At 38.0% G+C, this 72,089-nt stretch overlaps 1 protein-coding gene across 1 annotated transcript; it reads right to left on the minus strand.

Annotated features, from left to right (window-relative positions):
- Positions 1-24,743: 24,743 nt before the first annotated feature.
- LOC118844248 (leukocyte cell-derived chemotaxin-2-like) lies at positions 24,744-50,670 on the minus strand. Its single transcript, XM_036752100.1, has 5 exons — positions 50,565-50,670; positions 36,509-36,683; positions 35,027-35,123; positions 31,517-31,662; positions 24,744-25,069 (listed from the first exon to the last, which is right to left on the minus strand). Exons 2-5 carry the CDS (start codon positions 36,552-36,554, stop codon positions 24,903-24,905), a joined length of 456 nt encoding a protein of 151 aa, XP_036607995.1. The 5' UTR covers positions 36,555-36,683; positions 50,565-50,670; the 3' UTR covers positions 24,744-24,902.
- Between the last annotated feature and the right edge of the window lie 21,419 nt (positions 50,671-72,089).

Consider the following 72,089-nt stretch of genomic DNA (forward strand, 5'->3'; position numbering starts at 1 on the left):
CCTTGATTTTTTTCTCTCATCCTTTTTCATTCTCAGTGCAGAGAGCAGAGTCACCAAACCAAACAATGCAAGCTAAAAGAATCCAGAAGTAAGAATCCAGGTTGGACTTCGCAGTCAGCACCCCCTTGAAGAGAAAGAAATGATCTTAAGGAGTGATATTCAGAGCCTTGGCCTAGTCACAGGAGTGACCTGGCAATCATGATTCTACTGAATATAAATGATATGTAGGAATTGAGCTAATAATAGAGCCTACTCCCCTAGAGACTGGGGTGGTGTAGGGAAAAGTATTTTGGGGGGAAAATGCTTGTATATATGTTCTTGTTATATCCATAAAGTAAATATTCCTTTACAAAAGCTAATTTATGTTAAGTGATTAAATATAACTGGGATGCTAGTCTGTAGCACCTGAACACACAGTATTAGGGTCTTGAGCTGATGGTAATAGAAGAGAAACACTACACATACCTCAGGATATCCAGGGTCCCATTACTTTTGAATCTGTCTCTCTCATAGGCTAACACAATCTGAAGAACAAACTTTGTTTATCTTTGTCTCCAAATCTCTTTAGAAGCCCAACCTAGGTCCAGCTCCAGGTTTGGTGTAGGCTCATTCAGTCCAGAGAGCTGATCTGAACTGAAATCTTCTTAAAACTCAAGTAGTGTGGGGGTTAGTCCACCCAGGAAAACTAAGGAAGAAACTTCAAAGGGGGCCAAGAAAGAAGAAAAGGACCCATAGCAATCAACATATTTAAAGCAGCTCCTTCAATGGTGGCAAAAAACTGGAAATTAAGCGGTTACTCTTCAACCAGGGAATAGCTGAACAAATCATAATGTATGAATGTAGTGAATGGTACTTTAAGAAAGAATGAAAAGTAAGGTTTCAGAGAAGCCTGGGAAGATTAATATGAACTGATGCAGAGTAGAATTAGTAGAACGAGGAGATAACGCCAGCATCATAAAGATAAGCAACTCTGACAGAGAGAACAATGATGAAGTATGTTACCCACCTGTTATCAAAGAAGTAATGGATAAAGGGTTCAGATTAAGATGTATGTTTTTGGACACAGCCAAGGCAAGAGTTTGTTTTCCAAAACTATACATATTTTTTACAAAGTTTTTTTTAATAGTTGGAAGGAGAAGTGAGGAAATAAAATTTTGTTAATTGGGAAAAATTAAATTAAATTGAAAACAAATGAAAAAGAGAATATGAAGAAAGCCCTCTGTAGAGATGCTATAGGGATGTGTGGGCCAGTGTCACACAGGATTGAAAGATATGAATGGATTGCGGTCCTTGTCAATGCCAACAGCAATGTGATCGCAGGTCTATGAGTATATTGAGGAAGTGATGTAAAAGTTAAATACTTTGGAAAGTTAAAATATTCCCATGAAAATGCTATCATAAGTTGTGCTACCCTGTGTTCACCAATTAAAGAATTCTTTTTTTCCTAAAAGAAGCTTATGTGCCCATACAATAAAACTAGCCTGGTTCATAATAGAATAAATAAATGTGGGAAAAAAAACAAGGAAAAAACTGTTACCTTTGCATGTAGAAGATTTCCAATCCTGTCAGAGCCCTCAATCCTCTGCTCGTTTTAATACATCCTGTAGCTGAAACACAGATGCGCAAAACAACTTTGAAAGTTAGATGTTGAATTTATTACATGCTTAAAAGGAAAAGCAATCTCTTTAAAAGAGATTGGAGTTAGGAGATAGTGGGGGATGTTGTCAGAGAGATATAGTTTCTTGAATGTAATTTAGCCTGCTCCCTTCCTCCTATTCAATTTAAAAGAAGAGAAGTAAAATATGTCATCTAAGAAATATATGACAGTAGGAGAAGATGGATGATCACATGGTGAGGATCAGAGGTGTCAAGTGAACAGTCAGAGTGGTTCAGTGGTAGAGGAGAAACCAAAAAATGTCTCTAGCATGTTAGATATACCAGTTGTCAAATTTATGGGAAGACATGGCCAAGAGTCACCTGGGATAAGCAGGAATGGATGGGACATGATCTGAATAATTAGAGAACTAAATCCATGAGTTAATAGACTCATTTGCTTAATGAGTACACTGTACTATATTTCCTTTTTAAATTATTTAATTTATTTTTAACATTTATTTTTTTTTTAAAAATTGAGTTCCAAACTTTATCTCTACTTCCAGGACCTTCTCCACCCATTTGAGAAGAAAAATAATGAAAGTGAAAAAAGTATGCATTGATCTGTATTCAGAGTTCATGAGTTCTATCTCGGGAGGTGGATAGCATTTTTCATCACTGGTCCTTTGAAATTATCTTGGATCACTGTCTTAAACAGAGTAGCTAAGCCTTCCCCAATTAATCATAATTAAAATATGGCTGTTGCTTTATATGATGTTCTCCTGCTCATTTCATTTTGCATCAGTTCTTACAAGTCTTCCCAGGTTTTTATGAAACTGTTCTACTCATCATTTCTTCTAGAACAGTAGTATTCCATCATAATTATATATGACAACTTGTTCAACCATTCTCCAATTGACAGGCATCACCTCAATTTCCAATTCTTTGGCACCAGAAAAAGAGCTGCTATAAATAATTTGGTACACATAGGTCCTTTTCCTTTTTCTTTGATTTCTTTGGGATATAGACGTAGCAGTGATGTTACTGGGTCAAAGGGTATGCATGGTTTCATAGCCCCTTGGGAATAGTACCAAATTGTTTTCCAGAATGGATGGACCAGTTCACAATTTTACCAACAGTGTATTAGTGTCCCTGTTTTTCCACATCCCCTCCAGTATTTCTCATTTTCCTTGTGACATATTAGGCAATCTGATGGATATGAAGTGATACCTGAGTTGTTTTAATTTGCATTTCTCTAATCAACAGGCAATTTAGAGCATTTCTTTATGTGTGGCTATTGATAGCTTTTATTTCTTCTTCTGAAAACTTCCTGTTCATATACTTTGACCATTTATAGATTAGAAGATGGATATTATTTTTATAAATTTAGATCACTTCCCTATATATTTGAGAAATGAGTCCTTTATCAGAGAAATTTCCTGTAAAATCTTTCCCCAAGGTTCTTGTTTTCCTTCTAATTTTGGCTACATTTCTTTTGTTTGTGAAAAAAATTGTTTAATTTCATGTAAAAAAAATTATCCATTTTATTTCTCATAATCTTTTCTATGTCTTGCATTGTCATCAACTCTTCCCTTATTCATAGTTCTGACAGGTAAATTCTTCAATGCTCCCTTAATTTACTTATGATATCACCATTTATTTCTAAGCCATTTACTCATTTTGACCTTATTTTGGTACCCAGCATGGATTGCTGATCTATACCTAGTTTCTGCCAAACTACTTTCCAACTTTTCCTACTGTACAATATTCCCAAGCTTTCATCACATGTTATGTTTATATCTATGTCCGGCTGCGACTGATTAGACCAGTACAAGCTGTGCTTTGACTCCAACATAGTGATGTCTTTTTGGTCCTCTTCAAGAATGAAGGACAACAACCAACAAACCAATGTTTATAATTAAAATGTATAATCCTAGTTATTAGCATATGGGAGTCTAGTTCAGTGAAGAACCAACAGTTTAATTTCAAGCCAACGTTGTTTTTAGAAATAAAGGTTAAAGCAATTTTTCACTCACCTATTATTACCCTAACAAAGAATTCTCCAAAATAAATTGGGTTAGACCAACAGAGTGCCAAGGATGGGATACAAAGCAATGATCAAAATTATTGGACGTTCTCAAACACTACTTCTTCATAAATACATCTGCTTTTTTCAAAGTTCAAATCAAAGTCAATGTAAGTAAGACTAATAGCAAATATGCTCTAAATAGTGGGGTATGTCGTAGGAGAAAGCATACAGTTGCTAGGCTGCAGGTATTGGACCTCCTGGATGTGAATAATGTCAAGCCTCTCTCACCTCCCTGACTTTACACATCCTTTCTGTCTATTACCTGAACTCTCTATGAAGTCCCTACAGCACATACTGATGTCTTCCACCAGTAAGTAAATAAACATTTATTAAGTACACGTAGATGGTGCTTAATAAATACCTGTTGACTGAATGACTTACAAATGGTACAGGGATGAGGTGAGGGGAGGCTCTGGACCAGAGAAGTGGCTGTGTAAATGGAGAGAAATGTACTTATATGAGAGATGCTGAGATGGTAGAAACAAGTAAACTTGATGACAGATTAGATATGTGGATTGAGAGAGGAGTCTAGAATAGTGGTGGCCTCAATAGTTATAGAGATGTTGGGAAGAAGAGGTGCCTTGCAAGGGGGTTATAATGACTTCTATTTTATACATTTTGAATAGGAGATGTATAGGTTATATCTAAATTATGATGTCCAAGAGGCAGTTGGTGAAGTAGAAATTAGGACTGGATGTGTTTAAATATGGGAATCATCTGTCTAGGGATGACAACTAAATCCATGGGAGCTAATAAGATCATCAAGTGAGATGATATAGTGGAAGAAGATAGGAGAGTTAAGAAAAGACCCTTTGAGAACACATTCAGTTAGTGGGTATGAACTGGAGGAAGCTCCAGCAAGGAAGTCAGAGGGGGAGCAGTCGGTCAGGTAGAGGGGGAACTGAGGGAGAGCAATGTTCAAAAAAAACTAGAGTAAGGAGTGTCTGGAAGAAGAGGGTGATTGGCATTGCCAAAGGCTGCAGAGAGGTCAAAAAGGCCGAGGAATGAGGAGAAACAGTTTTAGTTGAATGGTAAAACAGATTGTAGAGGGTTTAGAATGTTAAGAAAGAGGAAAGGAAGTGGGGCACTAAATGTAGATGACTTTCTCAAGGAGTTTAGCCATAAAGGAGAGAAAAGCTGTAGGATCATAGCTAGGAAAGATTACTTCTATCCTTCTAGGAAATCAAGGGATGAAGTGAGTTTTTAAGGATAGGGAGACATGAACATGTTTGTAGACAGTAGAGAAGCACAGCGAAAGACTGAAGAGAAGAAAATGAGGATGATGGGGGGGGCAATCTGCTGTAGAAGATGAGATAATAAAGAATCAAGGATGTTTGTTGATGGGTTTGCCTTGGCTAAGAGAAGAGTCACCTTTACATTTAAGACAGGGCTGAAGAATAGAATAGTAGGGGAAGAGTCTGAGTGATATGAGATAGAGAAGAGAGAAAAGAAGCTTTAGTGATAAATGGCCTAAGCTTTTTCACTGAAATATGAGTTGATGTCTTCAGCCAAGAGAATGTGGAGAAGAGTGCTATGAGACACTTGAGGGATGAAAAGGATTGGAATGGTTTCTGTGATGAGTAATATCACAAATTAATTTGGTAAGAGTAAAAAGATTGCCTTGCTAAAGTAAGTACCTAGTCGAGATTATGTAATATAAATTTTTGTGACTCAGAGCAGTTTTGTGACTTCCTTCATTTCTATTCAGCAGCATGTGAATGAAAGCAAAGGCAGTGGATGGTGGTAGTAATACAAGGATGAGTCTGACAAGGCATGATTGGTGATAAGACAAGAGAGCAGGGGATTCAAGTGAAGAGGACGGTATAGAGTTTAATTGATTCACCAAGAGGTTGAGGTGGAGAAGGGAGAAAAATGAAGCCTGTGAAAGGGTAATAACCTTGAAAAGACCTGAGGCATAGTGGAAATAATGGACATCACAAAGAGGAAGAAGAGAAAATAAGAAATAACTTAAAAAGAATAAAAATATGATAAGATAAAGGAATTTCAGAGTTAATGAATAGAAAAATGGAATACTTCTGAGTGGTGACAACATGTAGGTTTTGACCATCTGCATGTAGCTGAGGTGGAGATATCATAAGGATCGATTATTTTGAAGAATTGGGAAGTTGGGGCATTTTACATATGTTGAAGTCCCCTAGTACAAAGGCAGGAGTGGGATGGAAAGAAAGACTAGGAATCAAGCACTGAAATCATGGAAGAAAGAAAATATTCTAGGGATTGATAGATAATGGCCACCAAAGTCTGTACTGGGTGATAAATTTTAAAGTGTGAACCTCAAAGGAGGAGAAGTTATAGGGTGATGGTGGTAAAAGAGAGTTGGGAAGTGACAATGGGGAGAAAGAAGTAAAATAGTCCGTACCCCCATAGAGCTTACATTCTAAGAGAGACCATACATACACTTATAATTATATACATAATACATAGAAGATGGTAGTTTTGGGACCTGTGAGAGATAGGAAAAGATTTATGTAGAAGGTAGCATTTGAGTTGAATCTTCAAAGAAAACCAGGATTCCAAAAAGCAGAAGTGAAGAGGAAACATGGGAGATCAAAGTCCTGGAGAGGGGAGATGGAGCATCATTTCTGTGGTATGATAGCATGTAGGCCAATATGACTGGACCAGAGTTCCCAGAAGGGATTAAGGCAGGGATCAGGTTGAGGAGAGCTTTAAATGCTAAGCAAAGGAGCTTATATCTGATGTTAGAGGCAACAGAGAACCACTGAAGTTTACTAAATAGAGAGATGACATGGTGAGATCAACACTTTAATGGTCACCTTGGTAACTGTGGATGATGAATTAGAAGGGGGAGAGATTTGAGGGACAAGTTGAGTTTGAAATGCCTATAAACTTCCACTTTAGTAGGTAGTTTGTGATATGATTTTGAAGCTCAGGAGAGAGAATAGGTATGAACATATAGATCTTGGAATCACCAAGGTAGAAATGACAATTATACTCATGTGAGCTGATGAAGTTGCAAAATTAGAAAATGAAGAGAATAAACAGAAGAGGACCTGGGCACAGTCTTTTGCGTGTCTGTGTGTGCGTTTTTAAATTTTTATTTTTAGTTTACAACACACGGTTCTACATAATTTTGAGTTCCAGATTTTCTCCCCTCCCTGCCCCCTCCCTCCCCAAGACAGCATGGAATCTCATATAACCACCACGTATAACTTCACATTGAATTAATTTATACCCTAGTCAAGTTGTGGAGAAGAATTATGACCAATGGAATGAATCATGAGAAAGAAGAAACAGAACCAAAAAAAACACCCAAAAACAAAAACAAAAGAAGAAAAAAAGACGAGCATGAAGTGTGCCTCAATCTGCATTCAAACTTCATAGTTCTTTCTCGGGATGTAGATAAGACTCCATTGTGAGTCCTTTGGAGTTGTCCTTGCACCTTGTGTTGCTGACAAGAGCAAAGTCTGTCAGGGTTGGTCCTCATGGAATCCATATATCTGTGGTTGTGTACAATGTTCTCCTGGCTCTGCTCCGCTCACTCAGCATTATGTCTTGTAGGTTTTTCCAGGTTGTTATGAAGTCTGTATCATCCCCATTTCTTACGGCACAATAGTATTCCATTACCTTCATATACCACAGCTTGTTCAGCCATTCCCCAATTGATGGGCATACCTTTGATTTCCAATTCTTGGCTACCACAAAAAGAGCTGCTATAAATATTTTTGTACATATGGGTCCTTTTCCCACTTGTGTGATTTCTTTGGGATACAACCCCAGAAGTGGTATTGCTGGGTCAAAGGGTATGAACATTCCTGTGGCCCTTTGGGTGTAGTTTTGAATTACTCTCTAAAATGGCTGGATCATCTCACAACTCCACCAGCAATGTAACAATGTTCCAATTTTCCCACATCCTCTCCAGCATTTAACATTTTCCTGTTTTGTTATTTTAGCCAATCTGACAGGAGAGATGTGGTATCTAAGAGTTGTTTTGATTTGCATTTCTCTAATCAGTAGTGATTTAGAGCATTTTTTCATATGCCTATAGACAGCTTTAATTTCTTCCTCTGAAAACTGCCTGTTCATATCCTTTGACCATTTCTCAATTGGGGAATGGCTTGTATTCCTATATATTTGGCTCAGTTCCCTATATATTTTAGAAATGAGGCCTTTATCAGAGATACTAGTTGTAAAGATTTTCTCCCAGTTTTCTGCTTCCCTCCTAATTTTTGTTGCATTGGCTTTTTTTGTACAAAAACATTTCAATTTAACATAATCAAAATTATCCATTTTGCATTTTGTAATGCTCTCTGTCTCTTGTTGGGTCATGAATTCTTTTCTTTTCCATAAATCTGATAAGTGAACTATTCCTTGCTCTCCCAAATTACTTATAGTATCAGCCTTTACTCCTAAATCATGAACCCATTTTGACTTTATTTTGGTATATGGTGTAAGATATTGGTCTATGCCCAGTTTCTGCCCTACCATTTTCTAATTTTCCCAACAGTTTTTGTGAAATAGTGAATTATTAGCTCAGAAGCTGGCCTCTTTGAGTTTATCAAACAGTAGATTGGTATAGTTGTTGGCTTCTCCATCTTGTATTCCTATCCTATTCCACTGATCCACATCTCTGTTTCTTCACCAGTACCAGGTAGTTTTGATGACTGCTGCTCTGTAGTACAGTTTAATATCTGGTATGGCTAGGCCACCTTTTCTAGCATTTCTTTTCATTAATACCCTAGATATTCTAGACCTCTTGTTTTTCCAGATGAATTTTGTTATTATTTTGTCCAGCTCAGAAAGTAATTTTTTAGTAGTCGATTGGTATGGCACTGAATAGATAGATTAATTTAGGTAAAATTGTCATTTTTATTATATTAGCTCAGCCTAACCATGAGCAACTGATATTTTTCCATTTATTTAGATCTGACTTTATTTGCGTGAAAAGTGTTTCATAGTTATGCTCATATAGGCCCTGGGCTTGTCTTGGCAAATAGACTCCCAAATATTTTATAGTGTCTACAGTAATTTTGAATGGAATTTCTCTTTCTATCTCTTGCTGCTGGGCTTTGTCAGTAATGTATAGGAATGCTGAGGATTTATGTGGGTTTATTTTATATCCTGCAACTTTGCTAAAGTTGTTTATTATTTCAAGTACTTTTTTACTTGATTCTCTAGGATTCTCTAAATAAATTATCATATCATCTGCAAAAAGTGATAATTTAGTTTCTTCTTTTCCTATTCTAATTCCTTCAATTTCTTTTTCTTCTCTTATTGCTACAGCTAACATTTCTAGTACCAAATTGAATAGTAGGGGTGATAATGGACATCCTTGTTTCACCCCTGATCTTATTGGGAATGCATCTAGCTTATCCCCATTACAAATAATGCTTGTTGATGGTTTTAGGTAGATGCTATTTATAATTTTAAGGAAGGTTCAATTTATTCCTATGCTTTCTAGTTTTTTTGATAGGAATGGGTGTTGTATTTTGTCAAAGGCTTTTTCTGCATCTGTTGAGATGATCATATGGTTTCTGCTAGCTTTGTTGTTGATATGGTCAATTATGCTAATAGTTTTCCTAATATTGAACCAGCCTTGCATTTCTGGAATAAATCCTACCTGGTCGTTGTGTATTATTCTTGTGATAAGTTGCTGCAATCTTTTTGCTAATATTTTATTTAAGATTTTCGCATCAATATTCATTAGAGAAATTGGTCTATAATTTTCTTTCTCTGTTTTGACTCTACCTGGTTTGGGTATTAGTACCATATTTGTGTCATAAAAGGAATTTTGTAGGATGCCTTCTTCACATATTTTACCAAATAGTCTGCAAAGTATTGGAATTAGTTGTTCTTTAAATGTTTGATAGAATTGACATGTAAAACCATCTGGCCCTGGAGATTTTTTCCTAGGGAGTTCATTGATGGCACGTTCAATTTCTTTTTCTGAGATGGGGTTATTTAGAAATTTTACTTCCTTTTCTGTTAACCTGGGCAGTTTATGTTTTTGTAGATATTCATCCATATCTCTAAGGTTGTCAAATTTATGGGCATACAATTGGGCAAAATAGTCTTAAGGTTCTCCCATAGTTAGTTTGTATTCCATGGATCAAGATCTAGGGAAGGAGTGGTCAGATGTGCGGAAAGGAATCAGGTCACAAAAATAGAGGGAGGAGAGAATTTAAACTATCCAGAAACTTGGATATTCCTTTATTCTTTGCAAGTTTTCAGTAATAGAGTATTTGAGATCCTAGGAGGCCTATACAGCTATTTTACAAATGGTAAAATTAAACATGTTAGTTTTTTATAAAACATGTTGAAATATCATATTTTATACTTAACATTGCTTAAAGTTGTATTGTTAAGGGATCACATTTTTGAAAAAAAAAACCCATATGGAACAGTTTACCTTGGAATGGAGATAACTCTGGATCCATGGAAACTATGGATCCTAGAAAGGACGTAAAAAGAGCTTGGTGATGGACTAGGTAAATGTTTCCTAAGGCCTAGCCTGACTTAGTATCTCATCACAAGTTTGGTCATAAAGTGAAGAATATTTTTAACATTTCTTCACTTGCGTCCTGCTCTTCATGTTCCCATTGGCCATACTATTCAAGGAGTTTTTTTGACAAAGATACTGGAGTAATTTGCCATTTCCTTCTCCACAGATTAAGGCAAACAGGAATTAAGCGACTTGCCCAGGGTTATGCAGCTATATTGGATCTGAATACAGGTATTCCCTATTCCAGGCCCAGCAATCTATCTATTGAATCATATAGCTGCCCCAAAGATCATCTCCTAAATTGTAACAGGATTACAATATGACTAGTGAAAGAAGTGTTTTGCCTGACAAAACCACAGTACCTTGAAGTGTTGAAATATGAACTCCTTCAAGCATCACATCCCTTATGAAATAAACAGTCTAAAATTCAGAGTAGGAACAGACCTCAGAGGATATCTCATCCAATCTATACCTGGATAACCGCAACACCACCAACCCCCGCCCCCCCCCCCACCCTGCCTCCACCACAGCACCTCTGATACCTCCAACAGATAGTCATCTTCTAATGGAGCACCTCAGTAGCAAAGAACTTTGTACCTTCAGAGGCAATACATTTCTCTTTGGGGCAGCTCTAGATATGAAGAATTTACCATGATCGTCTCCCTTTTTACCTCCCTCTACTCTCTGCCATTTCATCCCATTGGAAATAGTTCACTTTTGTGTGGGGCAATGAAAAAGAATTCTAATTTGTCTCAATCCACTTAAAGAAAATTATGTTCTAGGTGTATAGTAAAAAGGATGCATTCAACAGCAAGGTAGATTGCAAGCTGGCTATTGTTTTATGAGGTTTATCTGACCCAATCATTCTAGTAAAAGAGACATTCAAGGTTGATTAACGTGTGCATTCCACCTCTACCCTTCAGACCTAGAGGCCCTTTGACCTCTACAAGAAGGATGGAAGCACATGGTTTGTTGTTTCAGTCCCTCTGGTGTAATCCCAAACTATGCTTGCTGGTTCACTGCATCACAGAGAAGGAATTTTTCTGTTTCACTTCTTTCCATTTTCCCTCATTCTGTTTGATTAAGTTGTGACCACCCTGCTGTTGATAATGTCCATTTTGGAAAGGAAGACAAATGGTTGATGTTCATTTGTATGTGTATATTTCTATATAGTAATATCTCATTTATGTAACATTGCTGAGAGCATCCCCTACAAGCTCATTTTCCAAATAACTAAGGTATACCTCTTTAAGGGCCAAAATTTGTCTGTGGTTTTTACTATTTTTAGTGGAAAACTTTTTAAAAATATATTACAAATTTCTTTCTCTCTTAAACGGCCTGCAGGATATAACTTAACTTTTTCTTAATAGCTTAGAGTCATGGTCATGAAGATTTTAGAATCCTCAATTGTGATCTAGAATGGATCACAGATACAGATACATATTCTATATATACATTAATATTAAACTTATTTACACATTAGTCATGTTGTATAGAAGAATTAGAACCAATGGGAAGAACCACAACAAAGAAGAAACAAAAAAAAGAGAGATAAAGAGAGCAAATTGTATGCTTCAATCTGCATTTAGACTCCATAGTTCTTTTTCCGGATGTGGATAGCATTTTTCATCATGAGTCATTTGGAGCTGCCTTAGATTATTGCATCACTGAGAAGACGTAAATCTATCAAAGTTAGTCATTGCACAATGTTTCTGGTACTGTGTACAATGTTCTGGTTCTACTCACTTCACTCTGCATTGGTTCGTGTAAGTCTTTCCAGGTTTTTCTGAAGTCTGCCTGCTCCTTTTTCCTTATGAAACCATAGTATTCCATTACATTTATATACCATAACTTGTTCAAGCTAAGGTCTTTTCAAGTTCTCACTTTGAGTGAGGCAACACCCATTCAGTGATTAGGCCAGTTTAAGAAGTGAGTCAAAGGATGGTCTCTCTAATTAAAAAAAAAAAAAATCAAACTGGAAGGAGAAGAAAAGGAGTACAGGAGTTCCTATAGAGAAGTATTTTCTGTTGAATGACCACAGATTGCTATGCTTTTTATATAATTTTTCCTTCTTTCTTCCACATATCACATTCTAAACTGATATTTTTAATCATTAGTAACTGGAAAACAGACTCAGTAAAAATTATAATTTTGTGCAAAATGAGTATGAGCTTAGTGAGTAGAGTGATAAGGAAACAGAGTGTGCTGAAGTTTCAGGAACCAGGAAGTAATCACAATGAATTACATCAGGAACAAGCTTTACTGGGAAAAGTCAGCAGACTGCTTCAATTAAGAAACTATAATAAGCTTTTTTAATAGAAGAAAAGTGATTTAAAATAAAAAACAACTGGTAAAGAAAAGCTAAGGCTAAGTAAATACTGGCTAGACAAGAGGCCCTTGTATGAGCAGTCCTTGCACAAGCTGCAGAAATTTCCTGCAATGTTTGTGACCTGTTCGGGGTGTCCTGTTTAGTTTCACTTGTGCAGCTGAGGACAAAACATTTTTAACTCTTTATGAGAACTGGTTCTCAGAGTCAGGTGACCTGGGCACAAGTATTGCCTTTATAACATAGTAATTGCATGGCATGTAGTGGATAGAGCACCGGGCCTGAAGTCATGAACGCTCCTTTTCCCGAGTTCAAATCCAGCCTCAGACACTTACCAGCTGTGTGACCCTGGACAAATCACTTAACCCTGTTTGCCTCAGTTTCCTCATCTGTAAACTGAGCTGGAGAAGGAAATGACAGACCTCTCCAGTATCTTTGCCAAGGAAAATCCCAAATGGGGTCATGAAGAGTTGCACAGAGCTGAAACAACTTGACGACAAACATGGTGACTATGTAGCCCTGGCAAATCACTTAAATACCTTTGAACTCTAGGAAATTCTTAAAACTTAAATTGTAGAATATTGCTGATTTACATTGGTAAGTTAAATTTCCTCACCAGAACAGAGCATGGCACAACAGAGACCCAGAGGATCTGGGTTTAAATCTCACCTAGAATGGTTATTCCCTACATTATTCTTGGATGGAGCCTCCTTATTCCTATCCTCTCATCCATACAATAAAAAGATTGGACTAGATGTCCTCTGAGATTCTTTTCAGCTTGACATCTATGGCCTGTTTCCAGTTCAGTTTTTTTGGTTTGTTTTTTGCTTTGGTTTGTTTTGCTGTTGTGGTTTAAATAAATTTTAAGTAATGGCCATTCCTGGCCCTATCCCACCTTTCTGGCTGTAGTACTTGGAAACTGCCCCAGGCAATTAGCTAATAACATATCTAATTAAATTTTGAATGTTGCCTTAGTTCAAGTACTTTGCCAAAATAAAGATGATAGGTTTACAGGAATAATCAGTGAGGACTATGTGAGGACAGAGTTGGGGCCTTCCAGTATATTGATTTGTTTGTGTTTTATATAATTGTTTCTGAAGTTTGACCTCTTAGCCATTTGTCTTCATCATTATAGATTGTCTCAGATTATAAATGGTTTTGTTGTTCAGTCATTTCAGTCATGTCCGAATCTTCATGCCCACATTTGGGGTTTTCTTGGCAAAGATACTGGAGTGATTTGGCATTTCCTTCTCTATTTTATAGATGAGGAAACTGAGGCAAACAGAGTTAAGTGACTTGCCATATAGCTAGTAAGTGTCTGAGGCCAAGTTTGAATTCAGAAAGATGAGTCTTCTTGACTTCAGGCCCAGCAGTCTATCCTCTGCACCATCTACCTGCCCGACTCACTGGTCCCTTCTATGGATTTTCCCAAAGCCAATATTTTAAAAATGCTGATGGATGATAGATTTCCTGAAACAAAACCAAAATTTTGGAGATTTCTAATTCAGGTTTTAGTAAATTCACATATAAATTAAAGGGATTTTCTTATACTTACTTTATATTTCTCTCCTTTAGATGAAATTGTAGTTAGAATTTTCACTAAGCTATCTTTATTAGTCTCTTAAATAGCATTACTGTGGCTATTTTCTTAACTTTTAAATTCCCCCAGAAAATCATTTTGAAAATATAAACACTGATCCAGAAGTCTTCATTCTACTTACTCGTCGAAATCAAAGCAGCAAAAATCATTACCTTCTCTGAAAGTATTTAATTATCTTTTCTCTGAAGGAAATGATTCTTTTGGTGCTTAGAATACCTACCGCTCTGAACAGTGGCCAAAGATGTAATATTTTCCAGCCACTTTGGCCTCAGAAGTACAATTGTCTCTTAGTCATTAATTTAGTGAGAGAGACAAAGAAAGTATTTAGAATACAAAATGAAAGGAAATGAATATAGTTATATGAGAGTCAAGCAAACAAAAATCTTTCTGGATTACGTTGTGAGTGTTTACTTGCTTCACTTACAGAACATAAGAAGAGCATTTATGGCAAAAGAAAGCATAAAGCCTGACTATAACAAAGAACTCTAAGGTTATGTTGATACCCAATTAGAGAAGCAGCTATAATAAGGTCATGTTGGGGTGAATAATAAATTTTAACAGGGTGGCCAGTAGGAGTTTGCTTTTATTGTTTATTTAATTATTGAATCTCTAGCAGCTGGTGGCAATTACATAGAGCTCTTAAACAAAAGAATCAGTCATTAAGTCCATGAGGTTTTGTGAGTATTAGCAAACTCCTGTTTTTTCACTAGGTTCATTTGCAAATAATTTTGAGCAATATGAATTGTTTTATAATAAAATCATTTCCCTTTTGAGATGTGGTTTGAAAAGGTTTGCTGCAGTTTTAAAGATGATTTGATTGCTTCTTGGAATTATTTTTTTCTATATGTGCAGCCAGGCTAAGTATAGAAATATACTTTCATTTTTATGATGTAAGTTAATAGGAAATAGATTTCTATGCATAGTACAACATTCCATGTAATACAGCACTCTTCACACAAAAAGCTAATTGGTATATTTGTGTATTAAACATATGTAGTAGCAGAGTTAATTATCATGGAAAAACAAATTAACTAGGGAGGACCTCAACTTTGTCTCTGTAGGCACCTAAAATGGAAAGGAAAATTATTGTTTCTTTATAATGGAAGAAATGTTGAGAATTGCACAAAGGCCTGAAATTGTTCACTTCTCTTTCTCTCTTCAGTCTTTCCCTTCTGGTTAATCTTTATTTTCAGTCTAAAAGGGCCTTCCATTCCATCCACCCTGCTGTATTACATGATAATAAACCTGTATTAAATGAGCAGGTATTATGCTGAGACTGCCGATTTGGAGGGGAGTTTACCTCAGCAAAAAATGCTGTGCTGCCTTTCAGTCCAGAAATCAAAGTAATACACATCCACTGATTTACTCTGGTTCCTCAGCTGATGAAGAAGTCTTGGCTCAGCATAGTCTTGAGCTATTGACATTCCACATTCCTCATTCTTGATTCTATCCAATATTCCTTTCACGTTTCTTGGTTCTGAATTATCTACTGCATAAATCACAAAGTTCTTATGAAGAAAGCATGCATCATGGCTCTACTTTTGAGTCTTTTTGCTTTTGGGATTCCTGTTCTGATGGCAGAGGGGAGAGGGAGAGAGAGGAGGTATTACCTTTTACTCTTGGTTTTAGTATCTATGCCCTGGAACCTTTGGGCACCATAGTTTCCTGAAAGGGTCCCACTTTAAAAGTATGTCTCTGAGTCATTGAACATTATAGTTGATTGAGAAGGTAAAAGGTTGTGGGGAAAAAGATAGAGAATTTTACCAATCGTTGAGTCTAGGCAAATTACTTGGAGGCAGCTAGGTGACTCGATAGAAAGAGAGCTGGAAGTGAATTCGAGCAAACATATACTTAAAATAATTAGCCTTTATCCTTCACAAATAACAAAAAATCACAAAAAGAGCATTGTACTCCTCTTTTGAGATAGATATACCTGATAGCCAAACCAAAGAGACGCAAAGCAGAGAAAGAAAAATTATGATATATAATTTAATTATATATTATTTACAAAATAATATATTAATTATATAATAAATATAAATAACTAATATACACTGATGCCAAAATATTAAATAAAAAATTAGCAAAGAGGCTATAGAAACATATTTAACAAATTATTCACTTCTATCATGTTGGATTTATTCAAGGAATGCAGGAATGGTTCAATATTAGGAATATACATATATTATGTATCTATATATAGTTCATAAAAGCATGTACTTTAACCAGACCTATTATTTCAGTGATATAGGGAGTGGTCGTGGTAAGGTACTTCTTAAATCAATGAAATTTGTTAGTATTTTCTCTGTAATTTATAGTGTTAGAGAGTTGTCTTGAAATTAAAATGTAAAGCACATTAATGCAAAATTAAAGCATATTAATAATATTCACATGATTATATCAATAGATACCAAAAAGCCTTTGACTAATAAATTACCAGAATGTATTAAAATATCAAAAGGCATAGGAAAAAGAGCTATTATTTAATAAGATCAAAAGGGCCTACCTAAATTAAAGAGCAAGCATTATTTGTAATAGAGAAGCACTAGAAGTGTTCCCAATAAGATCTGGGGTGTGGCTTTGTGATTCCATGGACCATGGCATTCCAGGCCCTTCTATCCTCCAGTCTCTCCAAACTCATGTTCCTGTTTTTGTGACACTATCTGCCCATCTTGTCCTCTGCTGGTCCCTTCTCCTTTTTCCTTCAATCTTTCCTGACATCAAGATCTCTTCCAATGAATCCTGTCTATTCATTGTATGTCCAAAGTACTTAAACTTCAGTTTCAGTATTTGACCTTCCAATAAACAGTCTGAATTAGTTTCTTTTTAAGTATTGACTGATTTGATCTCCTTGCTATCCAAGAGACTTGCAAAAACCTTCTCCAGCAACCCAACTCGAAAGGGTCAATTCCATGGCTCTCAATGTTCCTTAAGTCCAACTCTCACAGCCATACATTGCTATTGGAAAAAAAAAAACATAGCTTTGCCATACGGATCTTTGTGGGTAAAAGCAATGTCTCTGCCTTTTAGTATGCTGTCCAGATTTGCCATAGCCTTCCTTCCAAGCAACAAGAGTCTTTTAATTTCATGGCTGACGTCACCATCTGTAGTGATCTTTGAGCCCAAGAATATAAAATCAACATTACTTCCATTTCTTCTTCCTCTCTTTGCCTTGGTTGCCAAGATCTTAGGGTTTTGTTTTTTGTTTATGTTAAACTCCAATCCATCTTTTACACTCTCCTCTTTCACCCTTATCAAAAGCCTCCTTTATTCTTCACTTAGTGCCATCAGAGTGATATCATCTGCTTATAAGAGATTCTTGGTATTTCTCCTGGCAACCTTAATTCTGGCTTTTGATTGATCTAATCTGGCATTTTGCATGATGTGCTCTGCATAGAAGTTAAATAAATAAGGTTGCAACACACATCCTTGTGGTACTCCTTTTTCAATTTTAAGCCCATCAGTTGTTCCATGTTTGATTATGTTGCTTCTTGACCCTTATACAGGTTCCTCAGTAAACAGGTAAGATGATCTGGTACTCCCAGCTCTTTGAGGACTTGCCACATTTTGTTGTGAATGACATAGTCAAAGACTTTAGCACAGTCTATGAAGCAGAAGTAGATGTTTTTTTTTTTCCTGGAACTTCCCTGCTTTCCCCATAATCCAGTGAACGTTGGTGATTTGGTTTTTTGTTGCCGCCTCCTATTCAATATCACAAATCCATAGGTGTTCAGGCACTCTATCTATCAGATCTAATCCCTTAAATCTATTCTTTACTTCCACTTCATATTCATAGAGGATCCTACTTTGGTCATACCTATAGGGTCTGATGGTTTTCCCTACTTTCTTCAATTTGTGTCCAAATTTTTGAATAAGAAGCTCATGATCTGAGCCACAGAAGCTCCAGGCCTTGTTTTAACTGACCATATAGAGGTTCTCTACCTTTGGATGCAAAATATATGATCAATCTGATTTTAATATTGACCATCTGGGGCTATCTCTGTGCAGCATTATCTTTTGGGTTGTTGAAAAATGGTGTTTGCTATGACCAGTGAGTTATCTTAACAAAACTGTTAGTCTCTGCCCTACTTCATTTTATACTCTAAGGCCAAACTTGCCTGTTCTTCCAAATATCTTTTGATTGCCTAGCATTCCAATCCCCTATGATTAACGTGATGTCTTGTGGGGTGAGCTATTTCTAGAACATACTGTAGGTCTTCATAGAACTGATCAGATTTGGCTCTTTGGTAACAGTAGTCGGAGCATAGATTTGTATTACTGTGATGCTGAATGGTTTTTCCCTGGATTTGAACAGATATCATTCTGCCATTTTTGAGATTATACCCTAGTACTGCTTTTCTCACCCTTTTATTTATTATGAGAGATATTCCTTTTCTTCTAAAGGATTTTTGCCCACAGTAGTATACATAATAATCATCTAGATTAAATACACTCATTCCCATCCATTTAAGTTCACTGCTACTCAAGATGTCAATGTTTAAACTTTCCATTTCCTGTTTGACTACATCTGATTTATCTGGTTCATAGGTCTTAATTCCAAATTCCTGTGAAATACTGATGTTTACAGCATTGGACTTTTTTTGGTCATCAGATGTATCTGCAGCTGAAATTCCTTTCAGATTTGGGCCAGCTGCTTTGTTAGTATTGTAGCTACTTATAATTGTCTTCTACTCTTTCCCACTAGTGTGTTGGACACCTTCTAAGCTGAGGAACTCATCATTCAATGTCATATACTTTTATCATTTTACTATAGTCCATAGGTTTTTCTTGGCAAAGACACTGGAGTGGTTTAGCATTTTCCTCTCCAGTGGATCAGCTTTTTGCCGGAACTATCACCTGTCTTGAGTAACCCTGCACAGCATAGCTCATAGTTTCATTGAACATTCATTCATTCACAAGCTCTCCACCATGACAAGGCAATGATCTGAGAGTGGGGGATGGGGAGGGTTGGTATGGCTAGGAAGCCCATTATCTCCACTGTTATTTGGCATAGTGTTAAGATGCTAACAAAATGAAGAAGGGAAAAAAACCTGTCAATTAAAAAAAACATATTGAACTCCATTTTATAAGAGCACAAAATTAAGCATGCGCTCTTGTCATTAGTCATCAATCTTCATGGGATTTTTACTCTATAGAGAACCATCCACTTGACCCAGGGAGTATTTTAAAAAAAAGAGAAAACTTTTCCTTCTTTTCTTGAACTGACAATGTAGTAGTGAGGATAGAAATTGCATATACTATATATGTGTATGTTTGTATATGTGTGTGTGTGTATACAGATAAAAGAGCAGTTTACTAGCATGTTCAAGTTAAACTCTCAAAGATGCAAAGAACTTTGCTTAAAATCTATTTATTTACAAATAACTATAGAGGTAGGCAACCAAATTCTATTAAAGAAGTAGAAAACCAATGATCTGGTCCAAAAGTAAGGCATTCATTTGCCTTGTAGAAATGCTTCAATGAATAATAGTTTATTTGTTACTTCTTTCTCTCCTATTGAAGAAACCAAGAGAGTCATTGGTCAGTCAATGGTCTTGTAATTTTTCTAAATTAAGATTTTTTTATTATTAGTTTACAACACATTATTTTTTGTTTACATGATTTTGAGTTCCGGATTTTCTTTGCCCTTCCTTTCCCAAGACGGCATGAAATCTAATATGCCTTCTAATGGAACTTCACATTAAACTTATTTACACAATAGTCAAGTTGTAGAGAAGAATTATGACCAATGGAATGAATCAAGAGAAAGAAGAAACAAAACTAAAAAAAGAGAGAAAAAAAGAAGAGAAAAGAAAAGGAGAGCAAATATTTTGCCTCAATCTGCACCTAGACTCCATAGATCTTTCTCTGGATGTAGATAGCTGTCTCCATCATGAGTCCTTTGGAGTTGTCTTTGAACATTGTATTGCTGAGAAGAGCCAAGTCTATCAAGGTTAGTTATCACAGAATCAATATATCTGTGATTGTGTGCAATGTTCTCCTGGTTCCACTCCACTCACTCAGCATTATATCATGTAAATATTTCCAGGTTATTATGAAGTCTGTGCCTTCCCCATTTCTTATAGCACAATAGGATTCTATTACATTCATATACCACAACTTGTTTAGTCATTCCCCAATTGGTGGGAGCTGCTATAAATATTTTCATACATATGGGTCCCTTTCACACTGGTGTGATCTCTTTGGGACATAGCCCTAGAAGTGGTATTGTTGGGTCAAAGGGCATGCAAATTTTATAGCCCTTTGGGCATAGTTCCAAATTGCTCTCCAGAATGGCTGGATCAGTTCACAACTCCACCAACAATGTAACACTGTTCCAATTTTCCCACATCTTCTCCAACGTTTATCATTTTCCTGTTTTGTCATATTAGCCAATCTGACAGGCATGATGTGGTACCTCAGGGTTGTTTTGATTCGCATTTCTCTAATCAATAGTGATTTAGAGCATTTTTTCATATGACTATAGATTTCTTTAATTTCTTCCTCTGAAAACTGTCTGTTCATATCCTTTGACCATTTCGCAATTGGGGAATGACTTGTATTCCTATAAATTTGGCTCATGTCCCCATATATTTTAGAGATGAGGCCTTTATCAGAAACACTAGTTGTAAAGATTTTCTTCCAATTTTCTGCTTCCCTCCTAAACTTTGTTGCATTGGCTTTGTTTATACAAAAACATTTCAATTTAACATAATCAAAATTATCCATTTTGCATTTTGTAATGCTCTCTATCTTTTGCTGTGTCATGAATTCTTTCTTTCCTATAAATTTGATAGGTAAACTATTCCTTACTCTCCCAAATTCCTTATTTCTAAATCATGAACCCGTTTTGACTTTATTTTGGTATCTGGTGTAAGATATTGGTCTATGCCCACTTTTTGCCCTACCATTTTCCAATTTTCCCAATGATTTTTGTGAAATAGTGAATTCTTAGCCCAGAGTATGGATTCTTTGGGTTTATCAAAGAGTAAATTGCTGTTGTTGTTGACTACTGTGTCTTGCATACCTAACCTATTGCACTGATACAGCATTCTGTTTCTTAGCCAGTACCAAGTAGTTTTGATGACTACTGCTTTATAGTACAGCTTAATATCTGGTATGGCTAGGTCATCTTCTCTAGCATTTCTTTCCATTAATTCCCTAGATATTCTGGACTTCTTGTTCTTTGAGATTAGTTTTGTTATTATTTTATCCAGCTCTGTATAATAATTTTTGGTAGTTGATTGCTATGGCACTGCATAAGTAAGTTAATTTAGGTAAAATTGTCATTTTTAGTATATTAGCTCAGCCTAAGCATGAGCAACTGATGTTTTTCCATTTATGTAGATCTGACTTTATTTGTAAATGTTCATATAGGCCCTGGGTTTGTCTTGGCAGGTAGTCGCCCAAATATTTTATAGTGTGTACAGTAACTTTAAATGGAATTTCTCTTTCTATCGCTTGTTGTTGGGCTTTGATAGTGATGTATAGGAATGTCAAGGATTTATGTGGGTTTATTTTATATCCTGCAACTCTGCTAAAGTTGTTAATTATTTCAAGTAGTATTTTACTTGATTCTCTAGGATTCTCTAAGTAAATCATCATATCATCTGCAAAAAGTGATAATTTAGCTTCTTTTTTGCCTATTCTAATTCCTTCAATTTTTTTTCTTCTCTTATTGCTAGAGCTAACATTTCAAGTACCAAATTGAATAATAAGGGTGATAATGGACATCCTTGTTTCACCCCTGATCTTATTGGGAATGCACCTAGCTTATCCCCACTGCAAATAATGCTTGTTGATGGTTTTTGGTAGATTCTATTTATAATTTTAAGGAAGGTTCCATTTATTCCTATGCTTTCTATTGTTTTTAATAGGAATGGGTGTTGTATTTTGTCAAAGGCTTTTTCTGCATCTATTGAGATGATCATATGGTTTCTGCTAGTTTTGTTGTTGATATGATCAATTTTGCTGATAGTTTTCCTAATATTGAACCACCCTTGCATTCCAGGAATAAATTCTACCTGGTCATAGTGTATTATTCTTATGAAAAGTTGCTGCAATCTTTTTGCTAAAATTTTATTTAAAATTTTTGCATCAGTATTCATTAGGGAAATTGGTATATAATTTTCTTTCTCTGTTTTGACTCTTCCTGCTTTAGATTTTAGTACCATATTTGTGTCATAAAAAAGAATTTGGTAGGACTCCACCTATTTTCCCAAATAGTTTCTAAAGTATAGGAATTAATTGTTCTTTAAATGTTTGATAGAATTCACAGGTAAAACCATCTGGCCCTGGAGATTTTTTCCTAGGGAGTTCATTGATGGCTTGCTCAATTTCTTTTTCTGAGATGATATTATTTGGGTATTTTACTTCCTCTTTTGTTTACCTGGGCAATTTATATTTTTGTAAATATTCATCCATATCCCTAAGGTTGTCAAATTTATGGGCATACAATTGGGCAAAAAATTCCCAATTATTGTTTTAATTTCTTCTTCATTGGAGGTGAATTCACCATTTTCATTTTTGATACTGGTAATTTGGTGTTCTTCCTTTTTTTAATCAAATTGGCCAAAGGTTTATAATTTTATTGGGGTTTTTTTCATAAAACCAGTGCTTGGTTTTAATTATTAATTTCATAGTTTTCTTGATTTCAATTTTATTAATCTCTCCTTTGATTTTCAATATTTCTAATTTGGTATTCAGTTGGGGATTTTCAATTTGTTCTTTTTTTAGCTTTTTCACTTGCATGCCCAATTCATTGATCTCCTTTTTCTCTATTTTATTCCTGTAAGCATTTAGAGATATAAAACTTCCCCTAAGAACTGCTTTTGCTGCATCCTATAAATTTTGGTATGTTGTCTCATTGTTGTCACTCTCTTGAATGAGGTTGTTAATTGTTTCTCTGATTTGTTCTTTGGCCCACTCATTCTTTAGACCTAGATTATTTAGTTTCCAATTAATCTTTAGTTTGTTTTTCCATGGCTCTTTATTACAAATAATTTTTGTTGCATCATGATCTGAAAAGGATGCTTTGACTACTTCTGCCTTTCTACACTGGATTGTGAAGTTTTATGCCCTAGTACATGGTCAATTTTTGAGTATGAGCCGTGCACCGCTGAGAAAAAAAAAAGTATATTCCTTTTTATCCCCATTCAGTTTTCTCCAGAGATCAATCATATCTGCCTTTTCTAAAATTCTATTCACCTCCTTAACTTCTTTCTTGTTTATTGTGGGGTTAGATTTATCTAGTTCAGAGAGAGGAAGGTTAAGGTCCCCCACTAGTATAGTTTTACTGTCTATTTCTTCCTGTAACTCCCTTAACTTCTCTAAGAATTTGCATGCTATACCACTTGGTGCATACATGTTAAATAATGATATTGCTTCATTGTTTATGATGACTTTTAGCAGGATATAGTGTCCTTCCTCATCTCTTTTAATTAGATCTATCTTTGCTTTTGCTTTCTCTGATATTAGGATTGCTACCCCTGCTTTTTGTTTTTACTTTAGCTGAAGCACAATATATTCTCCTCCAGTCTTTTACCTTTACCCTGTGTGTACCCCCCTGTTTCAAATGTGTTTGTTGTAAACAGCATGTTGCAGGATTATGGTTTTTAATCCATTCTGCTATCCACTTCCATCTTATGGGACAGTTCATCAAATTCACATTCACAGTTATGATTACTGTCTGTGTCTTTTTCCCCATCCTATTCCCCCTCCCCCCGTTTATGCTTTTATTTCTCCCTTCTCTCTTCCACTCCTCAACAGAGTTTTGCTTTTGACTGCCGCCTTCCTCAATTTACCCTCCTTTTTGATTCCCCTCCCTTATTTTACCCTTTTCCCCTTGGCACTTCTTCCCTCCCTTCTAACCATCCCTGTCCCTTTTCTTTCCCCTTTCCCCTCCTACTTCCTGTAGGACAAGTTTGATTTCTATACTTATTGAAGCGTGTTATTCCTTTCTTGAGCCAATTTACCTGGCTATTATGGCTCCTGGAAGTTCAAGAAGATGAGTTTCAAACCTTTAGACTGTGTGTTGGCTAGAGGCCTCCAGAGTAGCTGCCCCTGCGACCACAGGCTCTGCACTGGTGTCTCCTGTAGCTCCAACAGGCTCCTGTCCTGGGCTGAGAGGCCTGGGGCTCAATCGGCTGCTGTAGCCAATACTTCTGCCCTGGGCCTGCTCTTGTTTCCATGTTTCCCTCCAGGCGGTTCCTCTGCTTTTCCCTGTTGGTGTGGTCTGGCGCCATTCTGTGTGCCCAGTGCTCCTGCCCCTCTCGGTCTACTAGTAACTTCTAATTCTCTCAAATCTTTTCAGATTCACTTTTTTAGATGTATCTGACAGAATTTGTGATAGAGGTCCAGTAGTTCCTTTCACAGTGCCATCTTGGCTCTGCCTCTTGTCTTGTGTTTTTGTTTTGTTTCTGCTTGCTGTTAATCAAAATTATTAGAATGCAAGGATTTTTGGCCTTCTCTCTTTTGGGTAAGTACATTGTGAAGAGGGTAGGAATAACATTATGTGTGGACATGAATGTAGTGAAGAATGAGCCTTGGGGCTGAGAAAGAATATAAAACAAAGGGATCTAGTACTTTTTAATTTTAAAAAGAGTCCTGATGAAAGTCCTTTTGTGGAGCTAATAAATATCTATAACAACCCAGCTGCATTGATTTTGTTTATTTCAGATATTGAAAAAATAGGCATCGGAAACATAATTTGTGGCAAAGAGATTAAAGAATACAGCAAAATGATAATCAGATTGTAATTTTAAAATTTAAGATACTTTTTAAAAAGTGAAAGTGTAAGTCATCATCTTTTCATTCACAGATATGAAGTAGGATTGCTCAAGTCACAATTCTGAATATGTATATGTGATGTTATTCGAGGATAAACTTGCTGCATGGGCAGCAGAACTCCAAGTTTTTGTCCCTTCTTGATCAGACCTTTATATTTCAAAGGCTTCACGTAGAATATTTTGATACAATAACCTAAAAAAGGAGGGAAAGTAAAATCATTCATTCATCTTATTATTGCCCAACATATCAACTGAGTTCTGTTCCAAAACTGAAATTCAAGAGCCTTCTGGATATATCTGAACCTCAGTTTAATGGAATGTTTCAGAAAGAGGTTCTCTGTTTAATTGACTAGTTAATTTATCTGGTTATTTGAGATGAAACTAAAAAAACTTTTTGTTTGAGACTTATTCTTAGGTCTTTCTAGAATAAATTATTATGTACTTGGCTACCACAGAAAATAACAACATCCTGAAGGTAGAGTGCATTAGTACCGTTATTCTGAATGTTATGTTTTATTGTACTTTAGGTAGTTATATATGTTCAGAGAGTGTTATAGGAGATTGGGCTGATCATAATTACACCATAACTATATCATAACCTTATGGATGGGACTCTTTGAAAGCTAATGGAAATGGGAGAGGTGTCATGGGATTGGGCTCCCAAAAATATTTTTAGGAGCATTTTGCTAAAAAGTTGGTTAGTGAACATCTAGAAGAAGCAGTGATTACAAAGAGTTGGCATGGCTTTATCAAGAACAGGCCATGAAGACTTATAGCTAAGGTAAGGGCTTGAGAAAGCTACTAGAGGAGTTCGTTCAGTCATTTCAGTTGTTCCTGACTCTTCATAGCACCATTTGGAGTTTTCTTAGAGTTTAGCTTTCCCTAAAGCCCTTCAACAAAGTCCTTAAAAAATTATAGAAAAGGAACAATAAACTCCTCCATTGAATCCACGACCATGCAAAGAAAAATGAGAGAAACCTGTGGGCATTCTTGGTGGATATAATTCAAGGGAGGAGGAAACTAGCACCACCATCTAGAGCCTAAAGTCAGCAAGATCTTGACCCTGACTTTTTGGAACATCAGAGAAGAGAGTTCTATGGTTCTATGCATGGAGCATTTCTGTATACTTTCAAGAGTCCTGAAGCCATCACCTTGTAATAGACCTACAGCAGAAGACAAAGCCATGGCAGCACCTCAGACAGCCTGTGCGTGAACCATAGCAGGATATGGGGCCACTGAAGGACAGAAAGGGCAACAGTTACGAGGGCAGTGAGAGGGCGAGAGGGGAAGGAAAGCCACAAAGAGGCCTGAAGGCAGAGGTCAGAGTTGTACTATCTGAGCAGCCCAGGCTAAAGGCATAACAGAGGAAAATTCAGAACAACACCAAGACACCCTAAGCTAGACTTATGGGAGAGAGTCAACCCAGTCCCTGGCAGCTGCAGCAATAGGGAGCCATGTAGGAAACCTCGGGTCAATTTAATCTGCAGTGTCTATTTGGGATACATCAGGGATACCATATGGAAAATAGCTAAATCCCATTATGGAATGAGGAGAAAGAGACAGAGAAGGGCAGTGGGCAAAATATAAGTAGGCTGTTGGAAGATGAATCCAGGAGCCAAGGATTCCAGCAGTGAGTGGGACCTAGCTCTCACCAGTAGGACCAGAATTATAGTAGTATCTATACTTCAGAGGAGATAAGACCAAGCATAGCTGGATCCAAGAGTATGAGAAGGATCAGAGTCTGGCCCTAGTATAAAGTCACAGATTAGTAATTAAGGCTAGAGAAATAAACAGAAGAATACATTGAATTTTATGAAGAAATATTATGCATCAAGAGAAAAACCAAGATGTAAACACATAAGAGAGCAAATGGACAAAAATATAAGCAAAGCCACAGGGGAAATGCCTAAATAACAAGGACTCCAAAAGTGGCTAGGAGAAGTTAAACAGAAGATAAAAATGAAACAAGATTTGGAGGAAAAAAATTGGAGGGAAGATAAGTAACTTAGAATATAAGGGAGAAAACTTTGCCCTAAGTAATGGATTCCCTGAAAACAGAAGGGGGCAAATGGAACTCTATGAGGTAAAAACCCAGAACCTCTGAGTCAAAGAGAAATTACTGTAAACAATGAGAAATACCAAGGAACCACAGTTTAGATTACACAAGACTATGTTGCAGCTAAATGAAAAAGATAAAATCTTGGAATATGATATGTCAAAAGGTAAAAGATAGAGTTTTACAACCCAAAATAACTCATCTTGCCAAACTGAGTATAATGCTGCAAGGAGAAAAATTGATGGGCATCCAGTTCTCTTTATCAAAAGGTTATCTAGAACATGTTGAGGAATTTCTGATGAAAACACCATTGTTGAATAGGAACTTTGTAATGAAAATATGGGCATTAAGAGAAACCTAGAAAACTACAATTAAACCACAGGAAAAGGCTTAATAATGCTGAAGTGCCTATATTTTACTGTGTCCTTTCCGAACCCTACTGACTTCTAGGTTCACTGAGAAACTTAAGAGAAACACAAGGACTAGGTGGGATTTTTTTCCTGTTTTATTGGTTTAAACATAGGGAAACAAGAAGCAAAAAGAGATAAACCAATGAAAGTGTGAAGAAAAAGAGAAAAGAAATTTCTATTTCTCATAATTGGGGTACAGAAGAAGCAAGTCATGGAGGAAAGGATATCGGAGAAGGCACCATATGAACCTTATTTTTAGCTAAACTAAACAATGAAGGATTGAACCCTCTGTCTCTCTCTGTCTCTGTCTCTGTCTATCTCTATCTCTGTCTCTGTCTCTCTTTCTCTCTGTCTCTCTCTCTCTCTCACAGACACACACACACACACAGAGAGAAAGAGAGAGAGAAAGAGAGAGAGAGAGAGAGAGAGAGAGAGAGAGAGAAACTCAACAGGGCTTAGGTAAACAGAGGGAGAAAAAGGAGAGGAGAAGGAGAATTGAGAGGTGGGTGGAAAAGCAAAGTCTTGCAGGCAATGTTACAAGTAAAACAAATGACAGTTTTACAGTTTGTATCCTAAAGTGTAAATTTGAAAGAAAGAAAGTACAAGAACCAAAAATAGGGCTCTGGGCATGATGAAGATAAGAAGGGCAGTGGAATGGAAGAAGACTGCTTAATCAATAGTGTTTATCCTTCTTTTTAATCAACTTAGTCTTCTTCGTAAAGAGAGAGATTATGACAAAGAGAAAAAGATAGATAAGATATTAATATGGAGGGAAATGCTTAACATACAATCTTAAACTATTGGATTATTATAAAATAATCTCCAGATGGATACATGAACTACATATAAAAGTTTATGTCATAAACATATTAGAGGAATAGGGAAGATGCGATCTTTTACTGCTATTTATATAGAATGAATTCTTGACAAAACAAATTAGCAAGGATCATGGGCTATAAAGTGGAAATGTTTTATTACATAATATTAAAATGTTTTTGCATAAACGAAATTAATGTGGTTAAAATTAGACAGTCAACTGGAGGAGGGAATTTTTTTTGTTTCGAACCTCCTTGACAAAAAGATATCCAAGATGTACAGTGAATTTATTTAAATGTAAAAGATTAAGATTTCCTAAAAGATTTCATTACTAATAGATAAGTTGTGAAAGGATATGAACAGAAAATTCTCATAATTTCAACAATATTAAAAAAGCTCCAAATCATGATAAATTATGTAAACTAAACGTATGTAAATATAAATTAAAAGGTGATTTTTTTTTTAGAAAAGACTTTGGCAATTGTCAGAGGGATTGCAAAAGGAAAGTCACATTGATATATACATGGATAGACTTGTAAATTTATCCAATCATTCTGGAAAGTCATCTGGAACTATACTAGCCCCCTCCAAAAAGTCACAAAGCTCTGCATATCCTTTAACCTAGCAGTGCCCCTCTTAGGCATGTACTCCAAAGTAACCAAAGAAGGAGGGAAAGGATTTGTATGTATAAAAATATTCATAGCAATACTTTTTGTTGTGACAAAGAACTCAAAAATAAATGGGTGCCCATCAATCAGTGAATGGATAAAACAAATTATAGTGTATTAATATAAAATAACACTATTGCATCACAAGAAATTAGGAAAGGGATGGATTCAGAGAAATCTAGGAGGACTTGTATGAATTAATGCAGAGTGAAATGATTAGAACCAGAACAATATATTCAATGGTTACAACATTGTGAAGGAAAGTAACCATGACTTAAGAACTGATCTCTCTTCCAGAAGACAGATGATGAATCATCCTTCCCAAATCTTGGTAGAGAGGTGATGTGCTAGAGGTGCTTAATGAGACAAATACATTTTTTCAATAAACTGTAACAGAAGTTCAGCTCATATTCAATCTTATTCCTATTTGGAATGTTTCTGTTTATTTATAATTGTTAAGTTCATAGCTAAAAAGAATCTTTAAAAGAGGAAGGGGAGGTAATTGAAGGGGCAAACTCACAGAAGAGATGAAATCAAAGGCACAAAAGAAGTTTTGCAGTTTGCATTATAAAGTAGAGATTTGAAAGAAAGAAAATACAAGAGCCAAAAATAAGAGAGAAAGCCACTTCTTCATCAGAGAAAAGAATGGGGAAAGATATTGAGGTATTTGAGTTGTAGAATAGAAGAGAAGAGGGAGTTACAATTTCTTTTCTTTGTCATAGATGAGGCTCTCTGCTGAGGAGGTGATATAGAATGTTTAATGAGAGAAGGGGGGTCAGGAAGCATGAAAATAATTCTCTTCTGCTGACATCCCAGTCTGATGCCTCAGAACAGAAACTAGGGGTGGCTGGGGCAAATTAATCTGAAAGGTGGCACTGTTGGTGGCTGGGGCACACTTCCGTACATAATTACAATACATTGGAGATAGACGTCTTGGGACTCAAGTGGGTTGAGGAAGTAGGAAGCCAAGATTTCCAAAAGAGTGCTAAGAGAGAGAATAAATGTATGAATCTGGTTTTTATTGTAGGAGAAAAAAATTGACTTGGAGGTCCACAGATGATAGAAATAAAGATCTGGATAGGATGGAGGGAACTTTGAAGGAAGGAAGGTGGTTATTGAGTGATGGTGGCATAAGGAGGGTATGAAAGTAGCAGTGAGGAACAAGAAGTATGCCTACTTCTGGTTCCTAGTTAAAGAATCCCCTTTAGTCTTTTGCAAAAAATGATCAGTCATTGCTTTTCTCATAGGTCTTAAGTCATGGTTATTTTCCTTCACGATATTGTAATGATTGAGGAGTGGGGGTGGGAGAAAAGGGGCAACACCAACTGGAGTACAGTAAACAGTAACGACTGGAGAGGGTGGCGAGGGATGTGATGTCTGCAGAAGGAAATTCAGTTTCAGTGAGCACCAGATCATGGAAGGAAAGGAAGAAGTCCAGGATGAAAGGAAATTTGTTAAATAATATTAGAGAATTCCAGAGGGCACAGATGAGGATGAGGATGGAGGACAAGAAATTTTAATAGAAGAAAGAAGGATAGCACAGCTATGTCTGTGCAACCTTTGCAACTAATTGTGTACTAATCTCAAGCATAGTACCTCAAAAAGAGTGAGCACTTAGTAAATGTTTGCTTACTGTTTGATCAATGATGTGGTGTGGTTCTTGGAGCCAAGCAGAATGTCAAGGGCAATCCACCTCAGTGAAAAGATGGGCTCAAAGATAGGGGTGATGTCTATAGGATCCTGGGTGGGGGAGGGGAGAGGGGCAGCCCTCTGTTAAATTGGAGGAAGCAAACTTCTATAGATGCTTATTCCTGGGGCGAAGCCCTGGCTCCCCTTGCTAGTTCAGGTTATATATCATGTCATGGAGGGTATTTTTAATCCGTAACTAATTTGCCGAATGAGAGGCAGCATGATACAGTGGAGAAGTCATGGGATGAGGAGTTGGAGAACTTAGATTTAAATCTCAGTTCTGACACTTTTTGTCTGTATAACCTTGGGGAAATCATTTTACTTCTCTGGGCCTCCTCCAATTGCTCATCTGTAAAATGAGGAGGATTAGATTTGTTGACCTTTAAAGTCCTTTATAGCTTTTAATCAATAATCCTTTAATCCTGTGACCAGTTCTAACAGAGACCACCAAGCTGGATAGACTTCAAATATGGACTTAGTGACTAACTCTGTTTTCTAAAGTTTAGCCTGGCTAAGTTTAGAGCGACTCATCACTAGATTGGCTATAGGGTGAAATTTTGGGCCGCAAAAGTTCTTAAAACACCATCTACCAAACTGCAAAAGTATTTGACCTAGGAGCAATTCTCTAAACATGAAATTCTCAATGAAATAAATAGAATCATAGAATGTTACAGTAGGAAAAGACTTCAGGAAATTTGGCCCAAACTATATCTGAAAAGGAATCCTTTTAATAACATCTTTCAAAAATATGCACACAGCCCCTGTTTAAAGACCTCTGCTGAGGAGGAATTTATTGCTACTCAAAATAGCCTTTTCAATTTTGGGGCCAATATTAGTGAATTTCTTTTCATGAAGTCAAAATCTACCCTTCCTTAATTCCTGCTCATTGATCCTAGTTTGTCTTATAGAGCAAAACAAAGCAGTTTAAATCCCCTTTTCAGCAATGTCCTCAATCACTTCAAAGAAAGTAAGATTCAGGGTCTTTGCTGTAGTTCACTTACCTTCCCCAGTTATCTCAACACCATCATTGATAGCATTATCATTTTTATAAGGTTTTGCCTCCCTCACAATCATTCCATTGAAAGGGGCATACACAACTGATCCATCTGCACACTTCACGTCCACCCCAGTGTGTTTCCTTTCACCTCTAGAATAGAGAAAAGGGTACATAGTCAATTAATACCAGTGAAAACCCAGATTACTATTAACTAGTCAATTGACCAGCTTGTCTCAAGAGAAGACATTTTTGATCTAACTTCACATCCTGTATCTTCTTCCGCTTTTCTAATAATCTGTGACCACCTTGTAGTTGATGATATTATTGTGTAAAAGAAAAGTAAAATGCTAGTGTGAATATGTATATCTGTGGACATTGTCACCTTAGACTTCTCAGGAATTATAAAAGCTTTGGTGACAGTGGATCATAGAACTTTTAATTAAATGGGAAATGTGTATGGACATACATTTCCTAGAATTCTGGGGTTTACATTTTCCTTTTCTCTTACAGTCTTCCACTAAAACTTTTACATACCGTTGATGTGCAGAAGGAGAAAAAAAGTGGCTTATACCTCCAGGGAGCAGAGTGAGTGTGCTGACCCTTGTTACTACAAGCAGAGGAATTCAAAGGGTGAATGGAAATTTCTTTTGTGGAGCAACTGCTTAAGTGGAGACATGAGAGTGGACATGTGAGGGAAGGATAGGAGAGAGATTGGAAGAAGTGGAGAGCACAGACCAGATCAGGATTTAACCTGCAGCTACAAATTTAATCATAGTTCATAGCTACTTTTCCGCCCCTATTTACTTAATAAGCTTGTTTAAATAAAAAGGTCCCACTAATTTGAATCTGCTCACTTCCTTTTCCCACTGACCAGAAAGAAAGTTAGGGGGGGAAGAGGAAAAAGATATTCAGGCTTTAATGATGCCTGGTATTTGAAGTGTTTTATTGTTTATTTGCATTTTATGCTATATTGTGATATTAATAGGCAGCTAGGTGGCACAGTGGATAAAACACTGGGCATGGAATCAGGAATACTCTTCTTCATGAGTTTAACTCTGGCCTCAGACATTTACTAGCTGTATGACCATAGGAAAGTTATTTAACCCTGTTTGCCTCAATTCCTTGTCTGTAAATTCTAGAGAAGGAAATGGCAAACCATTCCAGTATCCTTGCCAAGAAAATCCCAAATGGGGTCATGAAGAGTTGAACATGACTGAAAAGTGACTCAACAACATGATATTAACAAACTATTTTCAGTGAAAATATTCCTCATATGTATCATAAACTTCTTATTAAACAGTATTCTGAACATAATTTAACATTTTAAATTGTTTTAGTCATCATTGTGAATATTAGTCATATGGTACAATAACACAATGATGGAACTATTAAGAGATATAGGGCTGTTTTCTGTTTCACTAAATGACCAGATTGATATACTTTTCATATGTTTTTGGTGCTCCTCATTGTTAGGGTATTATTTGTTATATTTCATTTTTTTTCAATGTGTCTGCCTTTATCAGATCCCCTAAATTTTAACTGATGTTCAATTAATTAATTAATTAATTTTTACGGGCTTTCTTTTTGTATTCTTTTATTTTGCATTATTAAACTTACTATATATGTTATTCATCTAATTCTTCTAATTTACATCTGCATTTCACATTTTCTATGAATTGTTTATATCTGTTATTTCTTATGATGCAACAATTTCCCATTCAATTCATTTACCACAATTTGTCTAGTCATTTCCCAATCGTAGGCATCCACTTTGTTTCCAGTTATTTTAAGCTATAATAAAAAGTTCTTCTATGAAAATTGTAGTATATTGTTTCTTCTTCTTTGGGTTAAAGTCACTAACTTATTCATGCTCTTTGATATGTTTAATTAACAACAACTGGAAAACTAATTCAGAAAACAGAATCTTGAACAAGGAATAAATGATAGAGTTGGAGGCATTTAGAGTTAGAGTCAGAGAAGGACTGTCTTGTGATAGAACTTTGTTACTTCTATTTTAGTCATTTAAAGGCCTTTTTTGCTTACTTCCTGATTTTTAATTCTATTCTTAATAGGTAAGGACATGAGGTAAATGAAAGTTAACTGCATTGTAGATAAAGATAGAGGCTATGTATACACCCATAACTTGTCATTTTGATGGCTGGATGACAAAAACGGTCCATTCTAAAGTGTTATTGGTTGAAAAAGTTGAGATACTCTTCTGACCTACATGAAGTTCATCAATCCATTGATTGACAAATATTTAAGTATCTGATATATACCAGGTATGGTGCTGCATGTTGAATATATCAATACAAAAATGAGGCAGTTCTTGTCTTTCAGCAGCTTACATTCTACTAGGGGAATGGAGGGGCACAACATCCATAAGTAAATATAAGATAGTTATAAAACACATTCATAAATAAATTTAGGATCATTATCAAATAACTATCAAGTGATTAAATGGAAAACGCTAACCATAGGAGGAATCTAGAAAAGCTTCATGTAGGAAGGAAGCTCTAAAGAGAGCTAGGGTTTCCAACCTGCTCATTTTATATTTTCATGCCTATAATATATATCACTGAGGTATAGTAGGTAAAGTTATGAAGACTTTGCTTTACTATTTTTGTGGTCCTGGGTAAATTAATTAACCTGTGTGTGCCCCAGGCAGCTTCGCAGGACTTAGCTACCGAGTCAGAGATATATTAATCTGCCTGAGTAGAGAGAGTGCCTGTACCAGATGTTACATACTGAAAAAAAAATCACAAATTCTGTATGTATTCCCAGAAATAAAAAAATATGATATGATCAAAAATTTCATATAGATGGATTTTTATCTATCACTTGTGCTATATCCTAGGGTATTCTTCTTGGCACTAAACAAGGCAAATGGATAAAAAACAAGTTTCAGCTCAAATGTTACTCTACATTATCTTCTCCATCTTTCCCTTCCCTCTTCCCTGGCCAGATGACAGTTTTGTATTCTATCTGGGAATTGTTTCTTGCAATATACCTCAGGAACAATAGCATAATTACTTATCTCTAAGTCTTAACTTAGAATTCAGTTTTTGTTTATTCACAACCTGTAATTTCATTGGCATAGGGGAAACTTTTGCAATGTACTGTATTAAAGATTTGTTTGGGGGTCACTCACAGGCTAAGTAAAATTGCCCAGGTTGGACTGTATAGAGATATAGATAGATAGATATAGATATAGATATGGAGGTATATATATATGTATATATATATATATATATATATATATATATATGTGGAGAGAGAGAGAGAGAGAGAGAGAGAGAGAGAGAGAGAGAGAGAGAGAGAGAGAGATTAGCTAGATAGATAGATAATGTAGATAGATAATGTGAGAGGTGGGACTCACTCGGGTTTTCCTGACTCCAAGGACAGCTCCCCGCTACACCATGCTGTCTCTCTTATCATCCTATTACTTTCTTACAAGAGAGATAAATAAGACAGACCTGGGAGAAGACCAAGGCATAAGTTAAACAGACCATACCTAGGAGCACCAAACTTTCCACAGCCATAAGAATCACAGTCCCTGATAGCATTTTTCTTTTCTCCAGCACACATAATACCCCATGGTCCTGCCAATGCTAAAGAGAAAAGGTAAAATATATGTTATTTTTCTTTGTCTAGGTCTAGGATGCTCCTACCCTCTCAATCTCCAGTCACTTAGAGAATTCTTAAAATTTTATCCCTGACTATTTATTTACCTATTTATCCCCTACGTATGACACAAATTTTAAATTTTCTATGACACAAAAATTCCTACCATTTAATGGCACCCATAATATTTTCCAAAATATTGATTTGCTGGTGTTTTTTTCAGCAGTTTGGCATGTCTTTGACAAAATTATAGTCAACTTAATTTTAATTGCAATATACAAGTGTCTTTTTAAAAATGCTATTCAATAATAATGTCCATAATGAAAAAAATATTTTTAAATACTAGGCTAGTTTTGAAACACGACTTTCTCATTCTATCCTTAAGATAAATTAAAGTAAGTATGCAAAGTTTGAATAGGGGTGGGGGTGGGGGATGTCCTGGATAAGTAAGAAATTTCATCAGCCAAGTTTATTTAGCATTATATAAACAAGGGGTGGAAATCAAGCAAACTCAGTACCTAGTGGCAATATATTAACAAAATGACTTAAAAATGAAAAATACTGAAATACTGGGGGCACATATCTATTGATCAGCTTTATAAAAGTTCCTATTCCATTTAAATGTATTACTCCTGGAATCTGGATCTTTTTAGTACACAATATATTTGAAATGTCCTAGCTAACTTCCACAAGAAAGAATTATTATTAAATCCAATTTCCCATTAAAAGGCATAACTTGTTAATGTTATTGAAGGGTTCTTAGTGACTATATGTGTTTATGTGTGTATATATACATATATATGTATATATGTATGTATGTATAGATACATAGACACATATGGTGAATTTCACAAAATAGTTGAATTTCACAAGAGAAATCATAGAACAAAACTCAGTTCACACATGAAAAATACCTTTCACCAAAATGTAACTTGTAAAAGCTAACCTTTACTTTTAGAACAATAGCGTAGATAAAAGGATATAGTATGAATTCACTGATATTTTTCCCTTTCTATGTTAAGTGGACTTTGATCTCAAAACACATTAGTCTTTCATTAGGGATTTTTTCAAGACAAATAGAAAAATGCTAGTGAACAAACTGTTTCCTGAAATAAAACCAAAAATTTTGCTGATTTACAATTATGGTTTTAGTAAATTCAAGACCAGAACTGAAGTGATTTTATGATGCTTCCATACTGCCTTACACTTCTCTCCTTATCAAACTAAGCTGTAGATGGATCATTCAGCACTAAACTAATTTTATTAGTAACTTACACAGTACTATTTTGGTTGTCTTCATGACTCTTAAATACTCCCTTAAAATTAGTTTGAAAACACGAATGAATCTATTGAAGTTTTCATTTTGACTTACCAGTTGAAATCAAGGCAACAAAAATGAGTGTCTTGATGAGAAACATCTGGTCACCTTTTCTCTGACGGTATAGATGCTTAGGGTTTTTAGAATCTCTAGGTCTTTGTCTCTCTCGATGATATTTGATGTAGTTTAAGGAGAAGCCACTTTAGTCTCTGAAATATGAAGAAAGTGTCTGAAAGACAGAATAAAAGAAACAAAGAAAGTGTTGGAGAGGACTGACAGAGTTGTAAAGAAACTGGGTAAAGTGAAATCTTTCTGGACCAGAAGTGACTATGTGATTCATTTGTAGAACTTAATAAGAAAAACATAATGTTGTTTGATGTCAAACAAAAGAATTAAACCTGACTAAAAGGGAAAAAAAGAAATGAAAAACTTAAGGGCATTTTGACAAAGTTAAAGCAAGTTGGATAAGAAATAAGGAAATGTATTCATGGAATAATGGCAGAGTGTAGTTATGTGCAGAGGAATTTGTTTTTCATGTTACATGGTTCTTTGTATTATTGGATTTCCTTAATAGCTGGTGGCAGTCTCATATGTCTTAAAGGTTTAATCACTGATGTCTTCCAAAGGTCATAGTCTATCATGCATTATATTTGCAAAATAAAGAACAATTATAGATGAAACATATTTAATAGCTGAGCTAATTATCCTGGAAAAGGAAACCAACACCAAAAGAATACTGAACTTTATCTTTGTTAAGAACAAAAACAGAAAACAAAATTATTGATGTATTGGAAGAAATCTAGAGAGGTAGGGGCTTTGACAACTCTGAGGGTGAACTGAGTTATATAAGAAGATTAAATTTTTGTATCTAATAAATAATTGTATCTATTTTCAGCTATTATAAAAGGAGATAGAGTGTGAATTGACCTACTTTGATACACTGAGGTACCTGTCATGAGCTGCCTCATCTCCTATACTTCGTATCTGAAGTCTCTGTAATCTGGCACTTTTCTTCCATGATTCTCAAATATCTAAGAATGCAGGACTAATTCACATCTGTGCCAAGAGTCTATTACTGTATCTATGTTCCTGAGGCCTCTCCAACATTGACTGTTCATTTTTTTCAATTCTGCCAGTTTGCAATATCAGAGTGGTTTTGATTTATAGTCCTCTTAAGTAGAGTGATTTTGAGCGTGTTTCTGAATGGTCATTTAGAAAACTAAGGATAGTAAGAGGCAGAGAGTAAGGGTGTATTTTCCACACCTGGGGGAAAGCCTATATGAAAATGACGGAAGGCTAATCCTGGGAGACAGCAAGTAGGCCAAAATACTATGTGATATATCCCTCTGATAATGTGAAATAATTCTGGAAAGAGAGGCTGGAGTCAGATTGCGAAAGGCTGTAAAGGCCAGGCTCAGGAGTTTAGATCTTATTCTCGAGGTACCAGGGAACTACCCTGTGTCATACTACTATTCTTTCTCCTTTCCTCCATTGTTGTTATTTGTCCTTCATTCTCAAAAGGGACCACGACATCAGGGAGGTGATGCCATGGCATGCAAGTGAATTGGATTTAAGTGAGGGAGGGCTGTGCAAAGTCACCAGCCTCACTTTCTCCTCTGGAGCCATCTAGGTCCAGTGGCAAGATATAGATCAAGGTGACTAGAGACGGCCCAGGATGCAGTGAGACACTATCCTAGGTTCTCTCTCTCTCTCTGTCTCTCTCTGTCTCTCTCTGCACTCTCTCTCTCTCTCTCCCTCTCTCTCTCATTTTCCCTCTCCCCCTCCCTCCTCCCCTCTCCCTCCCATTCCTTCTCCCTCTCCCTCTGTCCACATAGGGTATCATACCTTTACCTGTGGATGCTATCCTTAAGGAATGTAAATTTTTATGCTGAAGCCTTTTATTTCTTAAGGACTCCCCTTAAACCCAATTCGCTCTGGCTCTCATTTATTGCCCAACAATAGGTCCCAAGCCAAGTCCCACTTGGTCATTGTTTGGGCCTGATTGGCTCAGAGGGAATGTAAATTTCTGTTTTGGCCAGGAATTCTGAGGGTCTTCCCCTCCCAGGTTGATTTTTTTTGAGTAGGTAAAGAGGCCATTTTCCTTTCCTTCAATAAAGTTCTAGAATGAGGAATCTGTGCCTGATGCTTCTACTTCCTCTCAACTTGTTCCTTCTTTGGTTTTTCCATTATCTTATCTCCCTACCAGTCCATTAAATGATTGAATGGGAGATGACAAGGCTCAGCTACCTTTTGTCTATCGCTTTTCCACATTAGAATGTAAGCTCTTTGAGTTCATGGACTGTCTTCTTTTTTTGCTTGTATTTGTTTGCCCAGAGCTTAGCACTCTAAGCACTTAGCACTCTTAGCACCTGGCACGTAGTAGGCTCTTAATAAATGTTTATTTCCATCCTTCCTTCTTTTTACAGTTGAGGAAACTGAGGTTTAAGTCTAAGTGACTTGTTTATATTTGACTGTGAAAAGGAGAAAAATTATAAGATGATAGCTTGAGGAGATGGTAACGTCAAGTGAGGAAATTTTTAAAGATTATGGAGACATGGATGTATTTGAAAACATCAGGGGAAGAGTAATAGATAAGTAGAGACTGAAAATCACAGAGAGGGAGGAAATGAATAACAAAGTAACCTGCCGGAATAGAGCAGGGAAGATGAGACCAAGGAAACAAGAAGGGTTTTCAACCTCATAGAGTGCTCCTTGAAGGCAGACTTGTCATTTCTTTTTAAATCTCCAGTGCCTTGGAGAGTGTCCTACATATAAGTAGTTTTTTAATACATGCTTGTTGAATTGAATTCAATAAAAACATTTTCAATTCCCCTCTCTAAGAACTCTTCTTATATGGTCATCATTAATGAATACCCTGTTTTCCTCATTCTGCTTTTTTCACATTGTATTACGTCATAAGGGCCTTTTCAGGTATCTTTGAATAACTGCTACTTCTTTGTCTCAATTGCATTATAGAATTCCATTACAGTATTATACCAGTATTATTTGTTTAACTCTTTAGTGATTGTTAGACACGTTTTTTATCTGGTGGTGGTAGGGTGTGTGTGTGTCTGTGTCTGTGTGCATGTACATGTGAGATTACAACAATACTGCCACAAACTTCTTTGTATTTTGAATAATACTTTCAATATGCCCAACAATGGAACTATTTTGTCAAAGGTTTGAAGAATATTTTGTGACTTTTGCTATATAGTTACATTCCTTTTTCCAAAAAGATTCTAGTTTGCGATTCTACCAGCAATGAGTACTTTTCCACCAAAATTTCCCCAGAATGGAGTTTTCTTGATTGCAATTATTTTTGCCCTCTGATGGGTATGAAGTGTTCTTTCTAAATTATTTAATTGTATCTCTCTATCGGCGAAGCTAAGCGTTTTTTAAGTGATTATTAATGATTTGACTACTTACTTATTCTGGTGTGAGCATTGCTACTTTGACTTTTTTTTTTACAATTCCTTATATTATTTAGATGTCATATTTGTTGCAAATATTTTTACCGATGTTACTTTTCTTCGGAACATTCCGTATTTATTGTTATAAGTAATAATTCTATTTTTTCATTCTCCCCTCATCATCCATGGTATCATCTAGAGGGAGTGCAGTAAATTCCTGTCTTCCTGTAAGTCTTTCAACTACTAAATTTAATAAATAAAACAGATTGTATTTGCATTTTAAATCTCTTAATTCTTACATATTCCTGAAATTTAGCTCCATTTCATTTTAAAGAGAGAAGATTTGCCTTTGGAATTGCTGACTCCTTTCCATTTTTTCCCTTTCTTTTTTTGTTGTTTTTCATCTATATTAAAAACCTTTTAGTAGTTGTTATGAATTTTGTATTCTAATTAGATAATGGGGAGACTAGCCAATGAGCATCCATTCCTTACTGCACACTCATTGCTCTAAGCTTCTGCCAATTCATGTGAGTCTGCTTCTGAAAATGGGTAATGGAGGATCTCTTTCTTTTCTGGATTCTGAACCTGCACAGATATCCCTATGACTGTTTCCTGACATTTTACTGCATGATAATGAAAAGCCTTTTCATTGGCTGACATGTGGCCTGCATATGAAAAGATGGAACAGACAAAAATCTCTCTCTTTTCAGATGGTAAGCAAAACAAGCAGTGCTGTGAGTTTCTGGGTAGGTGGCCTCTCCCACTCAGTTCCCATATGGCCATGAACCTGTACAGCTATTGCTTCTTCTATGTGGTGTCTCTGCTTTGCTGAAATGAAGTTAATAAATATTAGAAGTGGTACAGACCAGGTTACAACCTTGTGAGCTTCACAAGGTCTGAAGAACATCAGAAGTCCAGCAACTAGAAGCCAAGTCTGCTGGTGGCTCCACTAGCTGAGCCCAGGGAGGAGCCAGCTCTGGAAAGCAACCTGAGTGACTTGGCAGCCAAAATGGAAGCAGTTCATCCATTGGCTATGCCACCCTCACAAGTGAATGGCGTGGAAGGGGATGGTTTGTAGCAACCACTTATATTTTCAGCCCTCTCTTTTTAGAGATGAAGGAAATTGGCTACAAAATTAGTAGGGTTTCTACACCAATTTACATACACCCTAAACCTGGAGGTTACTGTCTAAGCCAAACTTGCTGGAGACTTGGAGCAGTATGCAAAGACACTGCCCTCTGTTCACCCCTCCCAGATATGGATATACATAAGCACATACATACACACATATATGTATATGTGACATGTATATGTACCCACATGTATGTACGTGCACATATATTTACATGTGTGCATATACATATACACACTCACTTTAACAGCAATATAAATGATAGGCCTCTATGGACTGAATGAATATTATGCATAACTGGATAATATTTTAGTGAGTTTCGAGTTGACTAGGGAAGAAATAGGAATCTGCATGAAAGTGGACACTATATCCTTGCCCTTGGGGATTATGTTTGGGACCATCTCCAGTTTGTTCAAAGTACTGGAAATATACTAACAGATAGAAACTTTTGCCTTAGTATATAAACATGCTGACATGGCACGTAAACATCCTGGAGCTCATTATCTGAAAAGCCATGTGGTCATTTACAGGAAAATAGAGTACAGGGCTGGCAGAAAGTATTGAGGAAGCATTGAATCTTCCAACTTTGATGGGGATCCACAAAAGTTTTCTCTGGAATTCTCCAGTGCCCAATAAATAGAAAAAAAAATCAGTGTGAGAGCTTATGTTTGTTTGTCCTGGGACGTAGAATGTACCCAAGTAGAACACACACAATGCATGTCAAACCCTCCTGAAATTTCTTAAGACAGTTTCATAAATGACTCTCTCAGATGTGGAGAAGACCAGGTAGTAACTGAAAAAAATCTTTTAGTCAACCATTGTAGTGATAGAAAGAAGACTGAAGAAATTAGGATGTGGACTACCAGACTTTGAATAGGAAAACTAAGGAGGATCATGACCATACTACAAGTCAGTCAATAAACATTGATTAAGCACCTACTATGTGCCAGGAACTGTGCTAATCACTTAGGGATACAAAGAAAGGCAAAAGATAGTTGCTGTTTTCAAGGAATAGGGGGTTGTGTTGCTGTTGGGTTTGTGCATTCCTGAAGAGGACTTTGACATCAGGGAAGTGATGACATAACTTGCAGTTGACTTTGTTTGAGTGAGGGAGGGCTGTGCAAGGTCACCAGCCTCACTTTCTCCTCCAGGGCCATCTGGGTCCAGTGGCCAGATATTCATCAAGACAACTGGAGATGGCCCAGGATACAATGGGAGACCCTGGCCCTTTTAGGCCAGTCTTTTCAGGTTCTCACTTTAAGTGAGGTAACACCCAGTCACTAAATAGGTTTCTTGAAGAAGTGAGTCAGGGCAGCCAGGTGGTACAGTGAGTAGAGCACCAGCCCTGGAGTCAGGAGGCTCTGAGTTCAAATTAGGCCTCAGATACTTGACACACTTACTAGCTGTGTGACCTTGCCTTCCCCACTGCAAAAAAAAAAAATGAGTCAAGGGATGGCCCCTTTAATTTAGAAAAAGAAAATAAAAATCAAAACTGAGAGAGGAAGACCCTCTGGCCAAAAAAGAAACAGTTGCTATTTACATTCACTCTGAGGCAAGAAGGCTCAAAAAATAGCCATTAAGTGGTGCTTAGGTAGGGACCTTTTGTCCAATCTATGAGCTATAGACAATATGCAAACAGCTTTGTACAAACAAAACATATTTAAATTAATTGGAAATAATAGAGAAAAGGCCCTAGAAATAAGGGGAATAAGGAAAGGCTTCCTCTAGAAGGTGGCATTTTAGCTGTGATTTGAAAAGATCCAGGGAAGCCAGAAGGCAGAGATAAGGAAAGAGCATTCCAGGTATACGAGACAGTCAGTGAAAATGCTTCAAGTCAGGAAATGAAGTATTTGAAGTGAGGAACAAAAATACAAGGAGGGTCAAGTGGGGTGGGATTTTCACTGAAAGAATACTAGAAAGGTAACAGGGAGGGCAAATTATGAACAGCTTTAAAAGCAGAACACAGCATTTTGTATTTCTGGAAGTGATAGGGCACCCCTGGAGTTTACTGAGTGGGGGGGGGGGGTGCAGCAAGTAACATGAAAAGGCTTATACTTTAGGAATGTCACTTTAACAGCTGAGAGGAGGATGGATTTGAGTGGGGAGAGACTTGGGGCAGGAAGACCAACTAGCCAGTTATTGCAATTGTCCAGGTGTGAGGTGATAGTGTGTAGAATGAAAGACCCTCACCAATTAAAAGTTAATAAGGAGCCATCTCAGGGTGGGAACAGAAATAAATTTTTTTCAATTCTCGAGAATTGGGCATCCCCTACTAGAACAAATCCAGCAAGGGAGGCTCTTTACAAGACGCAAAGCACCCAGAATTATACCTAACACAAGAGAATTCCTACCAACCTCTGACCCTTCTCACCATTGGCTGGGAGGTGGGCTTGCAATCTGAGCACAAAAGCTAGATGAAGAACCCGGAAATTGAAGCACAGAAACTCCAATTCCCATTCCCTCAGTTAATGATTACAACTGAGGTGACATCTAAAAATCTAAAGAAAGGGAATGGGATAAGGGGAGGTGGAGACCCTTTTCATTCTTTACAATAGAGAAAAACAGGTCATTATGACCCTGTTCTTACTGAGCAAATCTTTAAACCAGAACCAGAAGAAAGAAAAAAAAGTTTCAGGGTAAACTTTCCCATCAGACTCTCACGGCCTCAGAATTTTCTACTTCCCTATTTCTTGATTTTTAAACATTTCTTAGTGTGTGTGTGTGTGTGTGTGTATGTGTATATATATATATACACACACATATACATATATATATACACACATATATACATATATACATACATACATATATATATGTGTGTGTTTATATATATATATATATATATATATATATATATACACATTTTATTTACCTCACACAATAGGAACCTACATCATGGTGGTGGCAGTGTCAGAAGAGATAAAGGGTTATATGAGAGAGATATTATGATGATAAAATTAACAGACAGGTAGGCCTTGGTAACAGTTTGAATGGGGGAGGGGATGGTAAGTGAGAGTGAGGAGTCAAGTATGACATTTAGGTCATCGGCCTGGGAAACTGAGATGAGTTTGTTTGAAAGATAATGAGTTTAATTTTGGATATGCTGAATTTAAGATATCTACAGGGCATCCAATTCAAGGTGCCAATAGATCATTAAAGGTGTGAGACTGGAGGTTAGTGGAAAGGTTAGGGCTGTTAAGGAGATTTTAGAATCAGAAGCATAAATGTGATAATTGACTCTAGGGGAACTGACAAGATCACTAAGTGAAATGAGGAGAAATAGCAGTGAGGGAAAAGAGAAGAGGTCTGGGGACAGAGCTGTGAGGCACTGGCAGTTAGCAGGTGTGACCTAGATGAAGATCCCACAAGGGAAACTCAGTTAAGATTGCTTTGAGGTGTCTGTTGGGCAGTCAGGGCTTTTAGATGGTCATTACTACCAGATACTCACAGAAAAGGTAAAACAAAAGCAACTTTCTTCTGTCCAGTGGCATTCTAACAATTTGAGTGCATGACCCAAGGGCATTTCTGAGACACACTTCCCCTGCCCCCCACACGTTCCCCCACCCCCACACCCACACACACATCCTATCACTATTTTTAAGGACATCAAGAAAAAAGGTTCATGGCCTTTCTGGATTCACAGGTTTGCTTTCGTGGTGAAGGAAAATATAGAAAGAGGATGGTCCAGCACAGTTGGGTCGCAACCTGCATCACTGGCAGGAACATCCAGAATGATGACATTATTTAATTATTTTGAGAATGGAAAAAAACCAAAGTGGTTGTCATTTATTTGTCAGAGGTATTGATCTATGTAAATGATCTACTTATGTTTGGAAAAAAAGTTGGAAGACCATGATAAAAGAGCTTGTCTTGGCATAAGATGTGAGATGTTGTTATGTAATTCCTGCTAAACTATTTTCTGGTTATTTCAGTAATTTTTATCAGCTAGGCAGTCCTTACCCTGTTAACTGGGATCTTGGGTTATACTGAACAGTGCTACTGCTTACCTCTGCATGTTGTATACATAATCTATTTTTTGACCAATACCAAATCGTTTTATCTTGTCTGCTTCTTATTTCATTCTGAGATCTGGTACTGGTAGGCTGCCCCTCCCCCTTCCTTCCTGCTTTTTTTTCATTATTACTCTTGAGATTTTGGACCTTTTGTTCCTCCATATGATTTACATTTTTTCTCTAGGCCTGTAAAGGGATCTTGGTAAATAGACTCCCAAGTATATTGTACATTCTGCTCTTCTTTTAAATGCATTTTCTCCTTTCTAGTCTTTCAGCTGGTTTTTCTTGCTAATATATAGAAATCTTGATGATTTACATGGATTTATTTTACATCCAGTTACTTTACTGAAGTTACAGCTTCAATTAAATTTTAGTTGACTCTCTAGTGTTCTATGAGTAAATTATTCATACTATCTATAAAATGGGATAATTTTTCTTTCCTATTTACCAGTACTTATTCCCTCAATTTCTTTTTCTTGTCCTATTGCTATAGCTAGCACTTCTAGATATTCATTAAGTAGCAGTGTTGATTATGGATATCCTTGATTTATTCCTGATCTTATTGGAAAGTCTTCTAGTTTATCCCCATTATGTTTTAGTTTTATATATATACTTCTTACAATGTTAAGGAAATATCCATTTATTCCTATGTTTTCTAGTGTTTTAAAAGGAATAGATGCCGTAATTTGTCAAAATAAAAAAAAAGCTTTGCCTTCATCTATCTGCACAATCATGGTTTTTCTTGCTCGTCATGAATGTGAAAGAGAAACTGAGGAGTAGTCAGATAGGTAAGAGGAGAACCAAGAGAGAGTATCATCATGAAAATCTTGAGAGGAGAGAATGTCCACAAGAGAAAGGTGATGAGAAATGTTACAGAGAGGTCAAGAGGGGTAAGGATTGAAAGAACAAGTTTCAGCTGAATGATGAGATTGGAAGCCAGATCTCAGAGGGTGAGAGGAGAGAAAATGGAGGCATCTAACGTAGACAGCTTTATCAAGGAATTTCACAAAGAAGAGGGCAGGGAAGATATCCATTAATTTCTTAATTGCTATGTCACTTGGCGTGTGTGTGTGTGTGTGTGTGTATGTGTGTTCAGGAGTGATATTACTCCACTGTCTGGGATGTATTTAAGGAAAATGTCATTGCCTTATTTATCTCTCTTAACTACATCTTGTTTTACTGTTGCTAGATCTGAGATCACGATTGCTACCTCCTGATTTTGTTTTGTTTTCTTAATTTGCCTGTTGTGTAATAGATTCTGCTCCAGTCTCTCCTTCTAACTCTGTGTGAGTTTTTATGTTTTTTAGATTTTGTGTATATATGTATGTGTATAGTTGGCTTGTGTTTCCAACTCATTCTGTGATACTGTTGCATTTTATATGTAGATTCATTCCATTAATATTCACAGTTATGACTAATTGTGAATTTTCATTTATCATATTCTTTTACACTTTTTTCTTCTCCTTGCTTCAGTCCTTTCTTTACAAAGAGAAGAAAATGGTGAAAAAGAAATGAGATGAACAGTAATGATCTGTAATAGAATTGTTCTGCCCAATATCTTTCCTCTCTTCTGCTCACCCAAACCTCTATCACTGGAGCTTGTGTCCTGTGGACTTCTGCTTCTCTATGGTTTGGAGTTTCATGGATATGCAAATATTTTCTTCCTCTTTCCCCCATTTCAGTTTAAAGTTCTTCTAATTACAACTGCAAGATGGTAGACTTTTTTTTAATGAAAGCTTGTTAGATACATTCGGCTCTGGTTCTAGAGCTTTCCTTTCCTCTGTTTTAGGCTGTGAATTGGAATTCCAAATACTGTCAGACAACATCTTCTTAACCAGCTTTTCGTTTACCAAACTTGTCTTCCTCTTCTGAATACTTTGCCTTTGATGGGCAGCAGTTACATAAATACATTCTGTGCTTTTAATGTCTTTAGTTTCTTGACCAAGATTTCATGATCTTTAGCAATGGTCATTTGTGACTACCTGGATAGTACTCTGTCACATATTGCTTATGGACCCCAGGAGAAGAGCAGAGCTTTCCAACCTTATTAATTATGATTTTAAATTGGGTATGAGACACACTCTGCATTGTACCTCCACTCAGGGAATTAAGTTATCGAAATATGGGGCACCAGTGAATTGTTTTATGTGTAGTGATAAAGCAGGAAAACCTGATTCTGTTGCAAATGCACAAAAGAATATAGCTATTAACGATTGTAGCTAAAATTTATATAGTACTTTAAGGTTTGCAAAATGCTTTTCATCTATTATCTAATTTAAGTCTCGCATCAACCCTTCAGTTATCATTTCTATTTTACAAATACTCTTAGAGGCAGAGGCAGTGTGAGGCTCAAATGAGATAATGGCTATAAAGCACTTTGCAAACCTTGAAGTACTATGTAAATGTCAGTTGTTGTTGTGGTGGTGGTGGTGGTGGTGGTCATCATTCTCATTTTCCTATAGTCACATGGCCTTCAGTCTCATTCCCTGAGTAACTAAACGAGGGGTGGGGAACCTGGGGCCTCGAGACCACATGTAGCCCTCCAGGTCCTCAAGTGTGGTCCTTTGACTGAATCCAAACTTCACAGAACAAATCCCTTTAATAAAAGGATTCATTCTGTAAAATTTGGACTCGGTCAAAAGGCTGCACCCAAGGACCTAGAAGACCACATAAGGTCTCAAAGCCCCAGGTTCCCCATCCCTGAACTAGACAATGGATTCCTGATAAGCTCAAACAGTGTTTATAAAACAACACAGAGGTGTGATGGTAAATGTTTAACAACTAGGCTCTCTGGAGATAAAGAAATAATGAATAAATGAATAAATATTATCTATGGATGTTATATATGTATATGTATATATATAAACTTTTAGGTTTAATCTGCATTATGAACATTTTGTTAAATCTAGATAATGAGCAAAACAATAAATCAAGCCATTATTTATAGCAATTTCCAATTTTGGAGCTTTAAATGCTCACATTAAAAGTTTAACAATCGGCTCCCATAAACCAGTTAGAGCTGGTTCTAGCATACCCCCACATAGAAGTTAAATGACTTAGATGGTAGGTAACAAGTAGAGTAAACTAAAGATCCTAATTCAGGAAAGTACACGACCTCAGAAGAATTACTGAGACTTAGTGAGATGAGATCCATGACGGTAAGAGTCTAAGACAATATGTGAGCCTAGGTATAAGGGTTGTTTATGGAAGGATAATGGATTTCTTCCACAACATGCACAACATATGCCTAACCTGTTCTCCACTTGGCCAATCTTCATTTCTCTCCTGGTTATATTCATGGCTTGCTGGTCTTTAACATGGTACCTTATTTTGGCTTCCTGTTGTGTTGTCTTCCCTCATCAGAATGTAAAGCCCTTGCCATTTTCTTTTTCCTTGCAGATATATCTCCAGTGCTCAGTAAGCAAATGCTAAATGCTCATTGCCTTATTTTATTTGCCTAGCAAAAGGAACAATTCTAAATACAAATAATCATCACTGGAATTCAACAGTGGGATTTCAGTAAAAAGAACAGTTTTCAAAACTTGCAGAGCCCACGTCTTATTTAGCCACTGAGTTTAAGCCCTGAAAAAAATGACAAAGGGGGCAGAAATATTTGCAAAAGTAAAAATCTGAATTTCCAGTTTGGCTGGTGTCTGTTCTTTTGATTGGAGGAGATTAGCTTCAAAAGGTGTTGTGCTGGATGGTGGTTATACAGGTATACAGCTGACACTCAAACAGTATGGCTTATAGTGCGAGTCATTTTTCTCCACTAGTTGTGATGGGTTGGTATTGACCTGTCCACACCTATTACATCTTATGACCAGTAGCAAATAACAGAGTCCTGGAGGGAGTAAGGAGTATAAGCGTCACCATAAACCTGAGGAAACTAAGACTGATTCACATGAGGACTCAACTTGTAGCAATGGTTTTACCTACACTCTGCTCTAATCAATCAGGTTAGGTCACCTATAAGAAACTATAAGAAAAGGAGATGACATGTTGGGCATTAGACTAAGGTAGTGTAGCGTAATGGAAACTGATGGATCTGATGATCACAGGACCATAGAATTCAAAGCTAAAAGAGACCTCGTATATCATGAGCTCTCAAGATGGGTTGTATCACAGACAGTACGGTAGACTTTTAGTCAGGGAAACCCGGAGGTCACACTTGCTTGGTGTGTATAACTGGGCAAGTGTGCTTAACTACTGCAAACCTTAGCTGCTAATCTATAAAATGGGAATCATACTTCCAGTGCCTATGTCAAAGGGTGGTGATAAGATTTTTTTTTAATTTAGCTAAGGGTGGTACTGTGGATACAGCACTGGTACTGAAGTCAGGGGGACCTTAGTTTAAATCAAGCCTCGGACACTTAGGAACTTTGTCACCCTTGACAAGTCACTTAATCCCAATTGCCTCAATTGCTTTGTAGTATATTGGCTTTATTGATATAAGGAATAGGTATAGGGAACTCCTGGAGAGAAAACTGCCTTTACCCATGTGAGTTCAAACGTGAGCTGCAACTTAGAGTCTGAGAGAGGTGCCTAGAGCACTGAGAGGTTGGTTGCCCACAGTCACACAGACCATGTCTGTCTTAGGCAAGACTTGAACCCATGTCTTTCCTACTCCAAAATTTTATCATGCTGTTATGAGGATTAAAGGAGATCAGGTGTGTAAAGAATTTTGCCAGTTGTAGAATGATATAAAACTCTATCATTTTTTCTTCATTTCACCCAAGTGCTTTACTTTGTAGAAGAAGAAATTGAGGGAAGAAAATGGAAAGGGAAACAGTTAGTAGAGGAGGAATAGAAAAGCAACGATCTTGTTGGCAGGAGGAAGAGACTTTCTCAAGGTCACACAAATAGAGGAGAGTTGAGATTTGAATCCAGGGCTTCTTTAAAGTTTACTTGGGTAAATCACTTAACCTACCAGGTTCAGTTTCCTACTCTGTAAAATCCTGGAGGTGGATTAGGGGGGTGGATTGGATGATCTCCAAAGTCCATTTCTCTTCTAGGATTCTATGACTTATATGACTAAGAAAGTTACAAGACTTCAAAGGTATGGCAAACTGTCCTATGGAGCCTATGGGCAGCTGCCATTTCTCTAGGAGCCCTCCAGAGGCTAACACAATATACTGTCCTGATGTAAAGAGAACGCTTGGTTGATGAACTCAGTTCTTTCCCCCTCTATCTCTTTGGACTTGGTCTTTCCAGACAATTCTTAATGCTTTGAGTGGCACACATTCTATTTTATGGACTCCTAGCATACCAAAGTGTTTCAACAATCCGGCTAGCAGCTGTTGTGGGGGTGAAAGACAAACACAAGCCCAACAGCAAGCAGGCTACCAGCACGCTGCAAAACCCTAGGTTCTTTTGATCTGCTTTACTAAGGAAATTGACGTTAAGGGGTTGACAAGTTTGCTTTAATTCAGCATACAAATACCATTCACTTAGTTCAGGGGAAAAAGCCAGCACCCTGAACTTCAAAGCAAAATACAAACAAATTACAGACATTGACAGACAGACCAAATACAATTCAAATCTCAATACATAGTTACCAGAGTTTAACAAAGTCCCAACATCCAGGTTTATGAGCTGGAGGACCCTTAGCTACAGCTGCCCGGAGTCTCCACATCAGCATGCACCACCAAAAGTGAGAGCCCTGCACAAATAGCTCTGTCTTCTCTTCTTATACCATTTCAGATGTCATCAAGTGTCATCTGAGTGATCAGAGCTTAGGCTCTTACGATTAGCTCTTGAGTTAGCACCTCCCCTTAGTACCCTGGGAGCTTCACACCCACATAGGCTTAGCACCTAATAGGGGTTTGGGCCTGGGGCTTAGCACCTAGTAAGACTCAAATGAAATACACTGAATTACTCAAAAGGAAACAAAAGCCAGACTCTTCAAGGACACTTGGTTGGACTGAGTGCTAAGAGCCCATTTTGCTTACCAACACACAAAGTGAGAACAAACCATAAAACTCCCTAATCTAGTACTTTAGAAATAAAGAAACAAATCTGAGAGATTAAGTGACTTGTCTAATGTTTTCTGTTCCAAGAACAGTGTAGTTTCTACTATATCAAATTTTCTCATCAGCAGTAATGTCCTTGGGATCATAGGAACTTCCCCAGTTCTTGGTTCAGAATTATTCCTGGTCCCACATCAAAAGAGGAAAGTTCCTTTGAGTGCAGCTGATAATACTGGGGAGATCCCCCTGCAGACACTGGTATATGTTTGCATTCAAGTAATGTGACTGTCTATCTGCCTCTCTACTGTACATATTCTTTGAGACATGTGGATGTTGGGTGGCTTACAGATATTAGATTCCATCTTCCACAATTAATAGACAGAACACAGAGAAAAATTATATTGAAACATGATGGATTTAGGTCAGACCTAAAATATCCTACTGTTATCTATCCTAACTCCTGCATAACTCAAAGAGTTGTTAGATGCTAGAGTGTAAGGAAGGAACGTCCTTTTAGAAACCAAAATAGAGGTTTTTATCTGCAAACTAGTTTAGGAAAAGTCTGTCTAGGGACCAGTCAAGGTAACTGATAGCATGTGAGAATGCATGTAGCCCTAGTTAATAAACAGCCTATTCATTTACTTTCAGTAAATATAGATAGAGCCTCAGTAAGCATTTTTTTCCACATTCATTCTCACAGTTCAAAGGTATTTGGGTCAATTTTTCAAAAGCCAATTCAAGGTCACCTAGGAAAATAAAGACCAAAGAGCGCTCTCTGTCCATGGTAAACAGGTGTGCTTGATCGAGTGAGTTTTACAGTCTTTCTACACACAGACCAGATCAGAGCAAGTGCCTGACAGTACAACACTGCACTACAAAGAAATATCCTGAACACACATACTATTGGCACCATCATCCCACTAACATCCCAGCTACATTTCTTTATGAGTGATAGCTGATCCTTCACCATGCAAAAAAGGATCCTCATTACTCATCATGAACCACCACTAACCACTAGCATATCTTTGATAAGATCTTAAAAGTTTTAGCATAGATGACCCAGACTTTTGCAAAGCCTCCTAGTCTAAACTTACTAATGTAATAATCTTAAAGCAGAGGACGAATTACATCACTCCTCACATCCCCAATATCCCCAACATCACCCTAGCTCAAAAAGCTCTAGAAGCCTCCCTATTGTTTCTAAAACAAAAACTTCAGCCTAGTGTTTCAACAATCTGGCTAGCAGCTTCTGTGGGGGTATAAGATTCACCCACAGCCAGCACCCAGAAAGCTGCCAACAGCACAGGTTCTTTTGATCTGCTTAATTAAATAAAGCAGAGTGAAGGGGTTGACAAGCTTACTCTTAATTCAGCATTCAAATATCATTCAGTTTGTTCAGGGGAAAAAGCCAGCACCCTGAACTTCAAAACAAAATGCAAACAAATTACAAACATCAACAGACTTTGTCTGATTCAATCCCAACACACAGTTACCAGAGTTCATCAAAATCTCAACATCCAGGTTTGCAAGCTGGAGGGCTCCTTAGCTACAGCTGCCCAGAGTCTCCTCATCAACACCATCTCCAGAGCCCCACACAAATGGCTCTGTCCTCCCTTCTTATTATAGGGCTTCAGACATCAAAGATCATCTGAATCACCAGAGCTCAGGCTCTGGTGATTGGTTCTTGAGTTGGCCCCTCCCCTTAGGACCCTGGGAGGTTCACATCCACATGGATTACGTTAACACCTAATGGGGTTTGGGCCTGGGGCTTAGCACCTAGTAAAGCTCACTGAGATAAATTGAGTTACTCAAAGAAAACAAAGGCCATTCTGGTTACACTCCACCCCTTGTTCTAGGATACATAATCTAATCAGCCATGTATCCTAGAACATACATTGGGATCCAATTACAAAGGAAACTAAAACATATCATTCATAATAAAGCAAAACATATCATTCAGTGACATTCCCAAATATTGGTTTACAATTCAAATGTGACCCACCCCTAGGTCCCAGCAAGATAATTTCTTCAATCAATCGTTCCCAAAATAATTGTGAACTATTCAAATGTCCACCCCTAGGTCAAAGCAAGTTAATCTCGTAAGCTCATAAAGTGTCCAAATAAAGTGCTTCTTCAGCAGCACACTGCCATCACAGGCTTTTTCCCAGTACCCTGAGGCACGGGCATGCTTTAGTTAGTAAAGTCCTAAAGCAAACAGACAAACAAATAGAGTTCTCTTGGGGATATCTCCTCCCCAAACTGCTGTTGCAGGCTTCCACGTGGCACCCAAAGTCCCAATTTCAAAGAAAGAGTCCAAACAAAGTTCTTTTAAGGTCTGTTCTGCCCATTAAGTTCCAGTCCCTGGTTCCAAGTCCCAAGGCTCTGCTAGGCAATAAAGCCAACAGGGTGGGGTCCCTGGGGGTCCAAGGCACTTCCCCCACCCCAACGAAAACAAATCCATGCCTCCCTCCTGGATCCCAAGCAGCCCAAGCTGAAGGCAGACTCAGTCAGTGCCTTGCTGCAAAGTTTCCATCTTGCCCCAGGGCTGGACTTCAGGCTCCTGGGTTCCAACTCCAGCTGGCCTCACCTGGCTTCTTCTGGAATCCCGATGTAGGTGGTTCCCCATCTTTGTGCTCACCTCACCAAAGTCAGCTGGAAAGCAGCTCACTGCTCTCACCTTTCCAAAGTTCTCATGCAGGCAGTCTCTTGGATCAATATTTTGGCAGCCACTGTCTGCTTCTTTCTCCTCACCAGCCCCTCCTGCCAAATCTGTAGGAAGGCCATTCTCCACTCCTGTTTCAAAACTCCATATATAATATTATCTCAAGACATTCACCCTTTCAGCACAGTCCTCCGGGGCCAGGCTTATCAGCTTAAGCCCTGGGAAGAAGGGATTATCTCCTGCTCTGGGCCACTGGGAAACCAAGCCCAGCACTTCTACCAGCCTGTTTTTCTTCAGGACTTTGTTGCTCCTGAGGCTGCACAGAACCATAGCCACTCCAATTACAAAGAGCAATCCACAAACTGGGAAACGGTCAACCAACCCAGTACCCCAACACGCCATGCTTCCTTGTTAAAGCCAGATCCTGCCGACTATGCCATATGTCTGAACAATCTGGCTAGCAGCTTCTGTGGGGGTATAAGATTCACCCACAGCCAGCACCCAGAAAGCTGCCAACAGCACAGGTTCTTCTGATCTGCTTAAGCAAGAGAAGCAAGGTGAAGGGGTTGACAAGCTTACTTTTAATTCAGCATTCAAATATCGTTCAGTTAGTTCAGGGGGAAAAAGCCAGCACCCTGAACTTCAAAACAAAATGCAAACAAATTACAAACATCAACAGACTTTGTCTGATTCAATCCCAACACACAGTTACCAGAGTTCAACAAAATCTCAACATCCAGGTTTGCAAGCTGGAGGGCTCCTTAGCTACAGCTGTCCAGAGTCTCCTCATCAACACCATCTCCAGAGCCCCACACAAATGGCTCTGTCCTCCCTTCTTATTATAGGGCTTCAGACATCAAAGATCATCTGAATCACCAGAGCTCAGGCTCTGGTGATTGGTTCTTGAGTTGGCCCCTCCCCTTAGAACCCTGGGAGGTTCACATCCACATAGATTAGGTTAACACCTGATGGGGTTTGGGCCTGGGGCTTAGCACCTAGTAAGGCTCACTGAATTACTCAAAGAAAACAAGGGCCATTCGGGTTACACCTAGCCTTTAAAGCCCTCTCCATTCTGGATCCCAACTACCTCTCCAAACTTATTTCCTATTATTCCATTTCTCATGTTTTCTGTCTTACTAAAGTCTGCCATTAGTTATCACCTACACAAAGCATTCTAACTTTTGCCTATGTGCCTTTTCACAAGTTGTCTCCTAGGTTTATAATGTACTTCCTTCCAAACTAATCTCTTAGAACCCAATTCAGGTGACAACTTCTACCTGAGGCCTTTCCTGGCCTTTTTAGTTACTAAGAATCTCTGTTTCTCTGTCTTTCTCTTCCTTCTTTCCTTCCTTCCTTCCTTCCTTCCTTCCTTCCTTCTCCTCCTCCTCCTCTTCTTCTTCTTCTTCCTCTCTCTCTTTCTTCCCTCCCCTACCTTCCTCTCCTCTTCTCTCTCTCTCTCTCTCTCTCTCTCTCTCTCGCTCTCTCTCTCTTTCTCTCTCTCTGTGGCTCTGTCTCTGTCTCTCTCTCTCTCCCCCTCCTCTTTCACCTCCAAATCAATTTGTATTACTTTTAAAAGAAAGATTTTAACTAAATTGCCTCTATGTAGCAGAAAGCAAGTTACTTCTTTGTGGGCAGAAACTGTTCCCTTCTTTTTGTATTTCTGTTTCCCAGTACCTACCTAACATCTTAGTAGTTGAAACTGAAGTCTCTCTCAGACTATCTGAAGTTTAGTGCTCTTGTGGCTACATGAGGCTTTGTGGTAGACTGTGATCACTCTAAAAGGTCATCACAGGATAAACCTAGCCCCAAGAACCTCTCACTTGCTGCCAAGAATCAAGCAGTTATTATTGAAACCACCTAGACAGCCTCTATCTGGACCTATAAGCTCCTCAAAGCATTCATCTTTGACATTCTGTTGGAAAGGAAGAAGACAAAGAGATATTTAACATGTGTTTTGGAATATTGATCCAGAGAACCAAATAGTTTGGGGAAAGGAGTAGTGAAGGAACTTGATCCTTCCAGTTTGGTATGGGGAAGTGATGATTATTCTTGCAACACAGACACTTGTGTAAGCTGAAACCAAGACAAATAATCATTTGGTTTCTTTCTGTGGGAGAGAGTGCAGAGACAAAGAGTGGAAGAAAAGACTTGAGATGAAAAGGAGAAGGAAATTGTGAAAGTAACTGGAAGGTGTTTAGACTTATGAAAAAGGCCAGAGATTAAATTTAGGGAGAAGAAATATGGAAAAAATAGGGGAGAGATTTAGGAAAATATGAAAGATTAAAATCTCTAGGTCCTCATTCTACTTCAAGGTTCTGTGAGAGCTTTCATGAGAAGAGAGAAGGGAAAAGAGAGGGAAAGGAGACTACGACTTAAGCTGAGTAAGAAGCCAAAGAAAACATGAAGGTGCTTTTAAAGGATTGAGAAAGAAGAAGGCCAGATATTGAATCTGAGGGAGGAGATAGTCAAGAGAATTGAAGAGCTTGAGGTGAAGAAAACAAAGGGCTCTTATTGAAGGGAGACTAAATCTGAAGGGGGAGGGATTAATAAGGACCAAAGGAGATTCAACAAAAGGGGAAAACAAAAGGTAATTGGCAAGGCAAGGTAAGTAAATATAAGAGGGGGTATGCCCCACATCCCAATTCCAATTAATGTAATTTTAAAAAAAATGCTCTAACCTTTATCAGGTGAAAATTCCTCTTTTGTTGAGTTACAGAGTCAATCAATGGTTTAAAACAAGTGTGAACAATTTCTCTTTTAAATCAATTAATCAAAGATATAGAATAAGTGCCAGAGAGAAGTACTTTAAGCTACTGAATAAAAATAGGAAATGTATTAGAATTGTTCGAGAAAAAATAGACATAGCTCAGGGCTTCAGAATATCAAGAGAAGGGTGAATAGTGTAATACAAGGAAAATTAGGAACCCCTGAGAAACCCCTAGCTACTGACAAGCACCCCCGGAAAGAATGGACTCAGATATCTTTGGCATTTAGCAAACCCCCTGGGACTCCATGACTCCACCAAGGAATGTCAATAGATAGGACCATCCCACTGAAGGATAACCTGGCAGACCCTTTCTAGCAGATATCCCTGGGGCTCCGTGACTCCACCAAGGAATGTAAATGAGATTATCCCACTAGTACGATAACCGGACTGAATCTTTTGATCAGCCAGGACCTTTGTTCCTGTCCCCCCCATTCTGTACCCCACACATATCCTATATAAGCCAAGCCATCACCCCAACACATCGCCATTGATTTGTGGTGCTGTACCCCAATGGCCGCCGGCTAATAAATTCTCCACTCAAAACTTATACTCTGTGGTGTGTCTCGCTCGCTTCTGGTACAACAATAGCAGGGCAGGATTTAAGTTTGGGGAGCAATCCTGAAGCAATTTCTAGAATGTTTTTCCTGCAAACTCTTTTTTTTTAGCTCTAAGCCTAGAGATGTGTCTAATTCTTTCAACCAATCGCAATACCTTTCAACTTTCAACATTTGATTTCATCCAGAGGCTAGCAGCACTTAACTCCTTTCAGCCTGATTAACTAGGTTGTTCACACTTAGTTTATGCTTTTGATTGACTTTTATAAATCAAAGTGGCTTTCTCATCTGATAAAAATATGAGGCATAGAATACCTTGTTTCAGGGGAAACGGGGAGTGCAAAAGAGGTATGAGCCATACTTCAACCCCATTTTCCTCTTATACTCTCCCCCAACCAGAGATTCTACTTCTTGGTACATTTATCAGGTGAGGATGTCACTTTGAAAGAGCTATAGGCTCAGTCAAATAAACAAGTCGTGTCGCTGGTCAAAGTTATTGTTGTATAGGGGATACTAGTTTCATTAATTGAGGTTGGAGTGTGAGACCCATTCCCTTATATAAATAAATTGTTGAAAATAAATTGGTGAGAAAAAAAGGAGTTAGAGAAAAAAACAGGAAATAGAAAGGAAATAGAAGTGAGCTGCAAAGTAGTTGAGACAAAGGAAAGGAAATTGGGTGTGGCTGGCAAATTAAGAGATAATAAAAGACTGCAAAGGTCTAAATGGAGGTTCTTAGGAGGTAAGTTATATAAACAGCAGTAACTAGTTAAAAAAAAAAGCAAGGTTGAAGATCTCAATAGAGAAAACAGAAAGAATTTTGTAATGACATGAAGTTTTAGAAGTTATCTTTGTCCCAAGTGTAGACAACTCTCTCTTCTAGAAGAGAAGCCTGAAGCGAGACTCCAACGAGGAGTTAGAACAGGAAAAAGGAGGTGCTAGATAACCGGGAAACTTACCCTTGCCTTAAGGTTGGAGAGTGGAAGAATGTCACACAGAAGGGAGGAAAGGAAAAGAAAACTATACATTTGGAGTCAAAAAACAGATTTAAGCCTCTTCTGTTGGGAGCTAGATTCTCTGAGGGGGAAGCAGCTGCTGATCCTTCAAGAAATGATCAAATAAATCCACAGAAACTGCTGTATCAGGTTAAAGATCATTCAGTGAGACACAAGAACAGGCAAAGGCTTCCAGTGGTTGGTGGCCTCCTATTCATGGCACTTGACAACAGTGGGGAGTTCTGTTGTCTTTCTTTGGCATATCTCTAAGATGTAACAGAGAACTTCCAAAGATTTGTGAAAATGGATGATTACTACCTACTTCTGGTGATCATATGGGCACAGATGGTATAGTCAGAAGAAGCCCAGAGAGTATTGCCAAAAATTGCAAAGTCTTGGGCAAGAATTTGAAGGCTATGAGTGCACTGGTTGCATTTTCTTCACTGCTACCTATTAAAGGCAAGGGATACTGAAGACAAAACTGATTTGGAAAATTAATAGTTGGTTAAGAAGATGGTATCTGACAATAGAATTTGGATTTCGGGGCCATAACATGAAATAAAAGAATAACATAATCCATGTAACTGGCGAGATGCTGTGATAGTTGCTGTTCTCAACTTGCAGCAACCCAAAAACCTCAGAAAAAAGAATTATGCATGAGGCATAGGGTAGTTATAGTTGAACCCACAAGACAATAAGAAGGCAGAACTCTGCAAAGATAAAAACCTCATAAAATAATATCAGAGAACTTGAATTCTAAGAGTTCCCCCTCAACAGCCTCACCTCCATTGTGGCAGCATGGTATTAGTGAATGTAATTGGACTTGGAATCCAAGCAACTGAAAGGCAGGTAGGTAGTGCAGTGAGTAAAGCACTGGCCCTGGAGTCAGAAGGACCTGAGTTCAAATCCAGCCTCAGACACTTGATGCATGATACATTTACTAGCTGTGTGACCTTGAGCAAGTCACTTAACTCCAATTGCCCTGCCTCTCTCCAAGAAAAAAAATTAAAAAAAGGAATCCAAGCAACTGGAATTTGAATGAAAATCTGGGTTCAAATCTTGCCTCAGATACTTATTAGATGTGTTACCCTGGACAATTCACTTAACCTCTCTGAGCTTCAGTTTTCTTTTCTCTAAAATGATCAGGTTGGACTTGGTGTTCTCTCATGTCCTTTCCAGCTCTAAATCTGTGACCTTCTGAACACTCAGTCCATTCCCTTCAGCACAAGCAAACTCCTAGTTCAGCTTGAGACCTTATGGCCCACTTATTTTGCCCAGCAACAAGAAGAAAAGGGAGTAGAGAATGAGGGCTGGGTTCAGCACCACAGACTAAAAGTGAAAGAACATTCATATATAAGGGATTGGAAAACCAGCTGGGGTCAGTGTTCTACTTCCAGAGTTTATTCATCAAAGGGCTTGAGTTCAGCCAACCCCTGTAAATCTCAATACAGATAGCTGAGGATGCTCAAGAGCCCGGCTTGGGCAGGGTCTGTATAGCAGTAAAAGGATCGGGAATCAGGGAGTGAGGAAGGAACTCAGAACTGAATGAACATGAACATAAGAGACTAAAAAGTTCAAGAGACAAAGCCCGAATAAAAACCTAGTTTCCAGGCAAATAAACCAACATCCTAAAAACATAAAGGACTAAAACCTCAGGGATAAATGAAAGCACTTTAATGTTAGACGCTGAAGGAATGAACCAAAATTATTTGATAAGAGAATACTGCAGACTCCCCAGAAATTGTGGAAAGTCAGTAAGAATGTCCAGAATGAAATTCATTCTCTTTCTTTTCTCAATGATCCCAGTACCTGTTTCACAGCCTTCCTCCTCGTTATAAGTTCAACACACCCACTGATGTGCTTTTAAACACTCTTAACCTCTCAGTTTCTCAATATAACCTACTCCTACAACCTATTCCTCCACTCTATCTCAGCGACATGCAGGGAGAGTCAGACCCATCTTTGACCTTGACATCACCCACTTCTGAAATTCCTTTATCTAACCATAATCACCCATCATTTCACTTTGCTCTGGCTAAACCTTTTCTTCATCTTCACTGTGGCCTTCAATCTCTCCACCTTTCATTAAGTTTCTAACCATAAACCCTCTTCTAGCTATTCCTTAATTCGCAATCTCAACCCTTTAGTTAACCAATTCAACTTTACAGTATTTGCCACTATTGAATCTTTTACTTCCTTGACCTAGCATTCCTCCGGCCTTGCCAAACCCCGGCCCTGGATTGCTCTCACTATCTAGTCTTCTCTTGTTCATATGCTGCTGAATAGAACTGGGGGAAGTCATGCAACTATACTTAAAATTTATGTTATTGTTGCTAGTAAAATTCAACAAAGGTAAACCGAGGTATGCTTTTCTCAACAAAATATAATTTTATTAACAGGGGTGCTACCTGCCAATTAAAAGGTTAGTGGCTTGCCTCCATTTATGCCAAAAGACTCAGAATTGAAGATAAAACTCATTTTTATAAGGAGGAAACAAAGAACTGAACAGAAATCATATCATTGGTTATGAGATTGGTAGCACCATGGAAGTGAAGGATCATGATTGGTTACTTTAAGGGAAAGAGTTCACACACAAAAACACACACACACACACACACACACACACACACACACACACATGAGATTTGGACCATTCTCCCCTCTCTCCTTAGAGGAATGCTTTTTATGGATTTATGGGACTCAACTATATCCTGAGGTCATGGATAGTAGATAGGAGCAGCAGACTCACAGATGCCTGGGAATGAGATAAGACTATTTTTTTAATTTGCAAGGATGAGGCTAAAATGGCATGTCAGCTCGCTTGCCCTGAAGGATAGCACACAAATATCATGGAGTTTCTCAGGAGTTCCTCAAGTTATGAGGAAGAACAAGCTTTCTTGCCACAAAGTGTTTGCAGGTGGAGCTGAGATAACAAGTCCCTTAGAATTAGAATGTTTCGTGAGAGTATTGAGCTTCTAAAATTGACCCAGAGTTTTTCTTACCTAACATTGATGAAACCTCTGCATCTAACTTGAAAGAGAGAGACTGAACTTTTGAACTCCTGAGCCTCTTCACTCGGAGACAGAAGGGGTTTAGGTTTGTTACATAGAACACAGACTATGGTTACAGAATAGAATCAATGACAGAGTGAAATATATAAAATATAGCATCAATATTTAATTATCACGGTTATCTAATATCAACTGGGCCCTTCCTGCAGCAAGGCTGCTCCTTTCTCGTTGGTTCTCTACCCAGTCTTTTTAGCAGCTGTTCCAAGTCTTCTCCTCTCCCCCTCCCCTATTCTCTCCCCTTAGTGTGTCACCTCATACTTTACCAATAAAATCAAGGTCATTCATTACCATTCACTCTCTTAATGCCTTCTCTTTATTTCACAATGTCTTGAAATCAACCTCCTATTATCTCTTCCTTTACTCTAGTTTCAGAAAAAAAAATGGTAGCCCTCCTTCCTCTTCATTAAAGCCAGTCACTCTACAGGTACACTTGAACCCATCTTCTCTAGTAGATTGCCACCAGAAGCATTCCCTGAACTCTAGTCTGGCATCACCAACTGCCTTTTGGATATCTCAGATTGGATGTTCATTAGGCATTTCAGACATTATTTCTTTTAAAAAATGAATTCATTATCTTTTCCCAAAAAAATTCACTCTTCTTTTGAACTTCCCTACTTTTCTCGAGGGTATCACCATTCTTTCAGAATGTGCTTTGCATCCCTGGTTCCTCACTCTCCATATTCATTCAGTTGTCAAATCTTGTTATTTAACCTCTATAACATCCCCCACATCTATCTCCTTCTCTCTACTCTCATAGACAAAACCCAAATTCAAGCCCTCTTGCATGGACTATTACAATAGCTTACTAATTGCTCTCCCTGTCTCAAGTCTCTTCTTATTCTAATCTATCCTCCTTACAGCTGCCAAAGCAATTTTCCTAAAGTCTATGTCACTCCCCCTACTTAATAAACTTCACTGGCTCCCTATGATCTCCATGATCAAATATAAACTCCTCTGTTTGGCCTCATGACCTAGTCCAACCTGCCTTTCAAGCAATATTAGACATTACACTCCCCAACTCATTCAAGACCCCAGCCAAATTGGTTTTCTTGCCGTTCTTCATACATGGCATGCCATCTCTTCTATCTATGCTTTTGTATATATGGCTGTCCATCATTCCTTGAGTATACTTTCTCCTCTTATATTCCATTCTTTCCTTCAAAACTCTGCTGAAGAAACCCCTTTTACATGAGACCTTTCCTGATCACTCCTATTGCTAGTGTCTCTCCCTTCAAAATTACCCTGTTTCTATTTTGTATATACTTTTAAATTGTACATGCTCCTCTACCCCCATTAATAGACTACTCCCTCTTTGAAAGCAGGAATTACTTTATTTTTGTCATTTTATCCCCACCAACTAAGCATACTACCTGGAACATAATTGGTCTTTAATCAGTGCTTGCTGACAAAAAAGGTTAATGAAATATTGGTTTGTAGTAAGAAAAATGTAAAGTTTGTGAGTGCATGTGTGCGTGTGTGCGTGTGTGCGTGTGCGTGTGTGTGTGTGTAGCTTCCCATTGTACGCTTCCTTTTTCACACCGCATCTTCAGTATTGTGCTCATTTCTGAGCATCATAGTTCAGGAAAGATAGAAAGACTGAAAGAACATTCAGAGGATGGCAACCAAGATAGTGAAGGGCTTCGAGGCATCTCATACGAGGATTAATTGAAGCAATAGGATTTGTTTAGCCTGGAGAAGAGAAGACTCAGGGAGGTCACCATAGATGCCATCTATCATCTGAAGGCATGTCAAATAGTAAAAGTATTAGATTGCTTTCTTTGGCCCCAGAGAACAGAACCAGTAACAACGCATAGAAGTTGCCAAGAGCTAAATTTGGGCTGCTGTCAGGAAAAACTCCCCAACAAATAGAGTTGTCTAAAAGTGAAATGTGCTGCTTCAAGAGATAGAGAGTTGTTTAGCAAGATGCTAGATAGGTAGTTCTCTTATAGTGGGGAATCCTGTCAGGTTTGAAATGGACTAGATGACAATCTCTTCCATTTCTAAAATTCTATGAGTCTAGTTTTGTGAACTGTGAAGTTTTGAGTAGAAAAGTGGATGATCCAACTAGAACTATTGATTCTCCTGAGGTTCACAGTTCCAATGTGATTCTTTCTTCCCTCCAGTCCAGAAAAGGGGAAATGATGGCTGAACAGGCTACCAAAGTAGAAGATTATTCTCTGGTAAAGATGGATTTCTTTAGGAAAGAACCCAGGTTTAGGAGTAGAGGGATATAGGGAGAAGCTTATTTTAACTTCCCTGTTTTTTGAGGGCCCAGAATTTAATGTAGTGCCCTATTTAGAACTCTGTAAAGTTGAATATCATTAGGGGAAATGTCAGAGACAATGAAATATAAGAATGGAGTCCTTAACTCAACTGCATATAAAAAGACCATCAGAAACAATGAACTGGTCCCAGGGCACAGACTGCCTCAGTGTCTTCAGTTCTTGCCATTTGTTTTACATAAAAACCCAATGGGAATCTGGGAAATATAACCAAAAGGTCGGTGTAAGCTAAAGTGAGGTTCCTCACTAAGGAAATTCAACTAGTGACAAACCTTGAGGGAGCAGAACTGGAGAGGTTTTTGTAAATCTTAGATTGTGTCTCTGCCCTTTCTGAAAGAAGACAGTGGGGTCCCAGAAGAAAAGAACACTGTAATGCCCCTGCCAAGGGACCACAGTAACACCTAACTGAGCCTGAAGCTAGAGGTCATAGACTCTATAGCTGCCTAAAAAGAGTAAGCCCGGGCTGTTCAATGAAATGGCCCACCCAGCACAGATGTTGAATCCTATGAAGACCTAGGTTGATGGCCAAGCAACCTACTTAGTTTAGCCAGCAGAAAGCTGTGTTCTTTGTAGATCCATTACAGCATCTGAGTGATCTACCTGATCCATCCAGAAATTAGATCAATCCATCTCTCAGAAACATCATGCATTTTGAGTATGAAGTCCAGTTGAAGCACTGATCTGGTGGAGCTACTTTATTCTGTGGGGAACCAACTCAGCTAGTAGTTGGTCATCTTGTCCATCACTGATACCCACCTCCCCTCAGTGAATGAGGATTCTCTAGAGAGATAACAGAAATCCAGGTCCTGTAGTGCCAGATTTGTGAGTTGCCTTAGCCACATGTTCACTAACATTATACTTTATGTTTTGCCCCACTCTTCCCCCACCAACAGATTATGTGCATCTTTGTGGGTGAGGGCACCCCAGGTTTTTGGATGAAATGCTTTGCAACTAATGTTCTTGCTATTTTGTTCAAATAAACATCTTTTCTAAGAGCTAACTGGCCAATTATCAATGAGAAGCATGCAAGGGGCTCATAAGTTACAGTATTAGGAGTAATTACCCAAGAACCCAAAGTATTAATTGGTACTCTGGGAGCTCAGCATGCTAGTGCAAGTATGAATTGGAATCTGAGCCAAAAGAGGATTCCAAATAAGCTAAATGATCTTAGATTCAAAGGGATGAAATTGTCTCACTGGTTCAAAGTAGTGTCTTAAACCATAGGAGACTAATCATTATGCGTTTGTAAGAATTTTATCAAAATCAGAGACTCCCTAGTCATAGGGACGAAGTTCCTAATACACCTGATAAAATTACAGAACATGAATCTTTGTTTGGAGGCTATTGAGGAGTTTCTCCTCATGGATCATAGGATCCTAGGCATGGAAGAAGTCTTTGAAATTATCTAGTCTAACCCTTTCATGCTATAATGGAGTAAACTGCGGATTAGAGATGCTAAGTGACTTCCTCACTGGAGGAGAAAGTGAGGCTGATGACTTTGCACAGCCCTGTCTCACTTAAATCCAACTCATTCACAAGTCAAGACATCACTCTCATGATGCCATTGGTCCCCTTCAAGAATGAAAGACCAACTCAACTACAACAACAACAACAAAGTTAGTAAGTCACAAAGCCAGTATTTGAACCCAAGCTCTATGACTTTGAATTCATGGAACATAGACATGCTCATTGGTGTACTGAACATAGGAAACTCTTGATCACTGACTTAGATTCAAGGGAAAGGGCTCTTGCCAGAGGAGCAGATCCTCTCAGTGGCTATAAAAGCTAAGCAGCCGGGTGGTTCAGTGGATAAAGTGCAGGACTGGAAATCGGAACATCTGAGTTCAGATCTTACTTCAGACACTTACTAGCTGTGTGACTGAGCGAATCACTTAACCTCTTTCTACCTCAGTTTCCATATCTGCAAAAAAAGGATAATAATAGAACCTGCCTTCCAGGGTTGTTATGAAGATCAAATGAGATATTATTTACAAAGCACTTTACCTTAAACCTTAAAGCACCATGTAAATGGTAGCTATTGCTATTATTATAAAAGCAAGCTAACGTACTGGTTTGGACACCCACCAACCCCTAGATTTCTTATTCTCCTCTCTTTTTAAAAACACAAAGAATTGTGCATCAGGGAAGTACTGTTCTCTGGTATTAGCATTTGCCCAAGTAAATTTTCTTCATCCCTGGAGCAATTGACTTTTAGCAGAAGTGCAAGGCAGAAGCCAGCATGCGCTTGCACCTAGACTGAGAGGGCAGGCCATGTACGATGTTCTTGAACTATGTGAAGGAGGGTGAAGGTTGAATTCTTTTAGGCAGCATAATCTATAATCTAGCATTCCAGTCAAAGAAGGAAGATTTCCTGGGCAATGCTAGCTTTGGGGGTTGCCTCATTTTAAATTCCAAACTCAGGGATTTGTTGTTGGTGGTGGTGGTGGTGGTGGTGGTGATCTTTCCTCTCAAAGAGGACCAACGACATCATGAGGGCAATGTCTTGACTTGTGAGTGGACTGGATTTAAGTGGGGCAGAGCTGTGTAAAGTCATCAGCTTCACTCTCTCCTCCAGGGTCATATGAGTCCAGTGGCAAGACATAAGTCAAGATGACTGATGATGGCACAGTTCATGGATTTAATAGAGAAAGGGAAGGGGATTTCTGGGTATGGCATGCTCCTTTGAGAAGGAAAGGGATAGTCTATAGATGATGATAGGATCCCAGATTTAGAATCATGAGTTATCTCAGAGGTCGTCTAGTCCAATCAATTCACTGCATTGTTGAAGAAATTGAGAACTAGTCCTGTACAGTGTCCCACTTGGTGAGGAAAACCTGTTGGTTACTCAGACAGTGTATGTCTTATAGGGAAGGGATTGTTCATTCAGTATCCCTCAAAGAACCTTCTGGGGAAGTCTTTTTTTTTTCTTGGAGGTTTTGGATGTAGGAGCTTTGACTTTGTTGTCTTCTTCTGGTTGTATGTTTTGATCTTCCTTGTCACCAAAGTAAGATTCTGTAGTCTGATTTTTTTTCACTGTTTGATCATTTTCCCAGCCAATTACTTGATTTTTTAGCTCTTTGTCAAGGTAGGACTCTGCTTCCAGTGGGGGGGGGGGGGGGCGGGGTGTACTGTCCCAAGCTTCAGGGGTTTTGTGCAGCTGTTTTCAGAGATACTAAAAATGATGCAATTGCTGGAGATTCTGTTGTCCGATGCCTGCCCCACCTCATCTGTTACTGGCACGGCCCATGCTGTACTGTGCTCCTCTCACAGCCCAGTGTAACAGTCCTTTCCTGTCAGCCTTCCAGGTTGTCTTGGTCTGGAAATTTGTCTCTCTTTATCATTTTGTGGGTTCTGCTGCTCTAGAATTTATTTAGAGTCATTGTTTACAGGTATTTGAAGGGGTTTAGGGGAGAGTTCAAGCAAGTCCTAGCCTTTAGCCTTCCATCTTGGCTCTGCCTCCTCTCGAAAGTCCAAATCATAGTATGGTACCAGTAGTGCTGGGGGTAGAATGTAGGAATCTGCAGGAAAGGACTGTCTAATGTCAAAGGGTTGTTCCTTTGGGGCAGTTCCCTCCTAGGGGCAGCTGATGGGCTGTTTTGAGTGTTGTGTGTGTTTTCTGAACTGATCCTTGGTGGCTTTCCTTTGTGTCTTATGAATTTTCTTTGGAGCAAAATTAGAGCAATCCTATACCTAATAAGCATTTGGTTTTGCATGTTTATATGGGAACTGAGTACCCTATTGTCCTCATTTGGGGAAATCTAAACAAAATTATAATCCATACTAGGAGATTCTCCTGAAGTAATTACATGTAAAGTCTGCAAGCTAAAGAAAATGAAACTAGGGTGGAGCCAAGATGGTGGCTTGAAAGCAGGGACTTGCGTGAGCTCCCCACCAGGTCCCTCCAAAAACCTATAAAAAATGGCTCTAAACAAATTCTAGAACTACAGAACCCACAAAATAGCAGAGGGAAACAGGGATCCAGCCCACGACAGCCTGGATGGTCGCTAGATGAGGTCTATTGTGGACGGAGTGGAGAAGAGCCAAGCTCAGCGTGGGAGGCACCAGGACCAGCCAGACCAGGAGCCAGACAGAACAGGCCCTAGGACCCTGAATCAGTGAGCTGTGGCAGTTACCAGACTTCTCAACCCACAAACTCCAAAGACGACAGAGAAGGTTAGTGGGAAAAGCTGCAGGGGACAGAGTTTGCAGTTCGGTCACTGCCCCAGGGGAAGCGGAGGAGGTGTAGCTACAGAACTACAGCTGCAGTTACTTCTGGCCCCAGGCTCACGTGGTGGGAGGAATTAAGTGGCGGATCAGAGCAGGAGTGAAGAGCCTGCTAAAGATTTGCATCAGGTCCGGGTTGGTGGTTCTTGAGGAAGGAGGAGTGCTGGGGTGGCAGAGCTGGCTATATAGAAATAGCTCTGAAATCAATGGCGCATCCCCTCAAGCTTGGAACAAAGTACTCTTTGCTCTACAAGCAGTCATACCCCCATGAAAAACTCAATGGTCAAGTAAGTTGGCTGGGAACATGGCCAGGCAGCGAAAACACATGCAGATTCAGTCTCAGACTCTGGAATCTTTCTTTGGTGACAAACAAGACCAAAACATACAGCCAGAAGAAGTCAACAAAGTCATAGAGCCTACACCAAAAGCCTCCAAGAAAAACATGAACCGGTCTAAGGCCATGGAAGAGCTCAAAAAGGAGTTGGAAAAGCAAGTTAGAGAAGTAGAGGAAAAATTGGGATGAGAAATGAGAATGATGCAAGAAAACCATGAAAAACAAGTCAATGACTTGCTAAAGGAGACCCAAAAAATACTAAAAAAAAAATTGAAGAAAACAACACTTTAAAAATAGACTAACTCAAATGGCAAAAGACCTCCAAAAAGCCAATGAGGAGAAGAATGCCTTGAAAGGCAGAATTAGCCAAATGGAAAGGGAGGTCCAAAAGACCACTGAAGAAAATACTACCTTAAAAATGAGATTGGAGCAAGTAGAAGCTAGTGACTTAATGAGAAATCAAGATATTATAAAACAGAACCAAAGGAATGAAAAAATGGAAGACAATGTGAAATATCTCATTGGAAAAACCACTGACCTAGAAAACAGATCCAGGAGAGATAATTTAAAAATTATTGGACTACCTGAAAGCCATGATCAAAAAAAGAGCCTAGATATCATCTTTCAAGAAATTATCAAGGAGAACTGCCCTGATATTCTAGAGCCAGAGGGTAAAATAGAAATTGAAAGAATCCACAGATCGCCTCCTCAAACAGATCCCAAAATGAAAACTCCTAGGAACATTGTCACCAAATTCCAGAGCTCCCAGGTCAAGGAGAAAATACTGTAAGCAGCCAGAAAGAAACAATTTGAATATAGTGGAAAAACAATCAGGATAACACAGGATCTGGTGGCTTCCACATTAAGGGACTGAAGGGCTTGGAATACGATATTCCGGAGGTCAATGGAGCTAGGATTAAAACCAAGAATCACCTACCCAGCAAAACTGAGTATCATGCTCCAAGGTAAAATATGGATTTTCAATAAAATAGAGGACTTTCAAGCTTTCTCAGTGAAAAGACCAGAACTGAATAGAAAATTTGACTTTCAAACACAACAATCAAGAGAAGCATGAAAAGGTAAACAAGAAACAGAAATCATAAGGGACTTACTAAAGTTGAACTTTTTTGTTTACATTCCTACATAGAAAGATGATGTGTATGATTCATGAGACCTCAATATCATAGTAGCTGAAAGGAATATGCATATATACATATATATATATATATATATATATACATATATATATATATGTGAGTGTGTGTGTCTATATATGTATATATGTAAGTATACACACACACACAGACACAAAGGGCACAGGGTGAGTTGAATATGAAGGGATGGTATCTAAAAAAATAAAATCAATTTAAGGGATGACAGGAATATATCGAGAGAGAGAGAGAAAGGGAGAGATAGAATGGGGTAAATTATCTCGCATAAAAGTGGCAGGAAAAAGTGGTTCTTGTAGGAAGAGAAGAGGGGGCAGGTGAGGGGGAATGAGTAAATCTTGCTCTCATTGGATTTGACCTGAGGAGGGAATACCATACACACTCAATTGGGTATCTTACCCCACAGGAAAGAAGAAGGAAGAAGATAAAAAAAGGGGGGATGATAGAAGGGAGGGCAGATGGGGTGAGGAGGTAATCAAAAACAAACACTTTCGAAAAGGGACAGGGTCAAGGGAGAAAATTCAATAAACGGGGAGAGGTTAGGAAGGAGCAAAACATAGTTAATCTTTCACAACATGAGTATTGTGGAAGGGTTTTACATAATGATACGCATGTGGCCTATGTTGAATTGCTTGCCTTCTTAGGGAGGGTAGGTGGGGAGGGAAGAGGGGAGAGAATTTGGAACTCAAAGTTTTAAAAACAGACGTTCAAAAACAACAACAACAAAAAAAGTTTTTGAATGCAACTAGGAAATAAGCTACATAGGCAATGGGGCATAGAAATTTATCTTGCCCTACAAGAGAAGAAGGGAAAGGGGGATGGGAGGGGAGTGGGGTAACAGATGGGAGGGCTGACTGGGGAATGGGGCAACCAGAATATACACCATCTTGGAGTGGGGGAGGGTAGAAATGTGGAAAAAATTTGTAATTCAAACTTTTGTGAAAATCAATGCTGAAAACTAAATATATTAAATAAATTTTAAAAAAAAGAAAATGAAACTAATCCTCAAAGGCCAGACCTCTGGGATTGAATCCAGCCCTGAGCCACAGGTTACATTTGCATTTCTGCCAGAAACTCTAGAAAATTACATTTTATTCGTTTAATTTGTAAAAACATATGATTAGCTATGTCACTGAAAACTTACAATAATAGTTCCCTTTTTATAGCTCTTCAAGACTTGTAAGTCTCAGAAAAGCTTGGAGAGATAGTTCGTATCAAGTACGATCATTCACTGTTTACAGATTAGGAAAGTGAGTCCCAAAGAAGTCATGTGGCTAATAAGAACCAGAACTGAGCCTTGAATTTAGACCTTCCTGACTCTGTCAGGTGCTTTTTCTATAAGACTCTTCTCCCATCTTCCTCAGCAGGATTGATGAGGGGTAAGACAGGTAGAAATGCCCATTTGTAAGAACAAGTATCCAGAACTCAGACACCTTACCTTTAATGGCTCCGTGAAAATCCTGCCCTATCATATTATGAAGTAATTCCAGATGTAGAAGTAGAAGGGATTTTGTAATCTAATCCATAATAATCTAGTCTAACCCCTTCGTTTTTCCAATGAGGAAACTGAGGCAGAAGGAGGTTAAGCAATCTCATGAAATGTTCTTTGCACTACATAACATCTGATAGCTGATTAGTGTTTTCAGATTTCTACGACAGCTGTAGACGGATGGAACATAAATTGAAAAAAGAAAGATCCTCATCTAAAAAAAGCACTATGGAGTCTGAATGCAGATTAAAGCATACTATTTGCCCTCTCTCCCTCTATCTCTCTTTTTTGTTTCTTCTTTCTCATGGTTCTTCCCATTGGTTCTCATTCTTCTTTTCAATATGACTAACTTGAAAATATGTTTAATATGAATGTGTATGTAGAGTCTATCTCTGGTTGCATGCAATATTGGGGAAGGTGGAGAGAAATCTTATGGAAGTGAATGTTAAAACTAAAAATAAATTAACTAAAATAAAAGAAAGAAAAGAAGGAAGGAAGGAAGAAAGAAAGAAGAAAAGAAAGGAAGGAAGGAAGGGAGGAAGAAAGAAAGAAAGAGAGAGACAGAGACAAAGACAGAGACAGAGACAGAGAGAAAGAAAGAAAGCAGCCTGGGATATTGTGAAGAGCACTACACTTGGATCCAGAAGGCAGGAAGACCTGAATTCCAATCCATCCTCAAATGATGACTAGCTCTTTAACCCTGGGCAAGTCGCTTAACCTCTGTTTGCCTCAGTTTCCTCATCTGTAAGTGGTAAGAATAGCACCTGCCTCCCGGGTTCATTATGAAAATCAAATTAGATGATAACTGTAAAGTGCTTTAGCACAGTGCCGGGCACATAGTAAGCACAATATAAATATTAGCTATGATAATCATAATTTATACTATTATCAATTATTCCATTAGTTGGACAGATGACTGATCGTTAACTAAACATATTACCTTGGGCAAGTTACAGAATATTTCTGAGTCTGTTTCCAACTCTACAAAATGGGGCGAATCACACTGATTTTACCAACCCCTCAGGGCTGCTGTCAGGAATGTGTTTGGTAAAACTTACCAACGTGGGAGCCTTCTGGAGAGACCATTTCAAGAGTTGTTGACCCAGGCCCTGAAATTCTCAGTAGTGACCAGAAGAGGGAGCTCCAACTTATAAATTGAATACCAGCTCTCAAGCTGACTTCTGTCTTCAGCAAAGCCTCTTCTTCCTGAGCTTGTCCCTTCTCTTCAAAATAGGGGTGGTGGAGGAGAGGACTTAGACCAGGTGACCTCTAAAGTCCTCTTAGCTCTAACATTCTGTGCTTCTATAAATATGCGGAGGAAGTTGTTACAAAGTCTCTTTGGTTGTGATTGGTTGTAGTTTCTTTTTTAAAAATTGTTTGATGCTTTCAAAAAAATGTCACAACTGTCTCTGGATGAACACCACCTTCACCCAGAGAATTGAATTGTCCCTTGTAATTAAATAAAACAGTTAAGTAAAGACAATTGATGCAACTACACGTTTTCAACATTATCCACCCCTACCTCCCCATGGCCTTGCACCTCTGTACAGAGAGGAGGGAGGTATGTTGC

Source organism: Trichosurus vulpecula, chromosome 3, assembly GCF_011100635.1.
Source record: "Trichosurus vulpecula isolate mTriVul1 chromosome 3, mTriVul1.pri, whole genome shotgun sequence".
Taxonomy (NCBI): Eukaryota; Metazoa; Chordata; class Mammalia; order Diprotodontia; family Phalangeridae; genus Trichosurus; species Trichosurus vulpecula.

What these genes read in the sequence shown, in the direction of transcription:
- LOC118844248 (XM_036752100.1), bottom strand. Translation starts at nt 36,554, where the DNA reads ATGTTTCTCATCAAGACACTCATTTTTGTTGCCTTGATTTCAACTG. An exon ending in TGTTGCCTTGATTTCAACTG is followed by an intron (nt 35,124 to 36,508) that starts GTAAGTCAAAAT and finishes TTTTCTCTTTAG; the next exon opens with CATTGGCAGGACCATGGGGT. An exon ending in GGAAAGTTTGGTGCTCCTAG is followed by an intron (nt 31,663 to 35,026) that starts GTATGGTCTGTT and finishes TCTCTATTCTAG; the next exon opens with AGGTGAAAGGAAACACACTG.